A 53,094-nucleotide genomic window follows, 5' to 3' on the forward strand; every position below is an offset into this window, starting at 1 on the left:
GGTCTTCGCCGCCTGCAGAACCCCCCAAAATTATCCTGTTCACCTTCCATTAAAAGGACTTGGGAACAAAGATAGGGAGGTCCTGGAACACGAACAGGAACCTGGGCAGGACCGTCGTTTTCGCCATCTGCACGCGTCCAGCCAGTGACAGAGGGAACACATCCCACCTCCTAAAATCCGCCTTCATTCCCTCCACCAGGCGTGAAGAACATTCATTAACTTCAAAGAAACCATAACAAGAGAGGATACAATACACCTCAACAATACACTTAACTAAAGTTAAAAATAGGTAAAGTCGCAACAGTCCCAGATGACCACAGACTGCTCCCCCCTTTGAGCGGGGGAGAGCTGGCTGGTGGTGGTTTAACCAGAGGGTCACACCTCCAGGGGCAAGGTTGAGAGGGCGGGGCCATTGTGGATAACCTCAGCTGGTACGGGGATTGAACCCACGCTGCTGGCCTCACTCTGCATCATGAACCAACCGTCCAGCCACTGCGTGCTTCGTCGCGAGCAATAATGGCGACACACACACAGTATCTCAGGAAGTTAACCCCTGTCCCCAGCTATCTATATTCCTCAACTATGAAAAATGCCACTTTCCCAAATAACATGAAATGAAATGAAATGAAAATCGCTTATTGCCACAAGTAGGCTTCAATGAAGTTACTGTGAAAAGCCCCTAGTCGCTACATTCCGGCGCCTGTTCGGGGAGGCTGGTACGGGAATTGAACTGTGCTGCTGGCCTGCCTTGGTCTGCTTTCAAAGCCAGCAATTTAATATTATATAACCCTATACAGTGGTTAACACTGTTGCTTCACAGCGCCAGGGTCCCGGGTTCGATTCCCGGCTTGGGCCACTGTCTGTGCGGAGTCTGCACGTTCTCCCCGTGTCTGCGTGGGTTTCCTCCGGGTGCTCCGGTTTCCTCCCACAAGTCCCGAAAGATGTGCCTGTTAGGTGAATTGGACATTCTGAATTCTCCCTCTGTGTACCCGAACAGGCACCGGAGTGTGGCGACTAGGGGATTTTCACAGTAACTTCATTGCAGTGTTAATGTGAGCCTACTTGTGACAATAAAGATTATTAAAAAAAAATCCTGTAGATAGGTATCACCCACACGTTCGAGAAATCTCCCTTCCCAAACAACAGCTGACATTATATGTGGAGAGAGAAGGGAGCTCAGGTTTTGAGTCTGGATGACTCTTTGTCAAGAGTCACCCTGATTCGAAACATTAGCTCTGTGTTGTGTCCACAGACGCTGTGAGACCTGCTGTGGGCTGGATGGTGTCTGACGACTGGATGCCGGTACTGTGGGAGTGGCAGGACACCAGTCCGATTGACTGTGTAACTCTTTGCACCGATGTTGGTCTTTGTCTCACTGGTGGGGAATTGTACGTTTCGGATTATATTCTTGTTGCTTATTGTTTTTGTGCCTGGCAGCTGGGTGCTTGCTGGTTGCGGCCTCTCATGCTCCTGTGCACTGGAGGGTCAGGGGCTTTCCTCGTGCTGGTGAGCGGGAAGGGTGTTCTCTCGACTCTCCTCAGCTGTGCTCCGCCTGCCTTTTACCGGTGGACTGCGTTACTTGCGGGCGCTTTTCCACTGAAGTTGGGCTGTTGCTGGAACCAGGTTGGGGGCGGGGTGGAAGAGAGCATGTGCTGAATAATACTAATAATCTTTATTATTGTCACATGTAGACTTACATTAACACTGCAATGAAGTTACTGTGAAAAGCCGCTAGTCGCCACATTCCGACGTCTGTTCGGGTACACTGAGGGAGAATTCAGAATGTCCAATTCCCCTAACAAGCACGTCTTTCAGGACTTGTTGGAGGAAACCGGAGCAACTGGAGGAAACCCACGCACGTACGGGGAGAACGTGCAGACTCCGCACAGACAGTGACCCAAGCCGGGAATCGAACCCGGGACTCTTGGTGCTGTGAGCAACAGTGCTAACCACTGTGCTACCGTGCCGCCCATGCTTGAGTGTTGGTGGCTCTGTCTTCTTTGCGTCTGATTTTTGGCTTTTTGTGGTCACCCTGTATTTTGTCTTGATTTTGAGTGTAACTGAGCTGGGTTTTATTGGGAGTTGAATTGTGCCCCCTCTTAGGAAAGGAGGGGTGTTCTCTCTCTCTCTCCCTCGCTTCCACCATGCCCCGCACGGTGGTCTTCTATTCTGGTGGTCTGTGCTGCTCGTTTGGGCGCCTTTCTGCTGATGTAGGGTGGGGGGTGGGGGGGTTCCATTGGGTGGGGCTGGGCGGAGGTGGGCATGTGCTGTCTTGAAAGTTGGTGGTTTTGTTTTCTTGTTGATTCACTGGTTTCTGTTAATGGTGGATCGGGAATGATTTTAGCTGATTGTTCTGTGTTCTTTAGCATCATGAATTTGCTAATAAACTCAAAGTATGTGTGCTAGCAGTTCCTTGCAAACCTTTGATTGGAGGTAGTGAAGTGCTTGGCAACTGATTGGCTGTTGTTTCCAAAGGGAGGGCAGATAGGGAGTACATACATTGATTGGACCAGCTTAGATGTCAGTCACATGACAGCTGATAACTATCCTGCAGATATAGGGCTGTGTGGTTGTAGCAATTGCTTAACATGTTTTGTTAGGAAGTTGGTTGTAAACTGCTGGGGGAGAGAGAGGAAAAAAAAAACCCACACAGCAAGGGACAATGAAGACTGTGAGTATTAACCTAACACTGGGTTAGTAATAATGAGGTTGTACTTTGAATTGGAATGGGATATGTTCTACTGAAAGCTGATTTAAAGCTGGCTGGTGCCCATCTCTCATCAGGGCTTTAACCTACAGCTGACGGCTTGGAGGTTTTTGCTTTTTCTTTCTGGTTGGGAGGGGTTGTAGCGGATGATGCGATATGGAGTGAGTTGTGGTAATACCTACTCTGTAAGAATCTGGCTGCAAGTTAAAAGGCCCATGGATCTTGCTGTGTTTGACATTAGAAATCACCCATGCAGCTCAAACACACCAGTAAACAGATCTCTTTTAAGTTGAGAAAAGTATAACCAAAATATTGTTGGTTTAACATCTTCCAAACTAATCTCTATAGGCCAGAACTCTTTCAAATTATACTGCACCTGAAGATGAATAAAATGAAAATCGCTTCTTGTCACCAGTAGGCTACAAATGAAGGTACTGTGAAAAGCCCCTAGTCGCCACATTCCGGCGTCTGTTCGGGGAGGCTGTTACGGAAATTGAACCGTGCTGCTGGTCTGCCTTGGTCTGCTTTCAAAGCCAGCGATTTAGCCCTGTGCTAAACAGCCCCTACTATCTATAAAGGTGCTCTTTATAGAACTTTTAAAATCTTGCCCTTTTAAGGTCCTGATGACATCTGCTAGAGTTTTTTTTTCATCTTGCATTTCTGTAGCAACCTCTTGTCTGCACAGCAAGCTCATGCATACGTCACAAAGCTAATGCACCAGATAATCTGTTTTTAGTAATGTTGGTTGAGGGATAAATATTGACTTGGGGAAGGCCTCTACTGTGCTTCAAAGTAGTGTCATGGTTTTTTTTTTTGTCCGTGCCTTAAGAGGGTAGACAGGCCTCCGTTTTAATTACTTGCAGGATTGGTACAAGAATGTGGAATTCCAATGTGCAGGTTAGGTGGATTGGCTATGCTAAACTGCCCCTTGGTGTCCAAAAGGTAGGGTGGGGGGTGTGGCCCTTTTTTTCATGAGGTCAGTGCAGACTTGATGGGCTGAATGGCCTCCATTTGCACTGTAGGCATGCTGTTGTCACATTGAACGGTGGAACAGGCTAGAGGGGCTGACCTACTTCTCCTCCTATTTCTCATGGTTAACTTCTCCTAATGCATATGTACGTGTATAAGCACTGGGTTACAAGAATGGGTCAGAGGCTGGGAACTGGGTGGGGGGGGGGGGGAAGTAACTCTCCTCCTGACTCCCTAAATCCTGTTCACCATCTACCAGGCACAAGTCAGGAGTGTGATGCCTGACATTAACTAACAACTGGTTTGAGAAACCAACCAATTTGAGAACTGTTTGCTGATGGGTTCTTGGGGGAGGGGAAAGGGTTCTAATGGTAAACACTCCAGATCCATTAGGCCCTGATTGAGGATGTACTTTACAAAGCTAAAATTAAATTGCATCTTTATTCTTGTGAAGTAGGTATTGCCTCCATCTTCTCCAATTCATTTTAGTTTTTGTCCCACTAATATGAGCTTGTTTCTGACGTGGGATATCAACCATCTGACTGGTTGAGTGACTCAGATAGGAGTGTGACTCCCATGACCGCTGACCTGGTGTTGCACATCTAGCACTTTCCAGTGAGGCATTGGATCACAAGCAGGATTTTTGTTAAACTTCAGCAAATAAATGTTTTGCCAGTTGGGAAGCTAGTTCTCCCAAGTTGGGGAGAAAACCTGCTTCAGGTTGACTTCATCACGAGGGAGAATTGGAAGTCATCAGTATTCAAAGAGCTGGATTACCACTTCTGTATCCACATTGAGATCTGCCAACTGCCCTCCTGCTAAGGAAGTGAATCCACCCCTTTGCTGGTAATTGGCCAGTTCAGAACCTTTTTGATATTCATTTGGGCAGCACGGTCGCATAAGTGGCTGTAGCTTCACAGCGCCAGGGTCCCAGGTTCGATTCCCCGCTGGGTCACTGTCTGTGCGGAGTCTGCACGTTCTTCCCGTGTCTGCGTGGGTTTCCTCCGGGTGCTCTGGTTTCCCCCCACAGTCCAAAGACCTGCAGGTTAGATGGATTGGACATGATCAATTGCCCTTAGTGACCAAAAAGGTTAGGAGGGGTTATTGGGTTACAGGGATAGGGTGGAGGTGAGGGCTTAAGTGGGTCGGTGCAGACTCGATGGGCCGAATGGCCTCCTTCTGCACTCTTCTGTTCCATGATTTTCAGATTCCTTTGGGTTTCCTCCAGGTGCTCCAGTTTCCTCCCACATTCTGAATTCTCCCTCTATGTACCCGAACAGGTGCCAGAATGTGGCAACTAGGGGCTTTTCTCCCTACATAAGAACATAAGAACTAGGAACAGGAGTAGGCCATCTGGCCCCTCGAGCCTGCTCCGCCATTTAATGAGATCATGGCTGATCTTTGTGGACTCAGCTCCACTCTCCGGCCCGTACACCATATCCCCAAATCCCTTTTTTTCTTAAAAACGTTTAAAGAAGGAGCCTCAACTGCTTCACTTGGCAAGGAATTCCAGAGATTCACAACCCTTTGGGTGAAGAAGTTCCTCCTACACTCCGTCCTAAATCTACATCCCCTTATTTTGAGGCTGTGCCCCCTAGTTCTGCTTTCCCCGACCAGTGGAAACCACCTGCCCGCATCTATCCTATCTATTCCCTTCATAATTTAAAATGTTTCAATAAGATCCCCCCCCGCATCCTTCCAAACTCCAATGAGTACAGTCCCAGTCTACTCAACCTCTCGTCATAATCTAATCCCCCTCAACTCTGGGATCAACCTAGTGAATCTCCTCTGCACTCCCTCCAGTGCCAATATGTCCTTTCTCCGGTAAGGAGACCAAAACTGAACACAATACTCCAGATGTGGCCTCACCAACACCCTATACAATTGCAGCATAACCTCACTAGTCTTGAACTCCATCCCTCTAGCAATGAAAGACAAAACTCGATTAGCCGCCTTAATCACCTGTTGCACCTGCACACCAACTTTTTGCGACTCGTGCACCAGCACACACAGGTCCCTCTGCACAGCAGCATGTTTTAACATCTTACCGTTTAAAAAATAATCCATTCTGCTGTTGTTCCTCCCAAAATGGATAGCCTCACACTTGGCAACATTGAATTCCATCTGCCAGACCCTAGCCCATTCACCTAACCTATCCAAATCCTTCTGCAGACTTCCGGTATCCTCTGCACTTTTTGCTTTACCACTCATCTTAGTGTTGTCTGCAAACTTGGACACATTGCACTTGGTCCCCAACTCCAAATCGTCTATGTAAATTGTGAACAACTGCGGGCCCAACACTGATCCTTGAGGGACCCCACTAGTTACAGGTTGCCAACCAGAGAAACACCCATTTATCCCCACTCTCTGCTTTCTGTTTGTTAACCAATCCTCTACCCATGCTACCACTTTACCCTCAATGCCATGCATCTTTAGTTTATGCAGCCTATGTACCCGAACAGGTGCCGGAATGTGGCAACTAGGGGCTTTTCACAGTAACTCCATTGCTGTGTTGTGACGCTAATAAAGATGACTATAGTTTTCAATAAACAATTTGTGGTCTTTTTAACAAGTTTTAAGAATCTGATATCAGGGCAGCACGGTGGTGCAATGGTAGCACTGCGGCATCACGGCGCCGAGGTCCCAGGTTCGATCCCGGCTCTGGGCCACTGTCCGTGTGGAGTTTGCACATTCTCCCCCTGTTTGAGTGGGTTTCGCCCCCACAACCCAAAGATGTGCAGGGTGGGTGGATTGGCCACGCTAAATTGCCCCTTAATTGGAAAAAATGAATTGGGTACTCTAAATTTATAATAAAAAGAATCTGATACCTAATATTAATCCTAATCGTCCATGAGCTTTTGTACAGTTGATTACAAATGTTGGCTGATAAGACCTTTTTATTATTGTTTTTGTTTGCTCACTGGAAAATTCTTTGTCTGAATGAAAATAAACATCAGCTTTTGTGACATGATCTGTGAATGCAATGGTTAATCCATGTTCTATAATGGCTTGACAAGAGAAAGTACTTCATCTGTGACCTTCTGACCTCCAGAATGCTGAGCTTGATTCAATAAGCCGAATGTCAATTCCTCAACAAAAAAAAACCACGTGTGCCAAGCAGCTTCCAGGTGATTTTGGGGCTCCCAAAGCCATCAAAAAACAGATGAGCTACCTGAAGGCCGTTTGTATTTTTTAAAAACCTGGTTGGGGGGGGGGGGGGGGGGGGAGAACTAAGCTACCTGCCCAATGTGAGCAGCACACTTATCTGACCACCCCCCCCCCCCCCCCCCCCCCGAATGGTTAAGCTTTCCTCTGCGTGGTCACCTAGTTTACACTAAATGGATTGAGGCCTTGCTCTTTCTGCGATACTAGATAGATCCATAGGACCCCATCCAGTCCTTCGAGCCTGCTCCGACATTCAATCAGATCATGGCTGATTCCTGGGCTCGGTCCCCTCCCTACCTGTTCCCTGTATCCCTTTGATCTGTTTTTTTTAAAATCAGAAATGTATCTGTCCCTCTTGACAATCCACCGCACTATGGAGCAGTGACTTTCTCAAATCGCTCTCAGAAATAGTTTCTCCTCATCTCACTTCTAAATCTACCGCCTCTCAACCTGTATCTGTGACCTCTTGTTCTCGATTGGCCCACATTTAGGAACATTTTGATCTACATTTACTTTATCAATCCCTTTTAGTGTTTTATACACCTCGATCAAGATCCCCTCATCTTTCTAAACTCCAGCGAGTACAAGCCCAAACTGTTTAATCACTGCTCATACATCAACCCTTTCATCCCCGGAATCAATCTGGTGAATCTCCTCTGACCTGGCTCCAATGCCACTAAACCCTTCCTCAAATAAGGAGACCAAATCTGGTCACACTGCTCCAGATGTGGTCTCCAGATGTGGGTGCTCTTAATCTTCCCCTCCCATGGCATGGAGTTGAAAGCGAGAGAAGGCAAATTGGATATGATCACCTGTTGGTGATTTCCCTGCCTGTAAACTCTCCTCGAGGTCAATCTCTCGAAATATGAGGCTAGTTCTCCAAAAGGGGGAGTTCCCCGTTTCTAAAAGCAAAAATACATTTCCGTAGACCCTGGAGAGCCAAGTCTAGTGACCGCTCAAGTCGCTTAACCCCCCCCCCCCCACCCCCACACACACACACAACCTCTTGTGTAGTATTCCTGCAGGCCCTTTGTTGCTTGTGTCAACTTTCTAGAAAACTGACTTTTAATCTCGCTGCTGCTTGATTAGCCAACAGGAACTTGATGCTTCTGCATTTGGTATCTAACCTGAATGATGAAGTGACTGGAGTTGGGGCTTAAAGGCAGCATGAAGCTTTACTTTGCGGGCGATGAAGAAACTGCGAGTGGTGGGGGAAAGAATGACTAATGTAGATTTTATCCAAAACATCAGTGGTGCAAATTTTGCGCTTCATGTCTACAGAACAGATACTTAACCGGTGATTTTCGTTCACTGTTCCCACCCACTTTTGTCTTTGAGAAATAAGCTGCTATCTTTAGGGTTCCTCAAACATTAATTATGCCTTTTTTTGTGTTATTTTGCTGTCCCGGTTTTGGCCTATAATTATCGTCCTCCTGAAACTCCTTGGGCAAGTGTTGCTCTGTGTTTGGGTGCGAGTACCAAAGGTTTAGAGCTGGACCACCTTGATCCTAGGAAATATTGTTTTTTTTTTTTTTTTTTTTTTTTTTTGTTTGTTTCAGAAACACATCCCTTCGATATGAAACCAGAAGGAGAAGGCATTCTGCTCTTCCTTCGAGCATGTTGCATCATTTTGGATCCTGCTGGATCTTCCACCTCCAATGCCTTTCCTCACGCTATCCCCATATCCCTTTACTGTCGGGAAATCTGTCCTTCTCCATATTGATCGAGCCTGGGGTAGAGAATTCCAAAGATTCACCAGCCTGGGTCTCAGTCCTAAATAATAATAACCTTCATTGTGACAAGTAGGTTTACATTAACGCTGCAATGAAGTTACTGTGAAAGTCCCTAGTCGCCACATTCCGGCGCCTGTTCGGGTCACAGAGGGAGAATTCCGAATGTCCAATTCCCCTAACAAGCACGTCTTTCGGGACTTGTGGGAGGAAACCCACGCATACACTGGGACAATGTGCAGACTCCTCACGGGCAGTGACCCAAGCCGGGAATTGAACCTGGGACCCTGGTGCTGTGAAGCAACAGTGCTAACCACTGCTACGGTGTCGCTCAAATGGCCTGCCCACTTTTTTTTTTTTTAACCTCTAACCGTTTTCATGGGGTCTGAATGCTTTTGTGGAGTTGGAAGACTTGGGTTTGATCCATCGTGCCCATCAGATTTAAATGTTCATCAAACTTTAATAATATGTCTTCATGAATGTGACTGGCCAAGGCTAAATGATTTTCCGAGAAGCTCTACAGTGCAGGAGGAGATCAGTCCATCGGGTCTCCACTGACCTTCCCACACCCCTGCCCTATCCCCCTGTGCCTTGATCACGGCCAATCCACCTAACGTGCACACATTTGGACTGTAGGATACACCTGGAGGAAACCCATACAGGCATGGGGAAAGCGTGCAAACACAGTCTCTCCCAAGGCTGGAATTGAACCTGGGTCTCTGACACTGAGGCATCACTGCCAGCCACTGTGCTGCCATGCTGTTTTGGGGGTTTTCTATGATTTCCTTGGCTTTGCTGCATAATGCAGGTCATTAGTTTTGAATCTGCTGCAAGGGAGGGAGAATGAGTTGCAACAAATGCTGCATGGTCTCATTTCTTCCTGCTCGTTCTTGGGGTTTAATTTCCAGTTGATATTAAATTGGGAAAAACCCAGAGGTGGAACCCACCGGTTATATTTTAACTGAAATCCCATGCGACTTGCGCCATTGGTGAGTGACCTGTCTTATCTGATTTCATGTTCCAATAGGTTCTGGAAATGTTTGATGTTGACATGAAAGTTGGTGACACAGTCAAAATCAAGGTTTTTATTGACCCAGAAGCAGACCGGTAAGAGTTTAATAAATCTCTCTCTCTCTCTCTCTCTCTCTCTCTCTCTCTCCTGGTCCTGCAACACTCAACAACCCTATTCCTTGAAATCTGGCCTCCTTGTACATTTCCCACCCCCATCAGTGAAGGCTGGGTGGAGTTGAGGAATTATAGAACAGAGGCCATTCGGCCCACTTGCTCAGCTTCCACCCCATCCCCATAATCCAATAACCCCTCCTAACCTTTTTGGACACCTAAGGGCAATTTAGCATGGCCAATCCAGCTAACCTGCACGTCTTTGGACTGTGGGAGGAAACCCACGCAGACACTGGGAGAATGTCTGTGCAGAATCTGCACAGTGACCCAAGCCGGGAATCGAACCTGGGACCCTGGCGCTGTGAAGCCACAGTGCTATCCACTTGTGCTACCATGCTACCCTAAACTTCTTTGTCTTTTTTTTTAAAGAAAAGAGATGCTCCTTAATTTTGACCAAACTGCTTCTCATCCGTCATCTTCATGCCACTGTTGATCTGGCACCAAACTTTGCCTCGTGGGTCTACGGGTCATTGACTGGAAGTGTGCAGTACAAGCCAGGAATCCCAGTTGGTTAAGGCAGACATTGAGTGCCCCTCTTTCGGATGCAGTCAGAAGGGCACTAATGATGTCACTGCAGTTGTATAGGCATCTGAGACTTGATACCTTGAGCTTGCATAAGTTACACCCGGGGAGAGTCGGCAGCGATGCAGACAGGTTGCCAGATGTCTAGCATCTCTGGAATTCAGCTCCAACATGAGCTTAAATTGGCAGTAATTCTAGGAAGGAATATTTCACGTTTTTTGATTTTTGGTGAGATCTAGAATGGTATGCTGGCACTAGTCCGCTTGAACATGTAGAATGACAAACGTTGAGTGGTTTAATGATGGGATTAGGGCCTTCCATATTCCTGGTTGAATGTAATGTGGATCTTGTTTGTGTGATCCAGTTAGTTTGATTTGTGCAATTGATTTATTTAAAAAAAAAACAAAAAAACAAAATCTTTCTTATTGTCACAAATAGGCTCACATTAACACTGCAATGAAGTTACTGTGAAAATCCCCTAGTCGCCACTTTCCGGCGCCTGTTCGGGTACACTGGGGGAGAATTCCGAATGTCCATTACCTAACAGCACGTCTTTCGGGACTTGTGGGAGGAAACCGGAGCACCTGGAGGAAACCCACGCAGACACTGGGAGAACGTCCGCGCACAGTGACCCAAGCCAGGAATCGAACCTGGGACCCTGGAGCTGTGAAGCAACAGTGCTACCCACTGTGTTACTGTGCCGCCCAGTAGTTCTCACTACCCAGCCCTTCTGAGTGCTGTCGTCAATGAATTGCAAAACAGTTAAAATACAGTTTTGTGAGTGATTACTTTTCTCTTCACCTGGTCAATATTTGATTCTCCAATCATGAATTATTGGTCAGGAGGGGCATGTTTTGGATATGGTGTACTGTACGGTTTGTCGCTGAACCTAGTAATTAAAATATTTGAGTTTGAACTTTACCATGGCCGTTTTGAGGAAATTAAAAGCAGTGTTCAGAAAGTGAAGCTGTTTTTTTTTTTCTCTGCTTTTGTGAGAATGAGGAAGTGTTTCTTGCCTGACCCCCCCCCCCCCCCCCCCCGCAAACACATGGTTGTGTCAAAGCTGCTAACGGATTGCAGAACTCTTCCCCAGGACTGCTGGAGGTGTATGGATGGTAAATAACAGCCTTGCCCACATTGAGTGAAACTAGCGATCTTATTGTTTAAAAAGTTTAAAAGTTAGCATCTTTCGGAAGGTGGCATATGGAGCTGGAATGTTTTTATTTTCCTGTTGCAGGTTTGCAATTAGCCTGGGAAAGGATGACTTGGAGTTGGCATTGCACTTCAACCCTCGGTTTGATGACGATCAAGATGATCAGGTGATTGTCTTTAACAGTAAAGAAGATGGTGAGTGGTGTACAGAGCAGCGAGAGGACTCCTTCTTCATGTTCGAGAAGGGAGAATGCTTTAAGGTGAGCATGGGAGACTGTGATCTAATTTCCCCGCGGTTGATTTGACGAAGGAATCGTCCTCCAGGGTGGGTTGGCCTTGGGAATCTGAGTCTGGTGACACTGAGTCTCACTGAGTCACTCGGTCTCTTGCTCCATTCTGGCGGGAAGCGGAATCTAAACAAGAGGCCTGAATGAAGTGGGGATGTGAAGCATTGGTTGACCCGAATCCTAACTCCTCCTGAGTGCCGTGCGTGTTGTGTTCAGTCTGTTCTCCTGTTGCAAATGATCCACCCAGCGCCTCTCTGTAAATCCTCCCCATGTTAATCATACTGTGTAGCTGTCCCAATACGACAGGTATTGTCAGCCAGGGTTGACTTAATTTGCTAAAGGCACTCGGAATGAGAGAACCTGTTGGCAAAGCCATAAATGACGAATACTTTGAATATGCAAGTTTTTAAGGGACAATGGATTGAGATCCAATTGGAGTTGAAGTATTGGTCTATCCTGGAAGAAAGGCTGAGGGACTTGAGGCTGTTTTCGTTAGAGAGAAGAAGGTTAAGAGGTGACTTAATTGAGGCATACAAGATGATCAGAGGATTGGATAGGGTAGACAGTGAGTCTTTTTCCTCGGATGGTGATGTCTAGCACGAGGGGACATAGCTTTAAATTGAGGGGTGATAGATATAAGACAGATGTCAGAGGTAGGTTCTTTACTCAGAGTAGTAAGGGCTTAGAATGCCCTGCCTGCAACAGTAGTGGACTCGCCAACACTAAGGGCATTCAAATGGTCATTGGATAGACATATGGACGATAAGGGAATAGTGTAGATGGGCTTTAGAGTGGTTTCCCAGGTCGGCCCAACATCGAGGGCCGAACGTGCTGTTATGTTCTATCCTATTTCCTCTGGAGGGGAGGGGGGGAGGGAACAAAGGGGTAACACTTAAAATGGCCATTCGGGGATGATGTCAGGAAGCACTTCGAGTTGCTTCTGTCACCTCAACAATTTAGCCCAGGTCCATCTGCTGCCATAGTTAATTTGCGTCCCATCAGTCTGTGCTGTCATTTTGTGTTCTGACACGATGCCTGTAAAGAAACTGGACCATGCTTAAAAAGCCAGGACATCTCTTGCATTATTGAGTAGCCTGCCATGTCGAGGCAACACTGCGGTTTAAACCTACCAGCTCATTTTAATCCTTGTGCCTAACCCACTGTGTACTCCGGATGCCAGTTTGGCTGCAATAAAATGCTGCTTTCCTTGCCAGAGGATTTTGCGTTCCTCTGCCTCTCCCAAGCTGTATCCACCTGACTTGGATGAGGGCCCGGTTTCTGTTCTCCAGTGCCGGGATTACATTGAGCAAGAAATTAAATTTGCATTTATCAGATGTAATGCTTTAAGCCATGCCTGGGCTATAATGGGCTTTTGCCTTTTGGATACGATCTGCCTTGTAGTCCCTATTAACATAACATTCTTCAGCTTCACTGTCTAATTCCTGTTGGTGCTTTTGTGAGACTGATTTGCTCTCTCCAAGTGCCCAAATTGTTACCCAAGTTTCAGTTCAAATCCTTGTCGGAGAAGCTACTGTTTATATTTGTCTCAATCGCATCGGGCCCATCACTCGTAATCTAATCTAATCATCACCCTGCGGCACTGGTAGGTGTAAAACTGTAGTGTTTATTGAAGTTTGTTGTGGAAAAGCTCGCATCAAAGCCTTGGCAGTGGATTGCTTGTGACTCGCTGTTTTATATTGTTCTCCACAGTGACGGCACAAGAGGCTTTTCGGCCTGTCTTGTGCCAGCTTGCCAAAGGAGCAAATCTGCCTTCTCTCCGCATTCTTCCTTTTCAGATAATTAATTCTCCCTCGAAGAGAATCTCACTCTGGGTAGTGCATTCCAGACCCTAATCACTTGTTATTTGCACCATAGATGTCACTATTGCTGCTTTTTATACATGTCCTATGTTTTTCTGTCTGGACTGTACACAAACAATACCTTTTCACTGTACACAGGACAAATCTCAAATCTTTTGCCAATTACCTTGAATCAAGTTCTCCTTGTTCTCGATCCTCTCACCAATAGGAAGAGCTCTCCCCATTTCCCCCACCCCTCCTGATTTTTGAACGCCTATCAAATCACCTCTACTTTTGCCAAGGAAGACATGGTGCCCAGAACTGGACTGGATACAACTGGCCACTTGAGGTTGAACCAGTGCATTCTATAAATGTTTAACACCACTTGATTTTCATACTCTGAATAGTTCATAACCCACTCAAACCCTTTCCCTGAGCCAGTACCCCGTATCCTGCAGCTTGTGGGGGGATGGGACTGCCTTGTGCATCAATAGTGTTTGGATAGCCAGCTGGGGTAGTTTGATCTAGACAAAGGGATAAGGTAACGATGCTGCAAATTTAGCTATATAACCATGGCAGCTGGCATTATTGGGGGCATTCGCTGTTCAACTTTTGGTTTTGTTGGTTTCCATTCAGTGCCCGTATCACCTGCCTCGAGGATTCAGAGTAGTGTTATTTTACACTTCTGTTCTTCGAGAACTTGTGCTTTGCTTTGGGTGTTACACTAGGTGGCAGCCTTTTCTAACGTGTAACTGTATGCAGTGTGGCTTGCAGACATACAATTCTCTCAAAACACAGCCTGCCTCCCATCTAAATGACTGGGTGTGTGGTATGTGTAACCCCCAGCATTAACTGCCTGTGTCTGTAGCAGTGCTCTGGACCAATGTGGATTAGGATTTGACTTTTATTTGTCTCGTTTTACACCTGAATAATTGTACACTGCTGTTGGAGAGGCGAAGGAACTGGAGGTTGGGCTGGGAAATGCTGCTTGTGCAAGGCTGATCCCCTCTGTTCGAGAAGGAACTGACACGATCCAGATGTAAATGGGAGTGTTCAAGTCATGATGCAGGAGTGACTGATATCTAGGAGTACAATGGGATTGACTACTTATTTAAAAAAAAAAAAAAGTGTTTCAAATTGATCCATGCTAAAGCTATCTTTTCATTGAACGGTGAAAATTGTATAACATTTTCTAATTTCCTTTAATTTTCTTTAAATTTTTTTTTTGTTCCAATATTAAACCCTTGTTTATTTTGCAGCTTTTCTTGTGGGGCTCTGGGTATCTTTGCTTTCCAAACACCCTAAAAACCAACTGGCTGATTTTATTGGTCTTCCAAAAGCGTTTCCTGCCCCACCTTGTATCTGTATCCATTGATCACCCTTGGAAGGTGCTCCTGTTGAGTTTGGGCTCGGCAGTAGAGCAGGAAGCCTGGTAATTGGGCCGTCAGCATCAAGTGGCACCTCTGGTTTTTTTAACAGCTCCTGCAGTGACATGGTCAATGACGTTTCTCTGCTTATTCACAGTAGAAATTTATTGGTGTTAAAAGCACCAGGTACAACAAGTTGTCACGCGCTGCTGTATCCAACCTTGTAGCATCCTCTTTGTTCAGTGGGACTTCACTGATGCAGATTTGTAAAGGCTAGATCCTCATCTGCATGTGGTGGTGAGCTGCCTTATTAACCTCTGCAGTCCATGTGGTGTAGGTACATCCACAGTACAGTGACGGAACAGCGATTTATATTTCCAAAATCCGGGTGGGAGTGACCTTGGAGGGGAACCTCCCAAGTGGTGGGGTCCCCAGGTATCTGGTGCCCCTTGGCCTTTTAGTTGGTAGTGGTCGTGGGTTTTTGGAAGGTGCTGCATTGGGAGCCTTGGTGAGTTCCTGCTGTGCATCTTGTAGATGGTACACGTGGCTGCCACTGTTCATAGTGGTGGACGGTTTGAATATTTGTAGGTGGGGGGGGGGGGGTGCTTTGTCCTGGATGGTGTTGAGCTTGTGTTGTTAGAGCCTCACTCATCTCAGCAAGTGGGGAGTATTCCATTACACTCCTGACTTGTGCCTGGTAAGGTGGACATATTAAGGGAGTTGACTCTGTAAATTCGCTCCTGACATTAAAAAAAAAAAAAAACTCCAGCTGAGTAAGCCCTGAGTCATTTGGATAAAGCTGGTGTCAATTTTGTACACACAAGGTGCAGAAGGAATGGTTCAGGTGAATAGTGCGATGCATTGAACAGGAACTTGATAACCACACTGTGGGTGAAAGGAATATGCTGATGGGGGTAAGATTTGGAATGTCCTGTGCATCACCTTTCCCTTTTTAAAAAAAAATAAAATAAAATAAAATAAAATGTTTTTGACCGACATCTTCTCTCCTCTTGCCTCCACAGTTTTCCATTACGTTCCTCGGGGAGAAATTTGAGATCAAGTTGCCTGACTACGTACTGGAGTTCTCTAACCGGACCTCCATGGATACAATGACCTTCCTTTCTGTGCAGGGAGATGTTCGAGTCAAGTCCCTGAAATTTGATTATTGACTTTTTTTTCCTTTAGCTGTTTAATGAAAATGGTGGGCCTTCATGGAGAAGAATATTACTTTTTCCTGTTTTTTGGGAGGGGGTAGTGCAAGTGTAGGAAGGTAGAATTTTTCACCTCCAACTATATTTTCTGAGCTACTTCAAACTGCATTTCCCAAATGGAAAAGACACTCCCTATACCCCCACCCCCTTGGCTATAGGATATGAAGACTTGCCTTTCAATCCATTTTGTACATGCCTCTCTAACCAAGTTCCGAATCCAGCTATGCCCCTAACAAATGACTAATTGACTCCCTGTAGAGGGCAGGAGAGTCATTGAAGACTCTAGTCGCCTCCCTTCAAACTAGACTGCTTTGACGCTGCTGGGACCAATGTTTACAAGAAACTGATCCCACGTGAATGCTACAGAAATAGCTGCACCTCCTTTTTGCTTCCCCCACCCCTATATGGAATGAGTGCTGATTTTTAAAATCTGATCCAGCTACTTCAGTCTTCCAGGCCCACATGCCTGCGATTGCTCCTGAGGTCCAAAGTGGGGGTTGTCCGTAGCTGACTTGTTTGTTTGCCCAAAGAGTGTCTGGCAGTTTAGAACTGTTTGCCTGCCTGACTGCAGGCAGACTCACCTTGAGGTGCGAGAGGTAATAGGTTACCACTTGCAAAAACTAGCTTTCATCAAACCTGTGTGTCAATTTGTACTTTCCCATTTTTGGTGTTTGCACTGGTCCATTTCCACTGCTCAAATGGCATTTTAAAAAAATTTGTCCGGTGGCGGTTTCAGCTCTGGATGAAGGGAAAATCACTGCGGCAATGAAATCAAAGAAAATAATAAATCGACTGTGATCTGTTGAATAGCTTGTGCAATTTGTTTTGCGTTTTTTTTTTTTTTTTGAACGGCATAAATTTGTGTTTCTGCATAAATTGCGATTTGCTTTTTTTTTTTTAAATCCATCTCGCCTGTTATTAAAGTAGTAATCCCATGCTTTGCTAAGGGAGCGTCAGCCACCAATTTATAAATTTACTTATGATGCCGTCTACGATTAAACTTCACGGTTTAGTTGAGTGGTCTATACTTTGGTTGTCATACAAGGTAATCGCTTGGGTTTTTTTTTTTTGTGCCTCTGAGTGGTTTCATTGCGTCCTAATTGGAGGGTCGAGTCTCACGGCTGACATGGAGCACTGGGCTGATTGACAGGCCCATGTTCTGCCTTGGGAGTGAATCTCACCTTTTTTTTTTTTTTTTTTCTTTGTGTCCACCGGCTCACAGGATGACTGGTTTTTGTTGTTGTCACTGACTCTAACCAGCCACCATTGCAGCTAAGAATCCACCCACCCTTACAAGAGGTCTGTAAGGAAAGCTTCGATGACATGTCGCTGTGCCTATGGGAGCCTTAGTTGGCTCACACCACCGTGATAAGTTGTAAATAATGAAGTCAGCGATTTTTGGGGTCCCCATTTCTTCAGTATGTGAAAATTGCAATTATCTACCAAATGCAATAAATCTGAGGAGCGCTCCGCAGTGCATTCATGCAAGACATTCCACTGCCTGTAGAGGAATTTTGCATTTGCTTGAAGATTCTCTCAGCTGTTATTGCCAGAGGATCAACTATGCCGCACATGAATGGGACGAATACATTATCTTAAGCAGACAATTCTTCACTCCTCCCTCCTGAAGATTCGAGCCTCCATCTCCCCTGTTATTGAAGTAGTAATCCCATGCTTTGCTAAGGGAGCCTCAGCCATAGATTATAAATTTATTTATGACGCAGTCTACGATTAAACTTCACGGTTTAGTTGAGTTGTCTATACTTTGTTTGGTAATCACTTGGGTTTTTTTTTTTTGTTTCTCAGGAGGAGAGACTGCGCAGTTTAGAGGAATGAGGTGAGATCCAATTGAAATATAGAAGTTGATAAAAGGGATTGACAAAATAGACAGTGGTGCTTCCTCATTATGGAGCAAATCTACATTGAGAGGCCATTGTAGGTTAAGGGGTAACAATCTGAAATTACTTCTCTACAAATCACGCATCTGTGGCATTTACAACGCCAGTGTGGTGGAGGAAGTAGACAGATTTTTAACTAGTAATGGGTTATCCACAAGGGACGGTGCACCGTTGGACTTAATTCTGGGAAACTAAGCCAGACAGCTGGTAGTGGTGGGGGAGCAATTTGGTGATAGCGACCACAACATGGTGTAATTTAAGCTTGTTGTGGACAAAGAAATAGATGAGTTGCAATTTTGGATTGGGGAGGAGGGAAGAGTGGATTTTAGTAAAATAAGGCAGGATCTGGCTAAGGTGATCTGGCTAAGGTAGACTTGCAGAGGAAGGATCTGGCTAAGGTAGACTGGTAGAGGTGGGCATTCAAAAAGGAAACTGGGCCCAACATGTTGCCTTTGGGGTGATGGGAAGGAATAACCAGCCCAGAAATGGAGCAAATCTGCAGAGGCATTAGTGGAGTACAGGAAAGTGCAGGGTGTAGCTTAAGAAAGCAATTGGAAGAACAAAGAGGGGATATGAGAGCTCTGGTTGGTAAAAATAGGGACAATCCCCATTATCAATGGGAAGAGGTTAATCAGGGACAGTAGGGAGCTAGGGTAATTGGTGGGTGGAGCTAGAGGACATTGGTTCATATCTGCCTTCACCCAAGAGAATGAGGAGAACTCTGGAGCGAGGCTGAGGTTCTTGAACAAATTCCAACAGGGAGTGTCAAGGTACTGGAGGTGTTGACAGGCTTAAGTGCCAAATCTCAGGTCCAGATGGATTGGATTGTGTCCCCAAGTTGCTGTGGAAGAGGGGGAGGAGATTTCAGGGGCTCTGACCCCAAATTTTAATTCCTTGCTGGTCACAAGACTGGCAGACAGCTAATGTGATTCCACTGGTCGTCGGGATAAGCCAAGGAACTGCAGACCAGTGAATCTCGCGTCAGTGGTAGGGAAACTAGTGGAGAAAATTTGAGGAGGTGAGAATCTATCTCCACTTGGCGAGGCAAGTTGCGATCAGGGGTAATCAGCATAGCTTTGGCAGCGGGAAGTCATGCTGAACAAATTTGATTGAATTTTTTGAGGAGGTGACCAGGGGTGTAGAGGAGGGTAGTGCAGTTGATGTAGTTTACATGGATTTCAGCAAAGCCTTTGACAAGGTCCCATATGGGAGGCTTGTAAAGAAGGCTATGCACATAGGATACATGGCAATTTGATAAGGTGGATTTGAAATTGGCTCAGCTGGAGGAGGGTGGATTTGAAATTGGCTCAGCTGGAGGAGAAGAGGGTGATGACAGACGGCTGCTTTAGTGACTGGAAAAGTGTCCAGTGGCGCACCACGGGGATCTGTGCTGGGTCCCCTGTAGTTTGCCATTTATATAAACAACGATGACTATGTGGGGGTAGGATCAGTAAGTTTACGAATGACCACAAAGATTGCCCAGCTGATTAACAGTGAGGTTGAGTGTCTTGGGTTACAGAACAGACCGGATGGTCAAATGGGCAGAAAAGTGGCGGATGGAGTTTAACCCTGAAAAGTGTGAAGTGAACCACTTTAGAAGCAGGAATTTTATAAGGAAGTATTCAATGACTGGCCTGACACTGGGAAGTTCCGAGCAACAAGGGGACCGTGGCGTGTTTGTTCATAGATCTCTGAAGGCGAAGGGCAGGTTAATAGGCGGTGAAAAAGGCATATGAGACACTTGCCTTTTTCAATCGAGGCATAGATTACAAAAGCAGGGAGGTCATGTTGGAGTTGTACAGAACTTTGGTGAGGCCACAGCGGGAGCACTGTGTGCAGTTCTGGTCGCCACATTGTAGGGATGATGTGATTGCACTGGAGGGGGTGCAGAGGAGATTCACCAGGATGTCGCCTGGGATGGAGCATTTTACGTTATGAAGAGAGGTTGGATAGGCTTGGATTGTTTTCGCTGGAGCAGAGCAGGCTGAGGGGCGACCTGATCGAGGTGGACAAGAGGGACGTGGATAGGGAGCAGCTGTTCGCCTTAGTTGAAGGGTCAGTCACGAAAGAGCACAAGTTAAAGGTGGGAGGTTTAAGGGGGATTTGAGGAAAACATTTTTCCCCAGAGGGTGGTGAGGGTCTGGAATGCGCTGCCTGGGAGGGTGGTAGAGGCAGGTTGCCTCACATCCTTTTTTAAAAAAAAAAAAAAAAAAAAAAAGTACCTGGATGAGCACTTGGAAAGAGGCCGAGATGAGATCAGCAGATGGTATTGAATGACGGAGTAGTCTCGGGACTGAATTCCCCACTCCTGCTCGAGTTCTTGCAATCTTGCCTCTGTCGCTCTAGCACTGGAGATTGGGCTGCACCTTGTCTTCCATGTGTTCGATTGATCAGAACTAAGTGTCATAAAGAAGGTTAAGCACACCTGAATTTACTGTTTTGCTAACTCAGTTATTTTTCTGCAGTTTTATTTTCTTCCCCCACTCTTCTTTCCTCTTTCACTTTCCCCTCTTTTATTCCTTGTATTTTTCTGTTTCTCCTTTGCCTCTATTCCACCTTTAATCGCTCCCTTGCTAACTTCCCTCTTGGCTTGTTTAGACTAGATGCATTCCACACTGCACACTTGATAATAGCAGAAATAGAAAGGGTCAGACAGAGGAGACGTAATAACTGCAATTTTAGTCTTTTGCAGAGATTTAAGAGAACCACACCCCCATCAGCAGACAATTCCAACACCATTGATATATAATTAACACCGCTATTAATGTGGACAGAAAGCAAAGGGGCTGGAGTGTTTTTTTTCCTGGATGTCTCCTGCACCAAATGCAGGGCAGTCCTGCCTTTGGGCTGAGAGAAGCTGAATGGCAAATTTGCGCCCCCCCCCCCGCCCCAATCGAGTGTCAGGAGGAACATTCTTCACTCTGAGAGAAGGCATGCACTTACTCCCTGGTTGATTTAACTCCGGCTCAAACTCTTGACTGCTGATTAGAGCCTGCCCCCTTTAGTTTCCCTCCTTTGCTTTTGCACTTGACAGAAATGGTGCAACTTTTAAACGCACTCGCTCTCTCGAACAAAGGATGTCCGTGACCACATTTAGTGAGAAAGGGGATTTAAATAAAAAAAAAAAAACGTCAGCCGGCATCACTCGTAGCAACAGCTCCAGTAGTAGCAGCTCGTGCACAATGCAACACCTCTCCGACCAAGCCCTCCCTCTGGGTAACGAGAACATATGTTCTGAGCATTGGAGCTCTGCTTCTGCAGCATTGTAGGAAGAGGACACTGCCCCAGAGGGGCCTGCTTCTGTTGAAGTGATTGTGCAAGTCTCTAATAAGCTTTTATTGTCACAAGTATGAAGTTACTGTGAAAAGCCGCTAGTCGCCACATTCCGGCACCTGTTTGGGCAAGCTGGTGTGGGAATTGAACCCGCGCTTGTTCTTGCATTACAAACCAGCTATCTAGCCCACTGGGCTAAACCAGCCCATGTGAGAATCATAGAATTTACTGTGCAGAAGGAGGCCATTTGGCCCATCGAGTCTGCGCTGTCCCTTGGAAAGAGCCCCCCATTTAAGCCCACGCCGCCATCCTATCCCCGTAACCAGTAACCCCACCTAACGTTTTGGGACACTAAGGGACAATTTAGCATAGCCAATCCACCTAACCTGCACATCTTTGGACTGTGGGAGGAAACCGGAGCACCCGGAGGAAACCCACGCAGGCACGGGGAGAACGTGCAGACTTCGCACAGCCAGTGACCCAAGCCGGGAATCGAATCTGGGACCTTCGAGCTGTGAAGCAACTGTGCTAACCACTGTGCTATCGTGCTCCCTCATATACCAATGAGTAAAATGTTGAAAGTCCTCTGGCTGCGTAAGGAACATGAGAAATGCCCGCACCTCCACTCTTGCCCTTTGCCAGCTGTACGTCAGAGGCAGCGAGAACACTCCTTTTAAAAAAAAATAAATTTAGTGCACCCAATTAATTTTTGCCAATTAAGGGCAGTTTAGTGCAGCCAATCCACCTAGCCTGCACATCTTTCGTGAACACGGGGAGAATGTGCCAACTCCACACGGACAGTGATCCTGGGCCGCGATCGAACCTGTGACCTCGGCGCCATCAGGCAGCAGTGCTAACCGCTGCGCCACCGCGCTGGCCTCCTGAGAACACTTCTTAATAATCGGTTGCCTGAGAAGTAACACAACACTCCTTTTATGTTTCCCACCTGCTGGGTTAGAATGTGAGCAACAATAGCTCCTGGATCCAAGAACCTTTATATGGCATAAGAGGCTATTCAGCCCACCATTGCTGTACTATCCCACTCTGCTGTACTTTTTCACATCATCAAATATCCATCCCAGTCCCTTTTGAAGCCAAGTTTTCCATTGGGCAGTGGATTCCTGATCATAACTTAAATCACATCTCTCTCTCTCTCTCATTGAATCTGACGTGAGCGTCGCTGGTCTGGGCCAGCATTTGTTGCCCGTCCCAAATTGCCCTTGAACTGAGAGACCCTTGGAATGAGTTAAGAGTCAACCTGGAGTCACATGTGGGCCAGACTAGGCGAACAAGCTGGGTTTTTACAACAATGGGTAGAGGGGTCAATTACTGGGGGACGTAGGTTTAAGGTGAGAGGGGCAAGGTTTAGAGTAGGTGTGCGAGGCAAGTTTTTTACACAGAGGGTAGTGGGTGCCTGGAACTCGCTACCGGAGGAGGTGGTGGAAGCAGGGACGATAGTGACATTTAAGGGGCATCTTGACAAATACATGAATAGGATGGGAATAGAGGGATACGGACCCAGGAAGTGTAGAAGATTTTAGTTTAGACGGGCAGCATGGTCGGCACGGGCTTGGAGGGCCGAAGGGCCTGTTCCTGTGCTGTACTTTTCTTTGTTCTTATGATCATTTGCATTCCAGATTTTTTTTTTATTGGATTCAAAAATCACCATCTGCCATGGTGGGATTTTAACAAGGGTCCCCAGAGTATTATACTGGACTTTTGGATTGCCAAGGCGATGATATCACTGCTATTGAAGGTGTTTTTCTTATTTGCTCTTAAGAAACGTTTTCGTTACTTTTGAGCAGATCTGTTACATCTCCTCCTGACCTTCCGCGCTCTTCAGGAGAATCTTCTCAGCTTCTCAGCAGACCTGAAGTCCCTCAGCCTTGTGCCATTCTGATGGAGGTGGGGGTGTAAAGAGATGAAGCTGTGGGCTGATAGTGCGGGAGTCAGAGGAAATAGCGAAGACAGGGCAAGGAGTGAGGCTGGAAGAAGAGATGAGGGGCCAGAGAAATGTGAAAGGGGAAGGTCATTGGATATCCACGGGTCCTGGGAGTTTGCGACCTTTCGCACCTGAAGAGGGAACCGTTTTTTTTTTTTGTTGGAAGTGAGGTGGACCAGAACAGCTTTGAGAGAGTGTGGTGGGAGAAAGTTATTGAGAGTGTGTTTGTGGCAGCGCACTGACTACTGGTTCAATCCGCGAGTTGCCTCCCTTTGCCAATCTGAGGTGGGGGACTCCTCGGTGCCTCCACTGTAGCAGGGGACTTGGGCCACCAGAGAGGCTTGAGGTGCTGAGGAGGCCTCGAGGCAAACTGTGAAGGAAATTCTGCTGGTGAGGTGGGGTGAGGAGCGGAGTAACATTCCAGAAATATTTGATCCATGAACCCAAATCACCAAGGCTCCCTCCACAGCACCCACCAAACCCCTGACCTCCCCCACCTGGAAGGGCAAGGGCAGCAGATACCTGGGAACCCCACCACCTGGAGGTTCCCCTCCAAGTCACTCACCATCCTGACTTGGAAATATATCGGCCGTTCCTTCACTGTCACTGGGTCAAAATCCTGGAACTCCCATCCTAACAGCACAGTGGGTGTACCTACACCTCACGGACTGCAGCGGCTCAAGAAGGCGGCCCACCACCACCACCTCTTTTATTACATTAAAAAAAAATTTAGAGTACCCAATTATTTTTTTTCCAATTAAGGGGCAATTTAGCGCGGCCAATACACCTACCCTGCACATCTTTGGGTTGTGGGGGTGAGACCCACGCAGGCACGGGGAGAACGTGCAAACTCCACGCGGACAGTGACCCGGGGTTGGGATTTGAACCCGGGTCCTCAGCACTGCAGTCCCAGTGCTAACCAGTGCGCCACATGCCATCCACCACCACCTTCTCAAGGGCAATTAGGGATGGGCAATCGAAAATGCTGGCCCAGCCACAGATGGCCATGTTCCATGGAAGAATTCTTTATAAAACCCCGGAGCCATTGCGTGTTCACGCAGCATTAGTACAAGGCAAGCTTTATTAGGGCAGAGTCAATTACAGAGGATACACATCGAACCCAAAATTATGAAACACATGAGCTGAGCTCAACACGCGGAGAATGAAACCAAGGGAACACTTAAAGGAATGTGCCCTCATTTAGAGGTAATCTGCGACTTAATGCAAAAGTGGTCCATTTCCATGTCCTTTGGGCCGATGTCCTCGAGATGGGCGAGCTGGAATATTACTGGGTCAAATGCAGCCAAAAGGCACATTAGCCATTTTTGGTCTTTTGTACTTATTGGAAGATACCGGTTTCAATCTGCTCTTTGTGCTGACTTTGACTGCTGTCCAGATGATCTTGGTTAGGCCACATTCGGAACACTGTGCACGGGATTAGCCTCCATATTACAAACAGGAGACAGAGGCTCCGGAGAAGATGCAGAGGGGATTTACAAGGATGACTCAGAGGTTGTAACTGTCTGCCTGAGGCCCTTTTCTCGAGAAAAGAGAAGACCGGGGGATAATGGGGACCTTTAAAACTATGAAGCGGTTCAAGTCGTGCGCAATTAGAGAAACTCGTGGGGAGCCCAAAGCGACAGGCCAAAAATAGAAGATAGTCACTATTCAATTCAATAAGGAATTCAGGAGAATATTCTAGACCCAGAGCGTGGTGAGAATGTGGAACCCACTACCACAGGAAGTGGTTGAGATGAATAGTACAGATGTGTTAAAAGGGGAAGCTGGATTAACACATAAGGGAGAAATAAATAGAAGCTTATACTGATTGGGTGGGAGCAGAAACACTAGCACAGAACAATTACATAGGAAATAGGAGCAGAATAGGCCATTCGGCCCCTCACACCGTTCATGGCTGACCTGTTTCTATTTCAAGTTCCGCATTCCCATCTACACCCCCCGATAACCTCTGACCCCCTTGCCTAACAAGAATCTATCTACATCCGCCTCCCCGTTAACAGGCCCACAGTGGTTAGCACTGTTGCTTCACAGCGCCAGGGTCCCGGTTTCGATCCCCGGCTTGGGTCACTGTCAGTGCAGAGTCTGCACATTCTCCCCGTGTCTGCGTGGGTTTCCTCCGGGTGCTCCGGTTTCCCCCCTCAAGACGTGCCTGTTAGGTGAATTGAACATTCTGAATTCTCCCTCTGTGACCCGAACAGGCGCCGGAATGTGGCGACTCGCGGATTTTCACAGTAACTTCATTGCAGTGTTAATGTAAGCCTACACTAATAAAGATTATTTAAAAAAAGTTTGAGTCAGGCTGTTCAGGGGTGACGTCCAGAAACAGCTTTTCACACAAAGGGTCAGAGAGACCTGGGGGGCAATTCAGAATTTCAAGACTGGGATTGTAGATTTTTGTTCTTGAACATAGAACATAGAAAAATACAGCACAGAACAGGCCCTTCGGCCCACGATGTTGTGCCGAACCTTTGTCCTAGATTAATCATAGATTATCATTGAATTTACAGTGCAGAAGGAGGCCATTCGGCCCATTAAGTCTGCACCGGCTCTTGGAAAGAGCACCCTACCCAAAGTCAACACCTCCACCCAACACTAAGGGCAATTCTGGACACGAAGGGCAATTTATCATGGCCAATCCACCTCACCTGCACATCCCTGGACCGTGGGAGGAAACCAGAGCACCCGGAGGAAACCCACGCAGACACGGGGAGGATGTGCAGACTCCGCACAGACAGTGACCCAAGCCGGAATCGAACCTGGGACCCCGGAGCCGCGAAGCAATTGTGCTATCCACAATGCTACCGTGCTGCCCTTAAGAACAAATAAATCTACACTATATCATTTTACCGTAATCCATGTACCTATCCAAAAGCTGCTTGAAGGTCCCTAATGTTTCCGACTCAACTACTTCCACAGGCAGTGCATTCCATGCCCCCACTACTCTCTGGGTAAAGAACCTACCTCTGACATCCCCCCTATATCTTCCACCATTCACCTTAAATTTATGTCCCCTTGTAATGGTTTGTTCCACCCGGGGAAAAAGTCTCTGACTGTCTACTCCATCTATTCCCCTGATCATCTTATAAACCTCTATCAAGTCACCCCTCATCCTTCTCCGTTCTAATGAGAAAAGGCCTAGCACCCTCAACCTTTCCTCGTAAGACCTACTCTCCATTCCAGGCATCATCCTGGTAAATCTCCTTTGCACCTTTTCCAAAGCTTCCACATCCTTCCTAAAATGTGGCGACCAGAACTGTACCCCTTGAGTAAAGGTATTAAGAGTTTACAGGGCCAAGGATGACAGAGAGAGTTGAAACACAGATCTGGCAATGATCTAGCTCGAGGGGTTTGGGATCTGTAAAATGGGGAGATGGATATTGCTTGCTTTAAAAACTCATGGAGGTAAAACGATAAGCTCCGCAGGAGTCATTGATTCAAATTAGATGCTGATGCCGATACCTCGCCTTGTACCCTGGCTTGAGTCGCTTTGGCTGTGTCCTTTTGTGCGACTGACCTCTGAGCCCCTTGACTTCCTCCCCGCCGCCTCTTAAAGGTGACCCGTTCAGTCGAGCTTCTGCTCCGATGCATGGCATAGTCCTTATAATTCTTGGTGAGCAATGTGTAGAGAAGGGGGTTGATGCAGCTGTTGCTGTAGGTCAGGCAGGTCACAAAGAAGTTGACGTACATGTGGACCGGGGGGGTCAGACGCAGTGATTCATAGTTATACAGCTTCACTAACTGCCAGACCCAAAATGGTACAAAGCAGGCCCAATATGCCAAGATGATGCTAAAAATCATGTACAGAACCTTCTGCTTCAGGGTACGGTTCCTGATGTCCAACATCATCCGGCCTGAGACCCAATAGGCCTGTGCCAGTCGTATGTACAAGTACCCAATGATAACTCCTGGAGCTAAAACGCTGGTGTTGAATAAAATGGTCAGGTAGGCCTTGTAGGCCTCAGGCTTCCAGGTTGGGTAGCAAATTCTCTTGGCTGTTCCTGTAGGGTTGGTAGTTTCTTTCAAATGGATCATAATCATCATCGGTAAGGTCAAAAGGCAGGACGTTAACCAAATGGCCGTAGTAATCACCTTCCTGCAGGTTGCTGAAGCCCTGATGTCCAATGGCATGGCCACAGCCCTGTACCGCTCAACGCTCATGACGGTCAGTATGAAAATACTGGCATGCATGGTCAGGAGATCCAGGCTGAGCAGGACTCTGCAGCCAATTTCCTCAAAGTACCAATCCTTGGCAAAGTAAGTGCACACCACAAACGGAATGGTGAACAAGTAGAGAAGATCGGCCAGTGCGAGGTTTGTAATGTAGACGTACAGGGACCCGACAGACCTGATTGAATGGTTGACAATCACCAAAGTGTAGATGTTGCCCGCTATCCCAAAGACACACATGATGGCCAGAGTGGCTCCGAGGAGCGAGGTAATCAGGATCTCGTTGGTATCACCTTGATTTTGAAGGGAGGAATTGCTCGTTAAGTTGCCTCTTGCGAGTTGACCATTGCCAACTCCTTCCATTTTGCTTCTCAGTTGGCCGCTCAAGGTCGATGAAAATGTCTTTTTCTGCAGCACCGTTTCAGGGCACCTTAATAAAAGAATTAACAAATGTATTTTTTGATTAGTACAAGATTTCTTTGGCCTTCTTTCCTCATGTATACATTTTTTTTTGTTTTATCCCAGAATTATATCTTCATTCCTGTGTTCAGGGCTCCCAGCTTCTAAAGGTCTGAGCATTGTATCTTGGTGCAAGTGGAAGTCATAATAGAGCAAGGGTGTGACCTTCCCCTCTGATTTATTCTCTCCCACTACACTAGCCATCCTTCTTTGGCACCTGCTCTATGTGATTGGCGACGGAGAGGGGTAGTCTCTGAACCTGTGCCCACCTTTACGTTATAAAACATTCATTTTGATGTGGGCATCACTGGCCACATCCTGGGTTGGATTCACTGATTTTCAGCTAAGTGCCGACGCCGGGAACTGTGGCGTTCTACGATGCCAAAATGGGCGCTGGACACTCACCAATTCCGGGACCGGCGAGGGGCTAGCAACGGCGCCGGGGAAAACTCCCGGCACCCGCGCCAAAAACGGCCGGAGAATGGCCAGGTCTGTGGCCGCGCATGCGCAGGGCGGCGACCTGCAGCGGTCATGCCGTACAACATGGCGCCGGCCACACGCGGACCCAACCTGTCAGATAGTGCCCCGCTGGACCCACCTTCGGAGCACCACTTACCAGTCCCTCCAGTCTTCGCCGAAGTCCCCCCCCCCCCCCCCCCCCACGGCTAGCGGCACGCTCCCCCTCGACTGTGGCGGTGGCGGTGGACACAGCCCGCAGCCGCCATACAAGGTTGACGAAAACTGAGACCACACATGATGCACGCCATCATTAATCCGGCCCAAGGGGGACGGAGCATCGGGGGGGGGGGTGGGGGGCCTCCAGGTGACGTCATGCGGCTGTCCCAATGGCGTGCGGCGTACTCCCCCGATGACGCCGTTTTGGAGGGGGCGGAGTCTCCCAAAACAGGTGCTGCCCCCGATTCGATTGTAAAAAGGGATTCTCCGCCCGATCGTCCATTACGATATCGGCATCAGGCAATGGAGAACCCTGCCCTCTGTTGCCCATCCCTAATTGCCCCTGAACTGAGTGGCATGCTTAGTCATTACAGAGACAGCCACACTCACGTGTAGGCCAGACCAAGTAAGGTGGGCAGATTTCCTTTCTTAAGGCGAATGAGATGTTCTTTTACGACAATGGTTTCATGGTCTTCATTGGGCTTTTAATTCCAGATTTTTATTTATTGAATTCAAATTTTGTCATCTGCCCTGGTAGGATTCAAACCAGGGTCCTCAGATTATTCCCCTGGGTCCTCACTAACAGCCCCCTCACTGGTATTGAGCTGTCTGTGGTGTCAAAGGGGCAAGCTTCCCTTCTGATGTTTAAACTAATGTCAGCGTCATTAGAGAGCAGATGCCCTTTAAGTACTGCTTGCCTGCTTGTGTGATAATCTCTTTATTATTGTCACAAGTAGGCTTACATTAACACTGCAATGAAGTCACTGTGAAAAGGCCCTAGTCGCCACATTCTGGCGCCTGTTCGGGTACACAGAGGGAGAATTCAGAATGTCCAATCCACCTAACAGCACTTCTTCGGACTGTGGGAGGAAACCGGAGCACCCGGAGGAAACCCACGCAGACACGGGGAGAACGTGCAGACTCCGCACGGACAGTGACCCAAGCCGGGTATCGAACCCGGGACCCTGGAGCTGTGAAGCAACAGTGCTATCCACTATGGGCCTGTTAACATTCCTTTCCAACTCCTTTTAACTTGTGCTATATCCAGGATAGGTGCAGCCTGGAGCAGTGCTGGGCAAACCTGTGTAATGTTCTTATCGAATGGCCTGATTTATATTACAAGAACACTTGTAGCTAAAACTATAACTGATTTATTAACATTAATTGTGGGTCAAATAAATACAAAACAACAGATGTATAAAAGTATGAACATGCACAAGCAACCTCTCTCCCAGCTCTCTAGTCAGTCTGAGGTCACCTGACTCTAACATTCACTTATATACTAATGAGGCTCCTAGTGGCCAGTCGGTGAATTACAACACAAGCATGATATCACCGCAATCTGGGTTCTGGGTGCCATCCTTGAGACATTTTCTCAACCGTTGCCCGCACGCAAGGTTGTCACATTCCGCTGATTTCTGTCTATGTAGTTTTTTCCCGACTGGTATGACTGAACTGATTCTCACGTAAAGCAAGGGTGAGTGAAGTGAAGTGCGTGCTGATTGCCCACAACATTGACTGTGAGTGCCGGGTTCTCCGGCGCCGGTTTTCGGGCGGGGGCGGGGATCGCGCCGGGGGCCGTCGGCAGCGGCCCCTCCGGCAATTCTCCGGGCCCTGATGGGCCGAGCGGCCACCCGTTTTTGGCCAGTCCCGCCGGCGTGATACAGACATGGTCCATCCTGGCGGGACCTGGCTTGGAGGGCGGCTTGCCGGGTCCTCAGGCGGGGTGGGGGGGGGGGTTCCCACGATCGGGGCCCACCGATCTGCGGGCGGGCCTGTGCCGTGGGGGCACCCTTTCCCTCCGCGCCAGCCTCTATAAGGCTCCGCCATGACCGGCGGGGAGAGGAAACCCCCTGCGCATGCGGCAGAACACGCCGGCAGTCCTGCACATGTGTCAACTCGCGGCGGCCCGCGGCGGCCCTTCGGCGCCAACTCCTCCAGCGCCGGTCTAGCCCCCGGAAGTGAGGAGGATTCCGCAAGTTCCGTGAGGCCCGACGCCGGAGTGGTTTGCGCCGCTCTTCGCGCCAGTACGGCCCGCCAATTGCAGGGGAATCCCGCCCATTGTTTTTACCATTTGAAGTCAATGACAGTTCTATAGATATATAAATGATGAAGTGGGGTTAGGCTATTGGAGAGGCTGTACTGGTATTGTCGCTGGATTGGTAATCTGGACACCCAGGGTAATGCTCCGGGGATCTGGGTTCGAATCTCGCCACGGCAGGTGGTGGAATTTAAACTCAATAAAATATCTGGAATTAAAAGTCTAATGATGACCGTGAAACCATTGGTGATTGTCGTAAAAACCCATCTGGTTCACTAATGTCCCTTTAGGGAAGGAAATCTGCCGTCCTTACCCGGTCTGGCCTACATGTGACTCCAGACCCACAGCGAAGTGGTTGACTCTTACCTCCCCCTCAAGGGCAATTAGGGACGGGCAATAAATGATTGCCCAGCCTGCGACTCCCACGCCCCATGAACAAATTAATTAATTAATTAAAAAAATTCTGTGTACCCCACTGTTCATCTAAGAATGATTCAGCTGCATCAGAATTTAGTGAAGCCAAAATGCAGTAAATATTTGGATGATAATGCAATGACTTCATACCCTGATCTCTCTTTTTTTAAAATACAAATTTCGAGTACCCAATTAATTTTTTCCAATTAAGGGGCAATTTAGCGTGGCCAATCCACCTACCCTGCACATCTTTGAATTGTGGGGGTGAGACCCACGCAGACACGGGGAGAATGTGCAAACTCCACACGGACAGTGACCCGGGGCCGGGATCGAACCCGGGTCCTCTGCGCCGTGAACCCTGATTTCTTTCAACCTCTCCTCGATAAAGGCCTTACCACACGTCAGCAGCTACTCTTGTCAATTGGTAGATGATGGATATTTTCTCCTCATGCTCTTCCCCTGGAAAACAGTGTGAAGCAATGGGAGGAATTACGGACTGCTTAATGTCCTCATAGACTGTGAGGTGAACATTTCCTCCATGGACCATCTTCTATCAGCTGATGTGAGGCAGCTAGTCCTGTATAGAAGGAGCCTCTCCCTGTCTCTCTCCCTCTCTTTCTTTTCCCTCTCTCTCCCTCTCCCTGTTTCCTTCTTCTCCTTCTCTCGCTCTCCTCTTTTTCTCCCCCTCTCTCCCTCCGTCTCTCTTCCCCCTCTCTCTGCCCCCCTCTCTCTCTCCCTCTCCTCCCCCTCTCTCTCCCCCCTTCCCCTCCCCTCTGTCCCTCCCCTCTCTCTCCCCCACTCTCTCCCTCTCTCTGTCCCCACCTCTCTCACCCTATCTCTCCCTCTCCCCCTCTCTCTCCCCCCTCTCCCCCTTTCTCTCCCTCTCCTTCTCCCCCTCCCTCTCCCTCTCTTTCCCTCTCTCTCCACATTGGTCCCCATGTACCTACACATGTTCTCCACAGTGATGCTTTGTGAGGTATTACTGCGGCTGACCAGGAGAATTTGCCATCTTACAGCATCAGGGATATTGGGAAGATCTGCAGGTTGATGATAAACTGTTTGGCCATGTTATAAGACGAAGGATCGTTTGGCCCTCCTAGCTCTGTTCTACCATTGAATAAGATAATAATAATCTTTATTGTCACAAGTAGGCTTTTATTTAGAGTTCCCAATTTTTGTTTCCAATCAAGGAGCAATTTAGCGTGGCCAATCCACCTACCCTGCACATCTTTGGGTTGTGGGGGTGAAACCCATGCAGGCACGGGGAGAATGTGCAAACTCCACACGGACAGTGACCCGGGGCCTGGATTCGAAACCGGGTTTTCAGTGCCGTAGATAAGTAACTTACATTAACACCGCAATGAAGTTACTGTGAAAATCCCCTAGTCGCCACATTCCGGCGCCTGTTCGGGTACACGGAGGGAGAATTCAGAATGTCCAATTCACCTAACAAGCACGTCTTTGGGGACGTGTGGGAGGAAACCGGAGCACCCGGAGGAAACCCACGCAGACACGGGGAGAACGTGCAGACTCCACACAGACAGTGACCCAAGCCGGGAATCGAACCTGGAACCCTGGCGCTGTGAAGCCACAGCCACTGTGTTACCGATCATGCTGATGCCTGTCCCCCGTAACCCTTGACCTCCTGATCGATAAATAAAATCTGTGTAACTCAGCCTTGAATATAGTCAATGATTCAGCCCCACTGTTAATGCCACATAATAATGACTCCGTGAGAAAATTATTATTCTCATTTTCAGTCTTAGAGCAAAAACCTTGAGCTGGATTCTACGCTGTTGGGATTCTCCGTTGCGCTGGCAACACGCTCACGTCCGTGGATTTACCGGCAGCGTGGGAGGTGCCCCCAATAAGAAACACCATTGGCCGACTGGGAGGACAGAGAGTCCCGCTGCCAGTGGGGCGCGCCGTGCCGGAAAACTGGGGGCGGCGGGAGAGAGAACCCCGCCACTTATTTTGAAACTGGGTCTCCTGGTTCTAGTCTTCCCAACAAGTGGAAACATCCTCCCAGTGTCGACTCTGGCAAAGTCCCCTCAGGCTCTGACAACACACCTTCCTTGGCGATCAGGTGCTGGAGCTTGTACCTGGAGTTACGGTTCAGTGGTTCAGAGACACAGACGCTACCCACCCCACCACAAGACCTGCCATGGCAATTCTAGATCTTGTAGATGGTGTTGGGATGAAGGGTGCTTTGGAGTTGGGCTGTGATGGCCCCCGTAGTGTGCCAGCCTGGTGATAGTGGCTGCTTGGCTCACATGTAAACAGTGGCCGCTCAGTTGGGATTCTTGAGCTTCCTTGTCCAGAATAAGTTGTAACAACTTCAGGAGAAGATTAAGATGAAAAAAGCAAGTCCACAGTTCCGTTGTGAATATGCTGCTGCCCCAGCATCTATTTGCTGACTGACCCTATGAAAATCAGAGACCCACATTCTGGGAGGAGGCCAGAATAATAATAATCTTAAATAATAATATTTATTAGTGGCATAAGTAGGCTTACATTAACACCGCAATGAAGTTACTGTGAAAATCCCGTAGGCGCCACACTCCGGCGCCTGCTTGGGTACACAGAGGGAGAATTCAGAATGTCCAATGTATTCATCTGTTGCAAAGGTTGTTGCCCAAGACTTAAGACTTTTGAAGAACATTGGTATTTGACCAAACATTTCTGAATAACTCATTGTGGGAGAAGGGCATGGTTGTTTTACAAGGAAGGTGGAAACACGATGACACATTTCTTAAATACAGATGTTGATTGAGCCAATATTAATTGAAGACTAAATCTGCATCAATTGAAAGAAAAATGTGTTGCTGTAACAGTCAGACCATCAAGTTCAGGGTATCATAGAGAGCTGTTTATTCATTTAAATAACTGCATAAACGTTACTCTTCAGAAAGAGAGATTGTGCACAATTTATTAGTATCATCGCACTCTATTGCATTGCACAAGGATTTCCTTAAGCTGCCTGTAGGATCCATCTCTGACCTGTCACTTGAATGAATGGAGATAATGGGCTCTGTGTTCATCTCTTTGGAATTAAAATTCACATTAACATTGACACAAGAAAGATACAACAGAAAATGGAGATTTAATTTTCAATTTCTGATTTATAAGAAGTGCATTTTCAATCCTCATTCATATTCAGCCTCTGCACTGTCTCCATCAAACACTCCCAGGACAGGTACAGCACGGGGTTAGATACAGAGTAAAGCTCCCTCTACACTGTCTCCATCAAACACTCCCAGGACAGGTTCAGCACGGGGTTAAATACAGAGTAAAGCCCCCTCGACACTGTCCCCATCAAACACTCCCAGGACAGGTACTGCACGGGGTTAGATACAGAGGAAAGCCCCCTCGACACTGTCCCCATCAAACACTCCCAGGACAGGTACAGTATGGGGTTAGATACAGAGTAAAGCCCCCTCGACACTGTCCCCATCAAACACTCCCAGAACAGGTACAGCATGAGGTTATACACAGAGTAAAGCTTCCTCTACACTGTCCCCATCAAACACTCCCAGGACAGTTACAGCACGGGATTAGATACAGAGTAAAGCCCCCTCTGCACTGTCTCCATCAAACACTCCCAAAACAGTTACAGCACGGGGTTAGATACAGTGTAACGCTCCCTCTACACTGTCCCCTTCAAACACTCCCAGGACAGGTACAGCACGGGTTTGATACAGAGTAAAGCTCTCTCTACACTGTCCCCATCAAACACTCCCAGGACAGGTACAGCACGGGGTTAGATACAGAGTAAAGCTCCCTCTACACTGTCCCCACCAAACACTCCCAAGACAGGTACAGCACGGGGTTAGATACAGAGTGTAGCGCACAAAGACTCCATGAGACGAATAGAGTGAAGTCGATGAGGCTTTATTAAGCGTGTCTGTTCCCCCGCAGCTCGATAGTAAACTGGCCTGCGGGGGAAGACTCCGGCTTCTTATACGTCGCCTTCAGGGCGGAGCTTGAGGTCAACGGCCAACCAGGACCCGGGATCTGTCAGCCAATGACATTAGGGCTTCCAGTCCCACATGACCCCCAATACATACTACCACATTCACCCCTTGTCAAAAATGAACCCGGCGGGGTGATGCTTCGTATGGTGGTAAGGGTTTACAGGGCTGGTCCTGGGAGGATAAAACATTCACATGGCAATACGGTATTGGACAATTTCGCCCTGTTGCAATTATTTACAGAGGGTATAGGAAGAAAGCAAAATGTTCTTGTGAACAGTCCATACTTGTTTTACATCGACGCCACGAGTCGGTCGGGCGGTCTGGTCGTCCGTGTCGATCGCCTCGGCCCCGGCGGTGGTGGTGGTGCTTGTACCAGTGTTGTCGCCTCCAGGAGCCATACGGTTTCAGCTGTCGGTGCAAAGGGGAGGGGGACCGATCCTCCTGGGAAGGGGGCGGTCGCGGGGTGCGGCGGTGGCAGGAAGGAGGGCGGTTGGGTTGATGGTGCCGGGGGGGTGTGCATGGTCCCGGCGGGCGCCAGATCCCGCAGGGAGACCTTGTCCTGTCGGCCGTCGGGGTACTCCACGTAGGCGTACTGGGGGTTCACGTGGAGGAGGTGAACCCTTTCGACCAACGGGTCCGCCTTATGTGCCCGCACATGCTTTCGGAGCAGGATGGGTCCTGGGGCCGCCAGCCAGGTCGGCAGCGACGTTCCAGAGGAGGACCTCCTAGGGAAGACAAGGAGACGCTCATGCGGCGTTTGATTAGTGCTCGTACATAATAACGACCGGATGGAATGGAGAGCGTCCGGGAGGACCTCCTGCCACCTTGAAACTGGGAGGTCCCTGGACCGTAGGGCCAGTAGGACGGCCTTCCAGACCGTGCCGTTCTCCTTTTCTACTTGCCCGTTCCCCCGGGGGTTGTAGCTGGTCGTCCTGCTTGAGGCTATGCCCTTGCTGAGCAGGAACTGGCGCACCTCGTCACTCATGAAGGAGGACCCCCTGTCGCTGTGGACATATGCGGGGTAACCGAACAGTGTGAAGATGCTGTTCAGGGCTTTAATGACTGTGGCCGCGGTCATGTCAGAGCAGGGAATGGCAAAAGGGAAGCGGGAGTATTCGTCCACTATGTTAAGAAAATATGCGTTGCGGTCGGTGGAGGGGAGGGGCCCTTTGAAATCGAGACTGAGGCGCTCGAAGGGGCGGGAAGCCTTAATCAGGTGCGCTCCATCTGGCCTGAAAAAATGCGGCTTGCATTCCGCGCAGATGTGGCAGTCCCTCGTGACTGTACGGACCTCCTCTAAGGAGTATGGGAGATTGCGGGACTTGATGAAGTGGAAAAACCGAGTGACCCCCGGGTGGCAGAGGTCCTCGTGGAGGGTTTGGAGGCGGTTAATTTGTGCGTTGGCACATGTGCCGCAGGATAGGGCATCGGACGGCTCGTTCAGCTTTCCGGGACGATACAAAATCTCATAGTTGAAGGTGGAGAGCTCGATCCTCCACCTTAAGATCTTGTCGTTTTTGATTTTGCCCCGCTGTGCATTATCGAACATGAAGGCTACCGACCGTTGGTCCGTGAGGAGAGTGAATCTCCTGCCGGCCAGGTAATGCCTCCAATGTCGCACAGCTTCCACTATGGCTTGGGCTTCCTTTTCCACTGAGGAGTGGCGGATTTCTAAGGCGTGGAGGGTCCGGGAGAAAAAGGCCACGGGTCTGCCCGCTTGATTAAGGGTGGCCGCTAGAGCTACGTCGGAGGCGTCGCTCTCGACCTGGAAGGGGAGGGACTCGTCGATGGCGCGCATCGTGGCCTTTGCGATATCCGCTTTGATGCGGCTGAAGGCCTGGCAAGCCTCTGTCGACAGAGGGAAGGTCGTGGTCTGTATTAGGGGGCGGGCCTTGTCTGCGTACTGGGGGACCCACTGGGCGTAATATGAAAAGAACCCCAAGCAGCGTTTCAGGGCTTTTGGGCAGTGCGGGAGGGGAAATTCCATGAGTGCGCGCATACGTTCGGGGTCGGGGCCTATTATCCCATTGCGCACTACGTAGCCCAGAATGGCTAGCCGGTCGGTGCTAAAAACGCACTTGTCCTCGTTGTACGTGAGGTTCAAGGCTTTGGCGGTCTGGAGGAATTTCTGGAGGTTGGCGTCGTGGTCCTGTTGATCGTGGCCGCAGATGGTTACATTGTCGAGATACGGGAACGTGGCCCGCAACCCATGTTGATCAACCATTCGGTCCATCTCCCGTTGGAAGACCGAGACCCCGTTTGTGACGCCAAAAGGGACCCGTAGGAAATGGCATAATCGCCCGTCTGCCTCGAAGGCTGTGTACTTGCGGTCACTTGGGTGGATGGGGAGCTGATGGTAGGTGGACTTGAGGTCCACGGTGGAGAAGACTTTATATTGGGCAATCCGATTGACCATGTCGGATATGCGGGGGAGAGGGTACGCGTCTAGTTGTGTGTACCTGTTGATGGTCTGGCTATAGTCAATGACCATCCTTTGTTTCTCCCCTGTCTTCACTACTACCACCTGCGCTCTCCAGGGACTATTGCTGGCCTGGATTATGCCCTCCTTTAGTAGCCGCTGGACTTCGGACCGAATGAAGGTCCGGTCCTGGGCGCTGTACCGTCTGCTCCTAGTGGCGACGGGTTTGCAATCCGGGGTGAGGTTCGCAAACAAGGACGGGGGTTGCACTTTGAGGGTTGCGAGGCCGCAGATAGTGAGTGGGGGTATGGGGCCGCCGAATTTGAACGTAAGGCTCTGTAGATTACACTGGAAATCTAATCCCAGCAAGGTGGGGGCACAGAGTTGGGGAAGGACGTTAAGTTTGTAGTTTTTGAACTCCCTCCCCTGCACCGTTAGGGTAACTATGCAGAATCCCTGGACCTGTACGGAGTGGGATCCTGCCGCTAGGCAAATCTTTTGTGCGCTGGGATAGGTGGTCAAGGAACAGCGTCTTACCGTGTTGGGGTGTATAAAGCTTTCCGTGCTCCCGGAGTCGACTCGTGGCCGTTTATTAGGACCGTTGTCGTCATCGTCTGGAGTGTCCGGGGCCGAGCCTGATCGAGCGTAATCGAAGCAAGCCGTGGTTGTAGTAGTGGAGTGGGGTCCGTTGTTGCCGTCCAAGATGGCGTCGGGGATGAACAAAATGGCCACCCCCATACATCGCACGTGGCTGGGGGGGTCACAAGATGGCGGCGGGGGTGGACAAAATGGCCGCCCCCATGCGTCGTACAGGTCTGGGGCGGTCCAAGATGGCGGCGCCCCTCCTCCCCTCGTGGTGGTCGGGACCCAAAATGGCGGCGTCTGCGGGTCGCACATGGTGTGCTGGGGGGGCTGGGGAGCGCTAGGACCGCGAGCGCTAGGAACGCGTGGAGCTCCCTCACCGCGAGCGCTAGGACCGCGAGCGCTAGGCCCGCGCGGAGCTCCCTCACCGGGGACAGCGGTGGTCGGGGCCCAAGTCGGCGGCGCCGGTGGGTCAGGCGTGGGGCTGCGAGCGCAAGGACCGCGAGGAGCTCCCTCACCGGGGACAGCGGTGGTCGGGGTCCAAGTAGGTGGCGCCGGCGGGTCAGGCGTGGGGCTGCGAGCGCTGGGATCGCGCGGAGCTCCCTCACCGGGGACAGCGGTGGTCGGGGTCCAAGTAGGTGGCGCCGGCGGGTCAGGCGTGGGGCGCGGGACGGGGGTTAGGGTGGCGTTAGGGACGCGAAAAACTCCCTCCTCTCCGTGGGGAGTGTTGGCCGGGACCCAAAGCGATAGCGCCGGCGGCGGGTCATACATGGGCTGCGGGGAGGGGGGTTGGGGAGCGTAGGCGGCGTGCAGGGCTCCCAGTTCTCCCGGGACCGCGGTGGTCGGGACCCAGAGCGGCTGCGCCTGCGGGTCGCACATGGCGTGCTGGGGGGGGGGTTGGGGCGCGTAGACTGCTTGCAGGGCTCCCTGTGCTCCCGGGACGGCGGCGACCACGCGGGACCGGCACACAACCGCGTAAAGGCCCTTTTTCCCGCAGCTTTTGCAGATAGCTGCGCGGGCCGGGCAGCGCTGTCGGGGGTGTTTCGCCTGGCCGCAGAAATAACAGCGGGCGCCCCCGGTGCGACTCGGCGTTTGGACCGCGCAAGCCTGTGGGGTGTCCGGGGCGGGGGGGTAGGGGGTTTGCCGTGACGGGTACGTACGGGGCCCAATGGCCTGCCGCGCGGTCGGGGCCGTAGGCGCGGGTATTACGCGCGGCCACGTCTAGGGAGGCTGCTAGGGCCCGTGCCTCTGAGAGTCCTAGCGACTCTTTTTCTAGAAGTCTTTGGCGGATTTGGGAGGATTGCATACCTGCCACAAAAGCATCGCGCATTAACATGTCCGTGTGTTCGTTTGCGTTCACCGACGGGCAGCTGCAGGCTCGTCCCAAAATCAGCAGCGCGGCGTAGAATTCGTCCATCGATTCTCCGGGAGCTTGCCGTCTTGTCGCGAGCTGGTAGCGAGCGTAGATTTGGTTAACTGGGCGAACGTAGAGACTTCTGAGTGCTGCGAACGCCGTCTGGAAATCGTCGGTGTCTTCAATGAGGGTGAAAATCTCCGTGCTCACCCTCGAGTGCAGGACCTGCAGTTTTTGTTCGTCTGAGACTCGGCCGGTGGTCATTCTGATGTAGGCCTCGAAGCAAGTCTGCCAGTGTTTGAAGGCTGCTGCCGCGTTCACTGCGTGGGGGCTGATCCTCAGGCATTCTGGAATGATCCTGAGCTCCATAGTCCTTTTTAGGCACGCTTAATAAATTGTAGCGCACAAAGACTCCGTGAGACGAATAGAGTGAAGTCGATGAGGCTTTATTAAGCGTGTCTGTTCCCCCGCAGCTCGATAGTAAACTGGCCTGCGGGGGAAGACTCCGGCTTCTTATACTTCGCCTTCAGGGCGGAGCTTGAGGTCAACGGCCAACCAGGACCTGGGATCTGTCAGCCAATGACATTAGGGCTTCCAGTCCCACATGACCCCCAATACATACTACCACACAGAGTAAAGCTCCCTCTACACTGTCCCCATCAAACACTCCCAGGGCAGGTACAGCACGGGGTTAGATACAGAGTAAAGCTCCCTCTACACTGCCCCCATCAAACACTCCCAGGACAGGTACAGCACGGGACTAGATGCAGAGTAAAGCTCCCTCTACACTGTCCCCATCAAACACCCCCAGGGCAGGTACAGCACGGGGTTAGATACAGAGTAAAGCTCCCTCTACACTGTCCCCATCAAACACTTCCAGGACAGGTACAGCACGGGGTTAGATACAGAGTAAAGCTCCCTCTACACTGTTCCATCATACACACCCAGGACAGGTACAGCACAGGGTTAGATACAGAGTAAAGCTCCCTCCACACTGTCCCCATCAAACACTCCGAGGACAGGTACAGCACGGGGTTAGATACAGAGTAAAGCTCCCTCTACACTGTCCCCATCAAACACTCCCAGGACATGTACAGCACGGGGTTAGATACAGAGTAAAGCTCCCTCTACACTGTCCCCATCAAACACTCCCAGGACAGGTACAGCACGGGGTTAGATACAGAGTAAAGCTCCCTCGACACTGTCCCCATCAAACACTCCCAGGACAGGTACAGCACGGGGTTAGGTACAGAGTAAAGCTCCCTCTACACTGTCCCCATCAAACACTCCCAGGACAGGTACAGCACGGGGTTAGATACAAAGTGAAGCTCCCTCCACACTGTCCCCATTAAACACTCCCAGGACAGGTCCCGCACGGGGTTAGATACAGAGTAAAGCTCATTCTACACTGTCCCCATCAAACACTCCCAGGACAGGTACAGCACGGGGTTAGATACAGAGTAAAGCTCCCTCTACACTGTCCCCATCAAACACTCCCAGGACAGGTATAGCACGGGGTTAGATACAGAGTAAAGCTCCCTCTACACTGTCCCCATCAAACACTCCCAGGACAGGTACAGCATGGGGTTAGATACAGAGTAAAGCTCATTCTACACTGTCCCCATCAAACACTCCCAGGACAGGTACAGCACGGGATTAGATACAGTGTAAAGCTCCCTCTACACTGTCCCCATCAAACACTCCCAGGACGGGTACAGCACGGAGTTAAGTACAGGGTGTCCTGTTGTCCTATTTTCCTCCCTCTTCACCATTCTGCCCTTTGCCCTGTCGCCTCTCTCTCCCTGAAAGAGTTTTTGCTGTGATCGGGGAAGGGAGATGTGTAAAGTTTGGAATGTTGCTGGCTCCCTCTTTAATCACCAGCAGTCATGGAGATAAGGGGCAGGATCCTCCGCGAACCAGCGGGGTGGGCAAATCCGGCGCGAACCAGCGGGGTGGGCAAATCCGGCGCGAACCAGCGAGGTGGGCAAATCCGGCGCGAACCAGCGGGGTGGGCAAATCCGGCGCGAAGGAGTGGCGGGCACCACTCTGGCCTCGGCTGCCCCGAAGGTGCGGAATCCTCTGTTTGAGTGGTTTGCGACACGCTGGCCGGCACGGAAAGGGCCTCCACCAGCCGGTGCGAGTTCACGCATGTGCGGGAGCGCCAGTGCTTGCTGGCGTCATCCCAGCGCCTGCACAGGGCGGGTTCATCTCCACTTCGGCCATCGCGGTGGTCCACAGCAGCCAACGCGGAGGAATGGAGTGCCCCCACGGCACAGGCCCGCCTGGGGATCGGTGGGGTCCGATCGCGGGCCAGGCCAGCGTGGGGGGCTCCCCCCAGGGCCAGATCCCCCCGCCACCCCCCCCCCCACCCGAGGACCCCGGAGGCCGCCCGCGGAGCCAGGTCCCGCCGGTAAGTACCTGTTGTAAGTTACGCCGCCGGGACCGGCTGTAAATGGGTGGCCGCTCGGCCGATCGCGGGGCGGAGAATCGCTGGGGGTGCCACTGCCAACGGCCCCCGACCGGCGCGGACTGATTCCCGCTCCCGCCAAATCCCCAGCGCCAGAGAATTCGGGTGCTGGCGGGGGCGGAATTCACGCCGCCCCCCGTCGATTCTCCGGCCCGGTGAGGGGTCGGAGAATACCGCCCAAGGACTTTAATGATCCGCTTAAATCCGCTGAGGGGCAGGAATTTATTATTTTTTTTAGAAAAAATACACTTTATTCATAAAATCTATCATAAACATTACAGAACATTTTGAATTGTCTTGACTGTACATTTCCATCAGAGTTGCACGTTCCCTTGACTTTCTTCCATTCAATTGGGATAACATTACACACATATCGCTCTTTACGTTACAATTCTTTCTTAAATATTTACATCGTCATGTTTCTTTTCTACGTTGGAGTGTTAATTACTCAGACCGAGGGGTGTTTACACTGTTACCCGCCCCTCGGTGTACATTTACTGGAGAGACCTTACACAGTGGTCTTTCCCCATTGCACCTTGGCGGCAGCTGCCCCAAGCTTGAGTGCGTCCCTCAGCACGTAGTCCTGGACCTTGGAATGTGCCAGTCTGCAACACTCGGTCGAGGACAGCTCTTTGCACTGGAAGATCAGCAAGTTTCGGGCAGACCAAAGAGCGTCTTTCACCGAGTTGATGACCTTCCAGCAGCAGTTGATGTTTGTCTCGGTGTGTGTCCCTGGAAACAGTCCGTAGAGCACAGAGTCCTGTGTCACAGATCTGCTCGGGATGAACCTGGACAAATACCACTGCATCTCTCTCCAGACCTTCTTTGCGAAGGCACATTCCACAAGGAGGTGGGTGACCGTCTCATTTCCCCCACAGCCACTCCGAGGGCAGCGTGCATTGGCACAGAGTCTTCGGGTGTGCATGAAGAATGTGACGGGGAGGGCCCATCTCACCACCAGCCAAGCTAGGTCTTGGTGCTTGTTTGTAAATTCTGGTGATGAGGCATTCTGCCAGATGACTCTGACAGTCTGCTCAGGGAACCGTCCAACATCCTCCACAGTCTCCTTTTCCCTGAGGGCCTCGAGGACATTACGTGCTGACCACTGCTTCATTGCCTTGTGGTCAAAGGTATTTTTCTTCAAAATTATTTCCACGAGGGGCAGGTGGTACGGCATGGTCCAACTACTTGGAGCGTTCCGCGGCAATGAGGCCAGGCCCATCCTTCGTAACACCGGGGACAGGTAGAACCTCAGTATGTAGTGACACTTGGTGTTTGCATACTGGGGGTCCACACACAGCTTGATGCAGCTGCACACAAAGGTGGCCATCAGGATGAGGGAGACGTTGGGTATGTTTTTCCCTCCCTTATCCAGAGGTTTGTACATGGTGTCCCTACGGACACAGTCCATCTTGGATCTCCAGATGAATTTGAAGATGGCTCGGGTGACTGCTGCGGCGTAGGGTCGGGTTATGGGCCAGACCTGCGCTACGTGCAGTAACACCGAGAGTACCTCACACCTGCTGACCAGGGTTTTGCCCGCAATGGAGAGGGAGCGTTGCTCCCACCAGCCCAGTTTCTGTCTTACCTTGTCAATACGCTCCTCCCAGTTTTTGGTGCACGCCCCAGCAGCTCCGAACCATATCCCCAGCACCTTCAGATAATCTGACCTGACAGTGAAGGGGACAAAGGATTGGTCGGCCCTGTTCCCAAAGAACATGGCCTCGCTCTTGCCGCGGTTTACCTTGGCTCCCGAGGCCAGTTCAAACTGGTCGCAGGCATTCAACAGCCTGCGCACAGACGCGGGATCCGAGCAGAAGACGGCAACGTCGTCCATGTACAGGGAGGCCTTGACTTGCACGCCTCCGCTGCCTGGGATCGTCACTCCTCTTATACCCGGATCCTTCCTGATGGACTCAGCAAAGGGTTCTATGCAGCACACAAACAGGGCCGAGGAGAGAGGGCAGCCCTGCCTGACTCCGGATTTGATCTGGAACTTTTCTGATTCCCACCCATTGATTGAGACTGCGCTATAGATGTTTGTGTAGAGCAGTTTGATCCCATTGCGAATTCCCTCCCCAAACCCCATTTTGGAGAGCACATCCATCATGTAGGTGTGCGATATTCTGTCAAAAGCCTTCTCCTGGTGAAGGCTGATAAGGCAGGTGTCCACCCTCCTGTCCTGCACGTAGGCGATCGTATCCCTGAGTAGCGCGAGGCTATCAGAGATTATCCTGCCGGGTACAGCACAGGTCTGGTCAGGGTGGATCACCGACTCCAGAGCAGACCTGACCCGATTGGCGATGACCTTGGCTAGAATTTTGTAAATGGGTCGCCAGTTTTGAATTTCTTCCCTTTCCCCCTTCTGCTTGTAGATGAGGGTGATGATGCCTTTCCTCATGGATTCTGACATGCTGCCTTCCAGAAGCATACTCTCGTACACTTCCAGCAGGTCTGGGCCGATCCAGTCCCACAGAGCCGAATACAACTCAACCGGTAAGCCGTCGCTTCCGGGAGTTTTACTCGTCTCAAACGACCTGTCGGCCTTTGTCAGCTCTTCCGGAGTTAGCGGTTTGTCCAGGTTTTCCCGCTCGCTGTCGCCTAAGACCTCCGTGATAGACGACAGGAAGGTCTGGGAAACAGTGCTATCTGTTGGCTTCAGATCATACGGTCCGTCATAAAAGGATTTACTGATCCTCAGGATGTCAGACTGCGATGACTTTACAGAGCCATCTTCTTCCTTCAGGCTGCTGATCACAGAGGTCTCTCTGTGCACCCTTTGGAAGAAGAAGCGTGAGCACTTTTCATCCTGCTCCACGGAGCGGACTCTGGAACGGAAGATAACCCTGGAGGCCTCCGAGGTGTAGAGCGAGGCTTGCTGGCTCTTCACCTCTTGGAGATCCTCCTTGACATCAACCCCTATCGACTGCAGCTGGAGCAAATTCTGCATACATTTCTGGAGTCTGGACATGGCCCCTCGTCTCTCTCTCACCTTTTGAATGCCTTTGAGGGTGAAAAACCTTTTGATGTTCCCCTTGATTGCTTCCCACCAGAGATGTGGGGCCTCAAAGAGGGGTTTCACGGTTCTCCAACCTTTGTAATCCCTTTTACATTCCTCGAGGTTCTCTGGAGTCAACAGTTTTACATTCAGCTTCCATGTCCCCCTGCCCGCCCCCTGGTCTTCCTGCAGGTGGCAGTCGGCCAGTAGGAGGCAGTGGTCAGAGAAGAACACCGGCTTAACGATGGTGGACCTGACCGTGAAAGCACGGGACACAAAGAAGAAGTCTATCCTGGAGCGGACGGACCCGTCTGGCCGTGACCATGTGTATCTACGCTGCGCTCCGTCTGCAGGGTTGCTGAAGACGTCGAGCAGCTTGGCGTCTTTTCCCGTTCCCATCAGGAGTCTGGAAGTAGCGTCTAGTTTGCTGTTGGCTCTGCCGGATCGTCCAGCCGCATCGATGATGCAGTTGAAGTCACCGCCCAGAATGACCGGCTTGGAGGTGGCCAACAGCAGTGGGAGTTGCTGAAGGATGTGTTTAACATCTGCTACAAGGAGGCGTCCACCCACTACCTCCTTAACGTCGGAGATGGTGAAGTTGCCTCCCCGCAGCAGAATACCCAGGCCGGAGGAACGGCAGTCGTTTCCTCCTGACCAGATGGATGGCCCGTGGGACCACCAGCTCGACCAGCGCCTGTAGTTGCTGAGGTGCGGAATTCCGCACTCCTGCAGGAACAGTAGGTCGGCTTTCACGTTTGCTAAGTAGCCTAGTGTAGCTACACACCGCAAAGTATCTTTGATGCTTCGCACATTGATAGATGCAATTTTAAACCCCATTTTAAAAAGGTAGATTTGCCAGTCTCAGAGTCCAGAGTCTATGCAGTTGGGTGTTCCAGCTGCTGAATGTTCCCCAGCATGCCGGTGGTGCTCGCAAACTGTTGCACAGTTGCAGGGTTGAGAAAACTGTCCTGGTCCGCACTGGGCCCGTGAACCCGACGGGGATGCATTGGGGGGGGGGGGGGGTAGTGTAGCCCTGGCGTCCGTTGCGGCAGTCAGTGGGTGTTGGGGTTGCAGGCCGGTTTTCGCCTGGGTTGTTGCTGCTTGTTAATTTCTGGAGTTGGTCTGTGACCTTATTTTCAATGTCTGGCGTTTGGTGTCCGTTGGTCATTTTGCTGTTCCCATCCACCAGAGGTTGATGATCTCGGCGTGCTTTATTTCCTTCCCTGTCTGTGGTCTGGGGGGGGTCTGTGCCTCCCGTTCCACATTGGTACTTTGCCTCTTTATTTGAGGCCGATTCTTGTCTTGTTTTCCCTCATCGGAGGAGGTGTCGGCGCTAAGCCCGCTGGCTGGAAGGTGCCGCTTTTTGCCATTCCCCATCGGGGGTTCTTCAGTTCATTTTTTTGTTTTCTCTTTCGTTTGTCCCTGTTCACCGTTTCCCAGGGCTCTTTATTCTTCGTTCCGTCCTCTTCCATTGAGTCTTCCTCGTCAGATGAGGTTGGGGTTGAGTTGTCAGGTTGAGCTGGGGCCTCCACTTTTTGTTGAGGGCCCTTCTGTTGCTTGTCCGCATCCTGTGCTGTGGTGTCTTTGTCGATGGAGGGTGCATGAACCTCCTCTGTGGTCGCCTTTTTGACTCCGCCGCTGATGATTTGTGCGTACGTTGAGTTTTGGGCAGGCCCTGTAAAGATGGCCGGCCTCCCCACACAGGTTGCAGCACTCGTCTTCTTTGCAGTCCTTTGTCATGTGTCCCTCCTGCCTGCAGTTTTTGCAGAAGGTGACACTGCAGTTGGCGGCAACATGCCCCGTCTTGCCACAGGTGCGGCATACTCGTGGCTGTCCCACGTAGTAGAGGTAGCCCCGATTTCCTCCAATGGCGAAACTGGAGGGGGGATGCAGGATGGTTCCGTCGCCGTCTGTTCTCAGAGTCACCTTGATCTGGTGCTCACTTGTCCAGATGCCAAAGGTGTCCTTCAGTTGCACGCTGTTACTTTTCAGTTCGACGTACCTGGCGAGGAACGTGAGCACATCAGACACGGGGACGTGGGGGTTGTATGTGTGCAGTGTAACAACCCGGTTTTGCTGCGACGGTAGCGTAAACAGAGGCTCCGCAGTCAGGGTAGACAGGGGGCTCTGGTTACCTTTTTCCTTGAACACGTTCAAGAATTTGATGCAAGCTGCGACACTCTTGAAGGTGACGTCAAAATATCCATTGTTGGGGAAGTCTTGCAAGCAGAAGATATCTGTTGCTTGAAATCCGCAGCACTCGAGCAGCACCCGCTTCACGAAGAAATTGCGGTCCACAGGTGACTCCCCTTCCGACTTCTTAACTGTAACTCGGACAGTGTTTCGCACTCCCCAGCCTGGTGGCTGCGATGCAGCTGCAGCCATAGCTCACACGTTGAGTCTAAACTGTATCGGCGTTAAGCCTAAACCAGAGGCTTAGATCAGCATGTAGATCCACCAACAGCAGCCGAGCTCGAAACGTTTCCTCTTCGACGACTTCAATCCCTCTGTGTTCTCCAATCCACGATCGACATCAAAATCCTCAGCTTCCTTTGATCAAATTTACACTTGATCTTAGCCAATAGGCCGAGGGGCAGGAATTAAACGAAACAAAGGAACATCTCATGTTGTGTGTCCGTGAATCTCAATAGCTGTGGTCTGACTGTGCTTGCAAAGTTTACATCACATGAAACTTAACCAAATGTGTTGTTACAAGTCTTCCTTCTCAAAGAGCGCTTGAAGTGTCTCATAAATAACAAATAACCCTTGATTGAATCTTAGTGGCCTGCTGATGAATAACTGCATTGAAAATGTTACATGAAGAAAGTAACGTTCAATATTTAAATGACCATGGGACTCGCAAGCATGTGAAATGCCATCGGGTTGAATGCTGAGCCTCCCTGAACCTCTCTGAGTGACAGAGCTGTATGTAGCGAGACTGCAACCATGGGAGCCGGGGCTGCAAATGTGACCCCGAACCGACAGGCCAGGAAGTCCCGTTTGTGGACATCGGGTAAAATGGGAATGAGGAAATAAACTCAGGTGTTGCTGCCCAGAGTTGGGAGATTTTTACATCTAGCTCTAGAACTTGGCAGAGGCAATGTTTTTGCTGTTAGTTAATCTATTTATCTATAGACCGATGGGAGCTATTCAATGGGGGGATAAACAGAGCCCGCTTTTGGGCATATTGAGGGGGCTGTTTCTCGGCTTGTCCTGGTTGAGGAACATCCCGTCAAGGCCGCACTTTAGTAATTTCCAGCACTGGCCAGCTCAGCTCAAAAGCCAGGAAGACTACTCGCCGATCGGGCCCCATTTTTAAAGGCAGCCCAGATCTTTCGCCCCCCCCCCCCCCCCCCGGCAACCCCCCCCCCCCCCCCAGGCAACCCCACCGTGGACTCCGGACATCCCCAATTCACCCAGCCTACCTCTTCCGGGGTCCTTGAACTGCCCCCCCCAAACCACACCTCACTTCTTAAGGGCAAGGCACCTTGGGCCCTACCCCTGACATGGGCAACCTGGCACCTGGGCACCTTGGCACTGCTAGCTTGGCACCCTGGGTGCCCAGGTACCAAGGTGTCAGGCCGGTAGCACCAAGGTGCCAGCAGGCGTGTCAGGGTACCAGTCGGCCCAGAACCTGAATACCCTGCAGCCTCCAATGTTCTGGGAGACCCCCCCCCCCCCCCCCCCCACCTCCGTCAAGTACTGTTATGACTGGTCCACGGTCGTGTGGACCAGGACTAAACGTCCCCCAGTCTCGACCTCGCTGGCCGTTAGTTCCTGGGGACCAGAGGCTACAGCGAGCGCATATCTCGCCCAACGAGGGTGAGATCCAGATCACGAGGTCTAGGGAGGTCCGGTTGAATTTCGCAAGACTTCTCAAGCATTGTGGGCCTCGTAAGAGGTCTCTCGTGAGATTCAACGGCCTCATCGCATCACCCAGTCGGGCGTGAGCGGACCGATAAATCCCACCCAATATCTCTCAAAAAGTAATAGTGTTTGGCCCAAAGGAGAACTTAGCTTTTGGTGAAGATGTTAATCCAGATGCTCAAATTTTTGAAAGGAACCACTAACATTGTGAGGTGTTAAAAAAACGTGTGCGGCGCTTCATTTAAAATCTTGTTGATTGTTTTGAGATTGTTGTGAATCGTGTCAGCTGCTGTGTCCAATTCGTAGCGAGAGGATTTGAGTATAGGAATAGAGATGTTTGACTACAATTGTACAGGGCATTGGTGAGGCCACACCTGGAGTATTGTGGGCAGTTTTGGTGTCCTTATCCGAGGAAGGATGTTCTTGCTCTCGAGGGAGCGCAGCGAAGGTTCACCAGGCTGATTCCTGGGATGGCGGGACTGTCATATGAGGAGAGACTAAATCGGTTAGGATTATATTCAATGGAGTTTAGAAGAGTGAGAGGGGATCTCACAGAAACTTATAAAATTCTAACAGGATTAGACAGGGTAGATTCAGAAAGAATGTTCCGGATGGTGGGGGAGTCCAGAACTAGGGGGTCATAGTTTGAGGATAAGGGGTAAACACACTTTCTCCCTATCGCCCTCTTTAATTCTGTCACACGCTTTCTCCCTATCGCTCTCTTTCGTTCTGTCACTATCTTCCTCTCTCTCGCTCTGTCCTTCTCTCTATCACTATCTCTTTTTAGCTCCATGGAATTTTACACAGGCACAGTTTGCTCTCAGCACCAATGGGGCTGGTCTGGGAGGAGTCTGACGTCCACATTTCTCAGACCACATAGAATCCTAGAATTTACAGTGCAGAAGGAGGCCGTTCGGCCCATCGAGTCTGCACCGGCCCTTGGGAAGAGCACCACACTTAAGCCCGCACCTGCACCCCATCACCGTAACCCAGCAACCCACCTAACCTTTTTGTTTTTTGGACACCAAGGGCAATTTATCACGGCCAATCCACCTAACCTGCACATCTTTGGGCTGTGGGAGGAAACCGGAGCACCCGGAGGAAACCCACGCAGACACGGGGAGAACGTGCAGACTCCACACAGGCAGTGAACCAAGCCGGGAATCGAACCTGGGGCCCTGGAGCTGTGAAGCAGCTGTGCTAACCACTGTGCTACCGTGCTGCCAGCCTTTCAATGGTAGAATCTGGGCAGAGATTAGTAATACAGAGCAGTCAGCACACAGTATGTGGACTTCAATTCCCTGTGTGATTTCAATAGAAATGGGAACCAGGAGGGATGTATAATTGGCAGCTGATCCAATATCATGCCTGATATTCCACCTCCCAAAGTAAAAACCACCTCGCCCCCCTCCACTTCCCCTTTTTCAAAGACGCCTCCTTATCTCATTCTGATGAGGGGCCATTACTCAAAACATTATTTCTCTTCCTTTTAGCAATACGAATTCCATAATTTTTCCAGTTTTGTTTTAGGTTAATTTGGTTAATCAGCTGATTGAAAAGAAGAGAAAGCTCGGTTTATGACAGCAGGAGAATATGTGACAGGGCTTTATCCAGAGTGACATTTAGCTTCAATAGGACGTGGAGGGGTTAGACCCCCCCGTTCCGGTTCCCTGTGCACCCCTCTCCAATGCTACACTTGACCTCCAATTAACGTGAAAGCAGGAGGGAGCTGGTATTATTGACGACAGCAACAGTTTTCATTGATGTGATATCTTCGAAACATCCCACAGCCCACAGAATGGGTATGGTGCCAAAGAATAAAAGAAAGGTTTGAGAAAGCTCAGCCCAAGGGAGTATTTTTGGAAGGAGGGTTGAGAGAGACAGGGCCATCAATGGTGGAGCAAAAGGAGGGAGGGATTCACAGGAGTAGAGGTGGGGAGGCGGTGGCGTAACGGTATTATCACTGGACTAGTAATCCAGAGACCCAGAGTAATACCCCGGAGACCCCGGTTCGAATCCCACCGCGGCAGATGGTGGAATTTGAACTAAACTTTACAAATCTGGGGCGGGATTTTCTCGGCCCAAGCCGGGCCGGGAGCAAATTGCGCGACGCCGCCCCGACACCGATCCACCAATTCTCCGGAGAATCGGCGCCATTGGCATCGGCGTGGCGCCGGTCGCGAGCCGCTCTACGTGGCACCCCCCCTGGCGATTCTCCGCCCGGGAAGGGCCAAGCAGCCGCACAAAAAATCCGAGTCCCGTCGGTGCCGTCCACGAGTGGTCTTACCCAGCGGGACCTCTGCGTGCCTGCATCCGGGGCCGGCCTGGTGGGGAGGGAGGGGGGTCCGACCCCGGGGGGGTCCTCCGCTGGGGCCTACCGATCGGTGGGCCGGCCTCTCGAGCAAGGGGCCTCCTTTGCTCCGCGTCGGCTCCTGTAGCCCTACGCCATGTTTCGTCGGGGCCGGCACGGAGAAGGGAGCCACTGCGCATGCGCGCATTGGCGCCGGTCGCACTGCGCATGCGCAGACCGCGGCGCCCATCTGTCGCCGGCTTAGGCAGCTGGAGCAGCGTGGGTCGCTCCAGTGCCGTGCTGGCCCCCTGTAGGGGTCAGAATCGCTGCTCCCGAGAGCATGTTGACGCCGTCGAGACACGCAACGGCGTTTACGACGGCATTAACACCTAGCCTCAGGATCAGAGAATCCCGCCCCTGGAATTACACAAAGTTAGGAAACCATTTTTGATTGCCATAAAAACGCATCTGGTTGGCTAATGGACTTTAGCAAACTCAGGGGAACTCAAGCCAACTTTAAGCCATTGTCCATACAATTGAACTCTTTAAGCATCCAATATTATTCGAGTGAATCTGTGCTGCATCCACCCCCTTTCCCCCCAGGCCAGTTGACCTTTCCTGAGACACGAGACTCCCGAATGAATGATTGCAGTTACTCCGGTTGTGGCCTGAATATTACTCTGTACAACGGAAGCAGAATTTTGCACTCCAGCTGCATGGAGATAGAACTGACCATCACATTGGCATTTCTGATTGAGTGGGGAGGGAGGGGGCTGGTAGCAGAGGTAGGGGTACCTCTGTTAAAGTGGAGTTGCCAGCCTTTACTGAGTTACCCAGTCTCAGTGGGGGCATTGTGATGGCACTCAGAGCCACTCTGCTATGGACAGTGAAGGTTGTGTGTGAAGGTTGGAAGAGACCGGTCCGCGATGCCTCATGCAGTGGAATAGACAACCAACTCACGCCATCGAGGGGACTGACGCACACCAAGAATAACCCACCCAGGGCCCAGGGAGCCAAGATCGCCAAGAGGTCAGAGGGGGATAATTACAAAGGGCAATTAAAAAAGATAAAATGTTAGGCAAAAAATTAAATTGATCATAAATAGAAATGATTGACTCAGGCTTACATTGATCCAGTGTTGCAGATCCATCTTGCTCAGTCTACCTGACCTTCAGATTAACTCTTGTGATCTTCCTGAATTCGTACAGAATAACACGCTTTCCTCTCGAAGAAACACAAGCGACAAAATTCAGGGTGTTCATTCCAATCTCATGTCAGTGAGATTCGCTAATTTCCATCTGCCTGAATTCAAAGCAGTAGCTGATCACCGTGTTTATCAAACAGGGAGTTTCAATCAGGCACATAATCCATCATCTCCCTGAGAACCACGGGGTAGAGGGGTTGATAGAGTGAAAAGAGAGAGTAAGCTGCTGCTCTAGTCATTAGCTCACCCTCCCTATTTATCCTCTTCATCTCCCTCCCTCAAAGTTTCCTCCCTCCCTCTATCCCTCATCCTCCCTCTCTCCTTGTCTCCCACTCTCCCTCTTTCTTGCCCTCTCTCCCTCTTCCCTCTCTCCCTGCCCCTTGCTCTCCCCTTTCACCCTGCCCCCTTTGTCACCCTTGCCCCCCCCCCCTCTCTCTTCCTTTCCCCCTTTCTGTCCCCACCTTCCCTCCCTCTCCTTCACCACCTCCTCCCCCTCCCTTCCCTCATTCTCTCCCTCTCTCTGGCCTCTCCCCTTCTCCCCCTTTACGCTCCCCCTTCCACACTCCTTCCCTCACTCTTTCCCTCCCTCTTACCCTCTCCCTCTCCGTCTCGCACCCTCTTTCACCCTCCCCTCTCACTCTCTCTCTCTATGTCTCTCACTCTCTCCTCCCCGCTCACTGTTTAGCCTGATTACTGCTGAGTGGTTTTGTCAGCTGATTGCTGCCCAGACACTAATCTCAACATCTACATGAGAAAAATAATGTGATATTCTGTCTGTCAGCCATTCCTGACGAGTGAAATTCCATTCTCTGAACTCAAGATTTCTCTCGCTGGCTCTACTCTTTCTCCCTTCATTTGCTGTTTCTCATATTTTCCCTCATCCCATTTCTCCGTCCTTCTCATTTTCAATCTCTCGTATTTATCAAAGGGAACAGGTGCAGAAAGAATGTGAATAGAA

General features: G+C 50.2%; 2 protein-coding genes across 2 annotated transcripts; one reads left to right on the top strand and one right to left on the bottom strand.

Moving 5' to 3' along the window:
• The first annotated feature begins 2,497 nt into the window (after positions 1-2,497).
• Positions 2,498-16,898, top strand: LOC140404052 (16 kDa beta-galactoside-binding lectin-like). Its single transcript, XM_072492409.1, has 4 exons — positions 2,498-2,671; positions 9,599-9,678; positions 11,513-11,687; positions 15,903-16,898. The coding sequence occupies exons 1-4, from the start codon at positions 2,663-2,665 to the stop codon at positions 16,047-16,049; spliced, it is 411 nt and encodes a 136-aa protein (XP_072348510.1). The 5' UTR covers positions 2,498-2,662; the 3' UTR covers positions 16,050-16,898.
• A 7,369-nt stretch (positions 16,899-24,267) lies between these two features.
• LOC140404054 (urotensin-2 receptor-like) lies at positions 24,268-52,331 on the bottom strand. Its single transcript, XM_072492410.1, has 2 exons — positions 52,059-52,331; positions 24,268-27,822 (listed from the first exon to the last, which is right to left on the bottom strand). Coding segments are annotated over exons 1-2 (1,173 nt in total). The 5' UTR covers positions 52,061-52,331; the 3' UTR covers positions 24,268-26,651.
• Positions 52,332-53,094: the final 763 nt, after the last annotated feature.

The sequence above is a fragment of the Scyliorhinus torazame genome, chromosome 29 (genome assembly GCF_047496885.1).
Source record: "Scyliorhinus torazame isolate Kashiwa2021f chromosome 29, sScyTor2.1, whole genome shotgun sequence".
Taxonomy (NCBI): Eukaryota; Metazoa; Chordata; class Chondrichthyes; order Carcharhiniformes; family Scyliorhinidae; genus Scyliorhinus; species Scyliorhinus torazame.

What these genes read in the sequence shown, in the direction of transcription:
- LOC140404052 (XM_072492409.1), top strand. An exon ending in ATTGACCCAGAAGCAGACCG is followed by an intron (nt 9,679 to 11,512) that starts GTAAGAGTTTAA and finishes TTCCTGTTGCAG; the next exon opens with GTTTGCAATTAGCCTGGGAA. An exon ending in AGAAGGGAGAATGCTTTAAG is followed by an intron (nt 11,688 to 15,902) that starts GTGAGCATGGGA and finishes TTGCCTCCACAG; the next exon opens with TTTTCCATTACGTTCCTCGG.